Source organism: Vitis riparia, chromosome 18, assembly GCF_004353265.1.
Source record: "Vitis riparia cultivar Riparia Gloire de Montpellier isolate 1030 chromosome 18, EGFV_Vit.rip_1.0, whole genome shotgun sequence".
Taxonomy (NCBI): domain Eukaryota; kingdom Viridiplantae; phylum Streptophyta; class Magnoliopsida; order Vitales; family Vitaceae; genus Vitis; species Vitis riparia.
This window is the reverse complement of record NC_048448.1, coordinates 14,078,553-14,150,641: the sequence shown is the minus strand read 5'-3', so window position 1 is coordinate 14,150,641 and position 72,089 is coordinate 14,078,553. Positions and strand designations below refer to the sequence as shown.

Genomic DNA, 72,089 nt, shown 5'->3' with positions numbered 1-72,089 from the left:
ATTAATTCCAACCATCTGACAGGGAAACCTCCAAGTTCAATTGTGAATCTTTCTATGCATCTCCAAGAATTTTGCATTGGCTACAATTTCCTGACTGGTAGCATTCCCTGAGGGCTTTCAAATTTGAAAATCCCCAGGCCTTGGACATACAGCAGAATGACTTTGCAGGTAAGATATCAACTTCTATAGGAAACCTTCCTCTGACACTACAGAAAATTTTAGCAAATGAAAACACTTTATCTGGAGAAATTCCAGATACCTTTGGCAAACTTATGTGATTACTTGAGCTTAGGATGGGATATAACCATTTCTTTCCTCAAATTATTGGGGAGTGCCAGAGTCTAAGGACATTGGATCAAGCCCATAACAAGCTCAGTGGCAGCATACCCAAGCTGCCCCAGTTTACGGGCGTTGTTTTTTTTTTTTTTTTTTTTTTTTTTGATAGGTAAAGAAAAGATCTATTGAAAAGAGGCGTCAAAAGAGCGACTCAAGATATACAATACCTATACACCCACCGCCAAACCAGCCAAAAAGTACAAGTAAATAACCGCCAGTTTACTGGAGCTGTGATTGGCACAAAAGGCTCTAAATGGTTCTTTGCCCATCAAAGTTTGCAGTTTGGAAAATCAAGGTACCCTGGATGCTTCTGACAACCAATTGTCAATAAGCATGCCAGCAATAATTGGTGGTCACTTAAGTTTGCATGATCTCAATGTAGCAAGAAATAAATTAGGGGGTTCAATAACTAATTCAGTGGGCAAATTATTGGCACTGGAGAGATTAGATCTTTCTTCTAATAGTCTCTCTGGCCCAATCCCGGAAGATTTAGAGAGTATGTATTTGAAGATCTTGATTTTTTTTCTTTCAATGACTTGGAAGGACCAGTTCAAAGAAAAGGTGTCTTCATGAACCTTACTTTTTATTTTATATGTAATTGTTTTTTCATTATATTTATTATATATCTGCATATAATTGTTTCTTGCATTCAAATAGTTTAATTCTTTCTAAAAAAGAGACCATCACCCTATTAAATGACCCCCCACCCTCTCCCAACTCCCCTCTAGGATGATTACCTTAGGTTAATGTAGCTAAAATCCTAACAGATTGTTTAAACATGAGAGAAGCCTAGACAACATTGCATAAGCATTAAAGCTATTCTGCTGCACTTGTGAGACATATTAGCTCAATTATTGTGCCTCATTTTATTTAATTTCTGAATTGAAAAGTTGGGATCATTTTTCTTTCATGGAAATTTCTAATTAGGAACATTTTAGATATATGGATCAACTGAGTCTTGATATGATGTTTATTGACCCACTTGTCCAGAATTGTTTGAAAATGTAAGAAAGCATCTGTGGCCTCTCCATGAATGTACATTTTAAAACCAAACAACAATCTGGTTGGGGTTAGAAACTGACTCGCACACTTAAATTCTGTTGAAAACTAGAAAGTAAACCCTTTAGATTGAAAAAGTGGTAAATCTATCACTGCCCTTCACAGTTATCAACTCCATCATATGATACTAATTACCCAATCAGTGGTTCCAAAAATTGACTGATCAGATAACAGTTTAAGCCATACTATACCTGATAAACATGGCATACCACATATTAACCCAGTTTTTTTTTAACCCTACACTTTCAAGTTCTCTACAAAATATTCTTTATGGGGTCTTAACCAGACTAGCTCCAACACTCAAATATGCAATGAACAGAAGAAAACATTTGCCTTAAACATAGCGCATAAAGAAATATAAAGTAAGCAGAGTACTTCAACTGCAATAAGACCAACCCAACAGCATAGCGCATAAAGATTGAATTAGCAAAAAAGTTAAGACCCACTTACTATAAATATTATCAGCTTATGATTACCTCATAAAAGATTCATCTGCCACCAGAAAACACCTCGTCTGCTGAAACCCCTGAAACCTTTCATTTCAATGTCCTTGCCAGAAACGGAGAAACCACAACGACGTCGTTGTGTGAAAGCCCTTGCACCCACCCCATCCTTCGAATGGAATTCACAACAGAACCCAACGATGACCCACAAAATTAATCTATTAGGAAGCGTAAAACGCCAAACCCCATGTTCAAATGGGCATCTCAGTCCGTGACAATCTTCATCTTCGTTCGAAGAAATCAACTGCCCTTTGAAGACCTAAACACAAGGCTCCAGCCTCCATCAATGATTGAGCAACACAAACATAATGTTGTAAGCTTCATTTTTTTAATCTAATTTTGATTTGCATTACGAGTATCGAATGATTTGGAAGTCGGCCACAGTGGAGAACGGTTTGCGCTAATCCAAGACGCAGGACAGAAGATGAGCTCAAATTCAGCACTGAAACTGAATTTGATTCTTTTTTTTTTTTTTTAAATACTACTGAAAACACGTTTACTAACATGATCGAAAGTTGTTTCGAGAAATTTTCCTTCAGAATAGTACTTTTCGAATATTTTTATTTTTTAAACATGGATTGAATTGATTAAAAATTGTGCATATTCATATTACATTCTCTTAAATTCCTATGGAAGGGAAATAAAAAGAACAAAAGCAATCTCTAGAGAATTGATTATTTTGGTTATTTTGTTACTTTGGAAGTTCGTGATCAACCTAGCTTCACCAATGTTAGAGCTCACGATCCTATAGTGTCCTCGGGAACCTACCTAGAGTGTCCTTTGTGCAGGTAGGGCCAACACGTAGAGGAGATCGCGAGCTCTAGCAGCGGTGAAGCCAAGCAGATCACGAAGTTCAGTAGCAACACATTCTATCTGAATAACCTTTTTAATAATACTATGTTTGAACTGGCCCCAAAGAAACCAAATGTTATTTTTAAAGTTGACTAAGGTTATTTTTGGTTTGTGAAAAAATTTTGAAAGAAAATACTTGGAAAATAATAAAAAGAAAAAATATAATAAAAGAAAAAAAAAATTTAATAGAAAAATAGATTTAAAGTCACTAAATTATTTTTATATATTACCTTAAACTTATTTTATTTTTACAACTCATTGATATAAAAAAATTAAATAATTTGAAAACATACAAATTTATAATTAATTTTAATTATATTTAGTTTTCTTGGTATTTTCATAATACAATTTCCTTAAAACTTTTCAAGATTCAACATAAACTAAAAATTTTACAATTGTTTAAATATTTTATTTGGAAATTCTTTGAGTCTAAAAGGTACAAAAAAAAAATATCACTTTCAATATATGGAGTTTTGACAAAAAAAAAAAAAAAAGGGACATTTAAAAAAAATCATAAAGTAAACTTGCTTCTAAAATAATGTTCAATCTAATACGTCTATGTCACGTAGGTCTCTACGTCATAAAACCATAGTTGGTAACTATGGATTTGTTGTTTTAAAAATGATAAAATTCATAATCACCAACCACGACTTTAACTTTAAGTTTAAAATCATATTTGGTGACTACAACTTTTGTTATTTAAAAAAAATAAAAATTAAAAATTAAAACCATAGTCATCAACTATGGTTTTAAGCTTAAAGTTAAAGTCGCGATTGATGAGTATGGTTTTGAATTCTTTTAAAAATAGTCAAAGTCATAGTAACCAACTACGACTTTAACTTAAATTTATTTGATTATTTAAAAAATAATATATGAAATTAAATAATTGATATTTTTAATTGATATAAAAATATTTTTGTTTAATTTTATTAAAACAACTGACACTATATTTAATTTAAATATAATTAGTTAATTATATTTAAATATAAATAAAATATAATAAATTATATTTATTTAAAACAAATAAATTATGAAAGCCTATTTAGAAAAAAAAATATAAATTATTATATTAATTATTGTTTATATACTAAAATGTAAGTGGTATATAATATCACATGCATATAAGTTCAATTTAAGTTTAAAATTTATCATATTTTCATTTAAATATATAATAATTTCTTCATAATAAAAAAGTAAACAACGAAATAAATGAAAATAAATACAAAAAATGAAAAAAAAAAAAATATCCTCAATGAGTGTCACATGATGGGGCCTTCCTCTTTCTCTACAGACACCTACGATACAAAGACATATTTGTCGAATCTATTTGTGCAATCTACCATGTCTTCGTATGTGTAGGTTGAGATGGAGCTTATGGAGGTAAAACTTAACGTCTACGTGGACAAGGACGTCACTAAGGCAGGCATACATCTACTTGAGTAACATGTGTAAGGGTATGATGCATGACAACCTCTATGGAAAGAGGTAGTGGTAGATGGTGGGGTGATCTCAGGTACAACGATATTTGATATGATAGCATCTAGGAGAAGTGATATAGGATATGGTAGAATGACATCTGGTATGGTGGTCTCTGGTACAATAACATTTAATAGAGTGGCCTTGAAGAGAGAAGACATAAGTGATGATGATGAGGTGACATGTAGTATAGTGGTCTCCTCGAGAGAAGGTAGAGGTGATGGTAGATTAGTAGATGGTAAGGTGGTCTCTAGTACAGTGACATAAGACATAGTAGCCTCTATGAGAGAAAATATAGGTGATGTTAGGGTGTTATCAGATATGACATGCTCTAAGGAAGAAGGTATAAGTGAAGATGATGGTAGGGGTGAAGGGGGAAGTGTAGAAGGCTCAGGTGCAAATAAGGTAGATGATGTGGATGGTTCTAACATAGTCTCAAGTGGATGCATAGATCGTTGAGGCTATCGACCAACTTGCATATCATCTTTTCCTCGACCTCAATAGACTGTATCCTAATTGTAGTGGCTAACACAAGTGGTCTCATGGAAGAGTCTGATCATATAGACGACTCATGGACTAAATGTATGTGATGTTCATCTCCAATAACATGCAAAATATCAATGGCAATCCAAAGTAACCCCAACAATCGACTAACAATCTCAGTCATACCAATGATCTAAAAAAAAAAAGTGAAACATTTGAAGATGATTTTCTATTAATTATAATTTAACAAACTATTTCTAAGTTAAAAAATCTTACCACCAATTGAGTAGTTGTTATGGTACTATGGTACCTCATCTAATCCCTATAGAGAGGGGTTGTGATCAAACGTCGTGTAATACATTAGTACTACTCCATGTATGGATCATGAAATTGCATAGTACCAGTCATAGGTGGTGTTGTCACAATGCGCTCCGCACAACGGCCCATAAGGTAATATATTGTGCATGGAATGCCCCTTAATCAAATTTATATCGTCTTCACCTATCCACAGAATGTAGGTCATGATCTATTTAACAAGATGGAGGTATTCCTTGTTGAAGGCCAAACTATCACAACACTCGCTTTGACCGATGCCACTCGACAAAGTCAAAGCAAATAAAAGACGACATCATCCATCGAATCTCTTGGTCTGCTAGAGATATCGTTGGAAGATGGGTAACTAAGTCTCTCATGTAAGGCTCCAATAAAACTTATAAATATTGACATTTGACATCAATAATGCTAATGCTTATATAGTTAACAATAACACATTACATCTTATATGTACCTGGTTATGGGTTTGTATATCTAATTGGTCTAAATAAAATTTTAACAAACGTGATGGGTTATAAGCCCATGATAAAGGTACTCTCCACCTACATCCCAGTGGATTAGTTGGTAAAGCCTCGTTTAATAATGCCTCATCCTATAATCCCTGGCCTTCATCTAATAATCTCTGATGTACTCCAATAAGACCCTTAACAAGTAAATCATCAGTTGCATCATAATTTAAATGTTGAGTTGTTGGAGGGGCTAGTGGTCAACCAAAATTGGGTCAACCCACGTGGAGTCTTTCCCAAGACCACAATTGGATAAAATATAACATTAATAATTTTACTTAAATTATAAACTTGAAAAAATTAGAAATGGTAATCTAATGTGAACAATTAATTATACCTACAATAGTGTGACACATTTAGCAATATCGGTGGCTCCATCCGAACTCGACCGACACAACTCCCTATATAGGCGTGCTAAGACTGCACTGCCCCAACTATACATATATATTTAAGTCAAGTCTCTAAGCAATGGGAGATAACACATATGGACATGCATACCCTTTTTGTCTATAAATAGTATTGAACTTAGTAGTGTTAATATGAAAGTTCATGCATACCACTCTAATGTGGCATCATCTGAATCTATTGGTGGATGAGAGAATGGATGGCATAACCATCATGTTGATATCACTACCCTCTAATTTCAGATGTAGGGGGGTCACACTTAAAAGCTCATAACATAGCAGTGACCAATCTATGTCACACGTGCCAATGATGGAAGGTCCGTGAATGCAAAGTCCTAAGATGACAACAACATCTTGTAAAGTAATGGTCATCTCCTTAATAGGTAGGTGAAATGTGTGTGTCTCAAGACGTCATCTCTCAACTAGACTAGTGATCAATCATCAATCTAGTGTAATATGTCCAATATGGTGTACACCGTAAAAACCAGATCGAATAACATAAGGGCAAAGACGAGGATCCATATCTCATTCCCACATAAACCTAGATATATGTTATCGACAAGTCAAGATCGAAGTAAGCTGAAAAAATGCAAATAAATTAATTAGATAATAAAGTTCAATTTTTATCATTCTTTAAAGAGATATTATGTGCTTCCATATGCATACCTAGTTAGAGTCAACCAAATGAGACCTATGTCTATCCTGCAAAACTAAAGCAAACCTATCTAATGGATTTGGATTAGAACTATGTCCTTTATACTTCATATATGTAACAAATTGTGAAGATAAATAAACAATACTTCTTGTTTTTAAATAAAAAAGTATTTATAATAGAAAAGTTTCAAATTTTTATAGAGTTTCCCCTATATTATGAATATTATCTAAAATATGAATAACATGATTAATTATATATCAATTTGATAAATTTAAGTAGATCAATTCATTTATGACCAATAAACAACTCATATTAGTCTAAATTAAAATTAGAGATACAAATTCAATGGACCATTTTGTTAATATTTCTAATAGAAAATTTCAAAATTTTGACAGAGTTTCTCCTATAGTATTTGACATTATCCTAAATACAAATGACCTGATTATGCAAATAACATCAATATTTATAATCAAACCAAATCCAATAATTGCATAAAGATAGTATCATAGTAGCTTACATCACAATATCAAAGAAAATTACATACATACATCACATGGTCTAATTAACTTTATTCATATTTTGACAAGAGCAGCAATTGTGGCCACTTTGTTTGCACAACCCACATGTAATAGAAGTCTTACTCTCTCTAACATCCATTTCATTATGTAAACGGCTTGATTTATGTTGGCCACTTGATACACATTTCATCAACTCAGAAGGCACGATAATCAGACCATCATAAGGATGTCATTCATATAAATTGAATATGGAATATAAAAAGGGTGTCCAAGTATAGTATGATTGTGTACTATAGTAGTGTTGAACAAGTGATCAAAAATCAAATGAACAAAAATGACATGCTACTAGAATATGATTGCATGAGAATTCATATATAAGTGTTTTATCACATGTGCATGCATGCTCATGTAAGTTGATGCGATATGTTTGACCACCACTTGAGCTACTCTTAGTACCTCTACTAGTTTTCACATGGAACCGTCCTTGGATGTGATCATATAAAACAATCCCATGAGATTCCATTTTAACCATATTTTTCTTCACCTTAGCATCAACATATGGAATGCATTCCTTACCCGAAGTGTGTCGATTAGCACACTATTCCTTTCTCGCAACAAAGTAACTATTTACTTGAAAAAAATGTTAATTAAACCAAGACAGTTATGGGTAAGCTATGAGCCCTTTTAAGCACACTATTGAACACTTTTGACATGTTTGTAATCATAATGTCATATCTTCGACCTCCATCATGAGATAACACTTATTTCTCAAAAAGGGATTGTCTCCAACTATTATTGTGCTTCTGCATTAATTCCTCACAATTGTGTCCATATTTTTATTGAATTTTTTTACCATGGTTGCTATGGCTACTCTAAACACCAATTTTTTTCAATATTTTATCCTTAAACCGAGTCATGAAATTTCTAACAAGATGACACATACAATATGTGTATGTTTCATATTAACCAAGATAAACATCATTCATTACAATCATAATGTCTAGATGTCGATCTGATATAACACAAAGTCCCCTCCTTTAAGCTACTCCAATTCTAATACATGTAAAAAACCATCCCCAACTATCATTTACCTCACCCTCTGTTAGTGTCAAAGCTAGCGAGAATAACTGATTATTTCCATCATAACCCATAACAATCATTAAAGTGTCTTTATACTTCCCATACAAATGTGTACCATTAATACTGAGTACAAGGCGATAATGCTTAAAACCTTTAATAAATGGATGAAATGCCCAAAAAACACGTTGAAATATCTCTGTATCCGCATATTACTAGGAAATGTTTTCAAAATTATAGCACATCATGGATGTGCTTGCTTTAAGCTAATGAAAAAACATGGTAGATTTGCTTATGACTTATAAAAATTACCAAATAAGTTAGTATGTGCTTTAAGCTTTGCTTTAGATGTCTTCTTGTATGATATTTAGTATCGAATTTCTCCATAATACTTGCTTGAATAGCAGCCACTGACAATGTGAATTGTGTCTTACTCTTTCCTTGGATATGAGCAATAATCAAGTTGTAATTTAATTGTTGATGGTTCGATTCAAGAAATGATTGAAACTTTTGTGTGGACCATTGTATTTATTAATTGTAAATAAATACATACCTTTCACAACCATAACACAGTTTCCATAGACATTGAGATTACTCAATCTTCTTGCATATTAAGACTAACAACTTTTTAGTTGACTAAACAACAACATACTCTTGGTGTGTACTAATAGAATACAACTTTGTAGGATGTTGTAAATATGTTTTTGAATTAAAAACTTGGCCAATCATGAACTCTCCACCTAAGTTTTCAATATTAGTGTTTCCCCAGGAGTCCAATCACTTGAAATAGGATTATCAATGTTTTCTACATTTTCAAATTGCAAAGATGGTGCTGAGTGATACTAAACAGGAGAAAACTCCACTAGGTCCTCAAGATCCGAGTTATTTGACACATCACCAACATCCCCATCCATAAAGACATATCTCTTTTGTTCACTTTCCATTGCTCCATGAAGAGCTAACAAAGATGAAATAACATTAACATTATTTTTTTCCTTATCCATAAATTTGAATGCCTTATGCCCATCATGTTGAACATCTTTAGCTCCCTCACTTTGATCATCACTTTCTTAGGATTCACATTCCTCTTCATCTTCATCTGCTCTGTACCCATAAGTCATTGTAACTAAGGCGCTATTGGGCCCACAACCATAGTTCAATTCCTCAACTTTATCATTTTCTCCAAGTAATAAATGTGTAAAGTTACGCAAAAATTGTCCTCTCACTCGTGGCTTTACCGACACTTGTTTAATATACAATTCAATTTCATACATTCCAAATGTGTTTACCAATTTCAACATTTGGGATAAACTATTATCATCCCATATTGGACAAGATTGAAACCTATTCTCCCCTTTTAAAGGATATCTACAATTGAGGACTAATTGAAAGTGTTCTTTGTCAATGTCAACTCTCGAATATATCAATAGTTAACAAGTGTTCAAATGTTGAACTAACAGGCACATCCAAAGGCATAATTACGACTTTATCCCCAACATACTTTGCATCTATATTTATTCTCAATATTTGTCCATTACAAAAGCATATTACATTAACAATATATTCAAACATGATTTACCTACAAAAAAATACAATATCAAATGGTTTCATAATCAATGAAAAATATCAAGGTCTTTGTGTTTTGAACTTAACATACTTGTTTATAAATTCATTAAAAAAAACACACATGCAAGCATGCTGAAGAGAAATTGCATATGATCTTTTAACTCATGAATACAAAATTATATAATAAAAGACCCTCTTTCACATTAGTAAAAAAAAAAAATCTCTATTTCTTCAGCCTACTATTTATCCTTTGTTTTTAACCACAAATAAATTAGTTAATAAAATTTTAAATCCAATATTAATTCAAGATATAGATTTTACTAATAAAAAATATTTTACAAATAATTTCTAACTACCATAAAAGGCATAGATAATGACTCCTCAAATCACTTATACTAATGGCGAACCAAATAATTTAGTGTGGAGAGGTAAGGTAAAATATTGGTTGATTATGATAAATATAGATAAATTTTCATATTTTAGAAATGGGTCATCAACATCTTTCTATTCAATAAAAAAAAGTATCATTTAATAAAATAAGTAATTATTGGCATTAACTATAAAAGAAAATAACATTTTATAATCTATCAAATTAAATCACAAAAAAAAAAAAAAACTATACTGATGAGCATTCTCTATAGGATCAAATCACCATTTTGAGATGAAAGTTGGATACCACTAACCATTGGCGTAGGTAGAGAATTAGCATTATTCATCTTCATTTTCTTAAGGAGGTCATTGATATATTTTCTTTGAGATAAGTAGAATCCTTTTGCAACTTGCTACACTTCAATACCAAGGAAGTAGTTTAACTCTACAAGATCTTTAAAAGAAAATGACATATTTAAATTAAAAATAAGTTGCTCTAACTCTTTAATTCTACTCCCCATTATGATAATATTGTCTATGTAAATTAGAATAAAGACATATGAGTTAGTTGTGATCTTTAAGAAAAGAGATCGATCTGCTTTAGATGGGGTGAACCCAAGTGAAGATAGAAAAGTTTTTAATTTCTCAAGCCAAACTCTTGGAGCCTACTTAAGACTATAAATAGCTTTATGTAACTAGCAAACTAGATATTTTCCCTACTTAAACCCTAATTCTTGGTCCATATATACTCCTCTTTGAAGACTTCCATTTAAAAATACGTTGTTAACAACAAATCTTACTCGCCATCCATAAGCTAAAGCTATAGTCAAGATAATTATGATAAATGTAACTTTCACAACTGGTGAGAATGTTTCAGTGAAATCAAAACCAGGAGTTTATAGATATCCTTTTGCAATAAGGCAGCCTTGTATCTATTGACCGAACTGTCTAGATTTTTTTTTAAGCTTAAAAACCCATTTACAACCCACTAATTTCCTATTTGGAGGTAAAGATACTAATGACTAGGTTTTATTTTTCAAAAATGCCTCATTTTCTTCAATCATTGTTTTCTTTCAATTTTTGTTTTAGAAATATTTTGTGAAACAAAAAGGTTCTTGTATAGAAAGGTCAATAATTAGAGCTAGAGCCTTGGGTTTAAAAATGTCATTCTTGGATCTTGTGACCATAGGATAGGAATTTAATATAGGTATAAGAGCAACTTTCCTCATACCCGTAATATTGGTATTAGTAATAGGTTAGGATGATATATAATGAGAAGAAATAAGATGAATGTGCTCATTGTGGAGTGGATTATACTGTCCAACAAGTGTATGACCTATTACAAAATTATCTTATGGTAAAAGTTCAGATATATTTGAATTGATGGGAACTACTAGTAGATTACCAAAAGTTATAGGTTGTAAATGTTGTAGGATTGGGATGTGTGGAATTGCAACATTCTTGATTGTAGAGGAGGATTTTGTTGAGTTCTTTTTCTCGACGTATGGAAAAAATAAATTCATTAAACATAATATGTCTTGAGATAAGAAGTTTTCGTTTATCATCAAGACATTTGCAACCCTTATGGTTTGGGTCATAGCCAAGAAATGTACAAGGAAGGGACCTGGAATAAAGTTTGTTAATGTTGAAAGGTCAAAGATGAAGGAAGCAAAGACAACCAAATACTTTAAGGGAGGAATAATCTAGTTTAACTTTTTAGAGTACCTCAATTGGAGATTTCTGCATTAGGACTGGTATTGGTAACTTGTTTATTAAAAAGACAACAATAGAGAATGCATTTGGCCAAAACTTGAGAGGAAGTGAAGCTTGATCTAACAAGGTAAGTCCTAACTCTACAATATGTTTATGTTTATGTTCAATTATCCCATTTTGTTTTAAAGTATGGGGGCAGGAAACTCGATGAATGATGCCATAAGAATCTAAGAAAGGTGTGAGAGTTCTAAATTCTCCATCCCAATCTGAATAAAAAATATTAAGCTTGGCATTTAATTGATTTTCAGCTTGAGTTTTGAAGTATACAAATGATTCATGAGCTTGAGATATGTTTTTAAGAAATTAAATCCAAGTAAATCTAGAGTGTACATCACTAAAGTTCACATGATACTTACAACCATAGTATGAAAATATAAGAGAAGGACCCCAAATATCATACTCAACCAATTGCAATGGTTCTCTATAAGTAGTATTAGAATTTGGAAATGACAATTTATGATTTTTTTTTTTTTCCCCAATTGATAAGCTATGCAAAGGAAAAAAGTCTTATTTGATGAATATGGTATGTTATATTGGTTTAGGATCTAAGTTACAATTTTTGAAGAATGATGACCCAATGTTTGGTGCCATACATCAAAAGATGAATTAAAAGATTCTAATGATACATTGCTAACAAAAGAAAGAAAGGAAAGTGATAAGATCCCAATCTTTGAAGTTTCTATTACAAAAATATTAGATGAAGGATCAAATGCATTACTAGTCTACTACTTTGTCAAGTTGAATTGATAAAGTCTCTTATGTAGATTTCCCCACAAGAGTATATTTCTAGTGACTCGGTCCTTCACAAAATAAAGAATCATTGTGAAGCTCAAAGAATACATTGCTATTTTTAGAAAATTATAAAACACTTATGAGATTTTTAGTAATTGAAGGGGCATGTAAAAGTTTTTAAGATATAAGACTCAAGAAGAAAATCATTACCAATATGACCTTCATTACCCATGTGGATTTTGTTGTTTCCATGGTATTCAGTTCCAAATGTCATATTGTTGAGATCACTTGTGACATGATTTATAGCTCTTGAGTTCAGGTACCAATAGGCATTATTAACATTCTCCGAAGAAAGTATCATTGCTATCATAGATAGGTTGTCTCGTAGATCTTGATTTCCATATTGAGCAAGATTAGTAAGAGGAAATGTGAGAAAGATAGTCAAAGACCCAAGTATCAATTTAAGGGAGAGAGTTAGAGGTTGAGTTATTAGGATAAGTTGTTAAAGAGGTTAAGTTGTTATGTAGATATAGCAACTTTCTGTTCTATTCTTTCCACAACCCGGTATAAAGAGTAATTGTACCTAAACAAACTAATCTACTATTTCTCATCAATACTTTCTTTTTCTATTTCTTATTCTCTGCTTTCTCTATTTCTTGTTCTCTGCTTTCTTTGTTTCTTATTCTCTGCCTTCTTTATTTTTTTGACATGGTATCAAAGCCTTTTCTCTTAAAGATCCTATCATTCCCATGGTAGCAACTTGTGATTCCACAAAACCAATAATTTTAGCAATTGAAATAATGTTAGTTCCAACATTAGTCAAGGATTTTTCAAAATTAGTCATTAGCCCTCTCAATCAACTTATAAGCATTCAACTTGAAGAAAATAACTTTCTTTTATGGAGATTTCAAGTTGAAAACACTAATAAAGGTTTTGGTCTTGGAGAGATCATATACAACACTAATCAAGTTCCCCAAAGTTTTTTGTTGGTCTAAATAATGCAACTATTCCAAATCCAACATATATTACCTATCAACGTATTTCTTGGCTTCTTGCCTCAATAGGTTCCAACCTTTTGCTACAACTTATTGAATGTTCCACTGCTTAAGAGGTTTGGTCTCCCATTTCTCAACTATTCAATTCACAATCAATTGCGAAAGTTATGCACTATAACAACTTTCAACTTTCTACTTAACTTCCAAAAGTAAATTAGTTTTGGGAATAGGATTTTTACACTGATTTTTTTTTTTTTTTTTTAGTTTTACATATAACAACTTTCTACTTGACTTCCAAAAGTGAATTAGTTTTAGGAATAGGATTTTTACACTGATTTTTTTTTTTTTGGTCAAAATATTTAATATATATTGCATTTGAAAAAATTCTCTTAATATTGGTTGGAAATTTAATAGATTTGAATTTAACTTAAATCTTAATAAAATTAAATCTCATTACATATTTTGGTTGTTTATTTTTTATATTAGATCTATTTATTTTTCCTTATATTATATATATATAATTTTAAGTTAACTCTTATTGTTTTATGATATATTTTCATATTTATGATTTTGTAATTGAAATGCATTTTTGAGATTAATTTATTAATTTTTATATTTTTAAATTGAGAAACATTGTCAAATGCTAATTTTTTATTTTTTAAAATTAATTGAAATAGTTAATTTCAATGGATAATTAGATGATTATGAATTATGCTTTAAAGTTTTAATTTTAAAAAAAAAATCATTTTATTGTGCAATAAGGAGTCAAATTTATAATAAATTTGTTTAGAATTTAAATTTTATAACTTTTTAGTGTTGTTTATTTTTATTTTTAAATAAAAATTATAATCATTTATAAAATTTAATTATATTGAGAATTTAATAAATTATGAGACAAAATAATGTCTGCATGGATTGAAATTAACAGATTTTGGGATTATGGGTTGTTACTAAGAAGAGAAACTAAAAACATACAAATCACTTAATTTGGATAAATCCACCAACAATGCCCTAATCTCAATCCAGGCCATATGTGGGGCCACTATCACTGGAATCACCACCAAAGGTCCGCCCTTAATTAATGGATGATGGTGGCAACTCATGGGCTTAAACAAGAACCATTCCATCAATTATTTAATGCCTCCTACCAACTGTGTTGAGGAACCTCTTCTTTTCTTTTCTTTTTTTAATTTTTTTAATAATATTTGTTTTAAAAAATATAAGTTAAATAAGATGTATTATTATTTTTAGGGGTTAATTTCATTCCCCTCTCACAAATTTAAACTAAATATATTTAATTATTATTCTTTTGAAATTTAATCGTATATTTTTTTATTTTAATTCAAAGGAAAAGTAAATGAAATTAACAAATAAAAAGGACAAATAAAATACTTAATGAAAATTGAAATTAATCATAATTAAATATATTAAGTCTAAACCTTAAAAAAAAAAAAAAGTGAATGAAATTAACTCTCTTTAAATTTTAAAGATAATTGTTTTTCTTTTTTTCTTTTTAACTTTTTAAGATAACAACTTTACAATTCCTTAACAAATCTAGAGATGTTATGATCTTTTTTTTCTTTTTCCTTTTTATATGAAAAAAGCACAAAAAATGTGCATGATCACAAGCTATTTGCAACCTTTTTTGCTAAATGTCAAGTGATTTGCAAGCTTTTTTACTAAATGCCAAAGTGACAACGCGGTTTGTAAGGGCGACATCACATCACTGATGGCCAAGTCATGTGCTTGGCTTAACCTGAAGGTAGTGAATCATGGAGGTACCCCCTTCTCAACATGTTTAGCGACTGATTAACCTCTTTTAGGGTATCTCATTTTGGTAGCACAACATCTAAATTAACAAAGATCATATCATTTAACACCATAGATCTTGGAACACTTACAAGAATATTGTAATTCCATTTCCATTTAGCATTGTAAACTTTGTAAGGGGTTTAATTCCATTCTCTCGTTTGTTTCTTAGAAATGATAATAAATTATTGTCTCATGGTTAATTTTTATAATATGAAATAAATTTTAAAATAAAAATTATGACAATAAAATAATCTAAATTATTTTATTTTTATTATTAAAAATATGAAAACTATTACTCATAAATATAGGTAATAGAACAGATGGTCAATAACAATTTTTATACATGTCCATACAAGGTTTTCATACTATGAATTTGAGTTCATAATGTATATCCACTAATACCTTTTATATATAATTATTTTTTTATCTTTAAATACACTTAAGTTATATAAATTATTATTTTCATATATTAATATTAATAAATAAATAATAATTTAAAATTTTATTTAATATTTCCACGTTTTCCCCATGGTTTCATCAGCTGGGTCACCGCACAAGGCTTAGGCGCCCTCGTGCTTGCACGGGGAGGGGGTAGGCTGCACCATGCCTCGTGCCGTTGTAGCCACGGGGTGCACACCACACATGTCGTGGAGCCCATGTGTGTGTGCTCAAGTCGCGTCGTGTGTCTTAGGCACGCCCAAGGCCGGGCCATGGTGCCCCCTTGGTGCGGTCAAGGCTTCTCTTGGTGGCTCCCTCCTTTGAGTCACCTACCCTCCCCTTAAAGAGCAATACGGGTTGTTTTCATTGTTTCTTGAGGAGACATCAATATGTCTGAGGAGGCATAATGGAATAATAAAATAATTATAAATTAAAATTTCAAGTCCTTCAGCCTTCATCTGCACCACCTAAGTCAGGTGCGCGTGCGATGCCCATCTGGTGCGCATGCGGTGCGTGTCTAGCTCGCCCGCGGCCTCCTCACATGGCTCCTGGAGTTTGAACTACCAAACCTCCAGGATTTCCCTACTTTCATCCTAGGCTTTCATGGGTGCAAGGCCTACCCATGAGACATATTCCTCCATGGTTAAGTCAAGGGTCTAAGGGGCTGACAGTTGGTGACTATGACTTTGGTCATTTTTAAAAATAATTAAGACCGTAGTCATCAACTATGGTTTTAAGCTTAAACTTAAACTTACAGTTGATGAGTACAATTTTGAATTTTTTTAAAAATTATCAAAGTCATAGTAATCAACTACCACTTTAACTTAAATTTATATTTATATATAATTATGTTGTTTCATTTGAAATGTTTAACTTTAATTTTTTTAAATAAAAATATTATATTATTTTGATTTGTATATTTATTAAAAATATGTGAGTGGTTGATAAATTTATTTGATTATTTAAAAAATATATGTGAAATTAAATAATTGATATTTTTAATTTGATATAAAAATATATTTTTTTAATTTTTTTAAAACATTGGCACTATATTTAATATAAATATAATTAGTTAATTATATTAAAATATAAATAAAATATAATAAATTATATTTATTTAAAACAAATAAATTATGAAAGCCTATTTAGAAAAAAGAATATAAATTATTATATTAATTAATTATTTTTTATATACTATAATGTAAGTGGTATATAATATCATATGCATATAAGTTCAATTTAAGTTTAAAATTTATCATATTTTCATTTAAATATATAATAATTTCTTTATAATAAAAAAGTAAACAATGTAATAAATGAAAATAAACACAAAAACAAAAAATTGGGAAAAAAAAAATCCTCAATGAGTGTCACATGATGGGGTCTTCCTCTTTCTTTACGGATGCCTATGATACAAAGACATATTTGTCGAATCTATCTGTGCAATCTACCATGTCTCCATATGTGTAGGTTAAGATGGAGCTTATGGAGGCAAAACTTAATGTCTACATGGACCACGACATCACCTAGGTGGGCATACATCTACTTGTGTAACATGTGTAAGGGTATGATGCATGGTAGTCTTTATAGGAAAAGGTGGTGATAGATGGTGGGACGATTCAAGTACAATGATATCTAATATGGTAGCATCTAGGAGATGTGATATAGGAGATGGTAGAATGACATCTAGTATGGTGGTCTCTGGTGTAATAACATCTGATATAGTGGCCTTGAGGACATAAGATATAGGTGATGATGATGAGGTGACATGTGGTGTAGTGGTCTTCTCGAGAGAAGGTAGAGGTGATGGTAGATTAGTAGATGATAGGGAGGTCTCTGGTACAGTAACATAAGATATAGTGGCCTCTATGGGAGGAAATACAGTTGATGTTAGGGTGTTTTTTTATACGACATGTTATAAGGGAGAAGGTCTAAGTGAAGATCATGGTAAGGGTGAAGGAGGAAGTGTGGAAGCCTTAAGTGCAAATGGGGTAGATATGGATGGTTCTAACATAGTCTCAGGTGGATGCATATATCATTGAGGTTGTCAACCAACTCGCTCACCATCTCGCCTACCACCTTTCTCTCTACCTCTAATAGGTTGCATCCTAACTATAGTGGCTGACACAAGTGGTCTCATGGATGGGTCTGATGATATAAATAACTCAGACTAAATGTATGCGATGTTCCTCTCCAATAACGTGCAAAATATCAATGACAATCCAATGAATGTCACCTAATGCTCCTGAAGTAGTCCCAACAATCGACTAGCAACCTTAGTCATACCAATGATCTAAAAAAAAAAAGTGAAACATTTGAAGATAATTTTCTATTAATTATAATTTGACAAACCATTTCTAACTTAAAAAATCTTACCACCAAGTTAAAAAATCTTCACCTATCCACGAAATGTAGGTCATGCTCTATTGAACAAAATAGATGTATCCCTTGTTGGAGGTTAAACTGTCGTAACACTCGCTCCGACTGATGCCACTCGACAATGTCAAAGCAAATAAGAGATGACATTATTCGCCAAATCTCCTAGTCTGCTAAAGATATCATCAGAAGATGGGCAACTAAGTCTCTCACGTAAGGCTCCCATAAAACCTATAAATATTGACATTTGACATCAATAATGTTAATGCTTATATGGTTAACAATAACACATTACATCTTATATGTACCTGATCATGGGTTTGTGCATCTAATTGGTCTCGATAAAATATCAACACATGTGATGGGATATAAGCCCGTGATAAAGGTACTCTCCACCTACATCCTAGCGGATCAACTAGTAAAGTCTCGTCTAATAATGCCTCACCCTATAATTCTTGGTCCTCATCCAATAATCTCTGATGTACTCTAATAAGACCCTTAACAAGTAAATCATCAGTTGCATCATAATCTAAATGTTGAGCTACTAGAGGGGCTAATGGTCAACCCATGTGGAGTCTCTCCTAATTCCACAATTGGATAAAATATAATATTAATAATTTTACTTAAATTATAAACTTGAAAAAACTAGAAATGGTAATCTAATGTGAACACTTAATTATACCTACAATAGTATGACACATTTAGCAATATCAGTGGCTCCATCGAAACTTGCCCAACACAACTCCCTATAGGTGTGCTAAGACTGCACTGCCCTAACTATACATAGATGTCTGAGTCAAGTCTCTAAGCAATGGGAGATAACACATATGGACATCCGTACCCTTTTTGTCTATAAATAGTGTTGAATCTAATAGTGTTAATATGAAAGCTTCGACATACCACTCTAATGTGGCATCATTCGAATCTATCAGTGGATAAGAGAATGGATGGCATAGCCATCATGTTGATATCACTAACCCTCTAATCTCATATGTAGGAAGGGTCACCTAAAAGCTCATAACATAGTAGTGACCAATCTATGTCACACGTACCAATGATAGGAGGCCCGTGAATACAAAGTCCTAAGATGACAACAACATCTTGTAAAGTAATGGTCATCTCCTCAATAGGTAGGTGAAATGTGTGTGTCTTAAGACATCATCTCTTAACTAGACTAGTGATCAGTCCCCAATCTAATGTAATGTGTTTAATACGGTATACACTGTAAAAGCCAGATCAAATAACATAAAGGCAATGATGAGGATCCACCTCCCACTCTTGCATAAACCTAGATATATGTTATTGACAAGTTAAGACCAAATTAAGTTTCCAAAGTACAAATAAATTAATTAGATAATAAACTTCAATTTTTGTCATTTTTTAAAGAGATATTATGTGTTTTCATATGCATACCTAGTTAGAGTCAACTAAATGAGACCTATGTCTATCTTGTAGAACTAAAACAGACCTATCTAATGGATCTAGATCAAAACTATGTCCTCTATACTTCATATTTGTAACAAATTGTGAAAATAAATAAACAATACTTCTTATTTTTAAATAAAAAATATTTATAATAGAAAAGTTTTAAGTTTTTATAGAGTTTCCCTTATATTATGAATATTATCTAATATATGAATAACATGATTAAACACATCAATTTGATAAATTTAAGTGGATCAATTCATTTATGACCAATAAACAACTCATTCTAGTCTAAATTAAAATTAGAGATACAAATTTAATGGACCATTTTGTTAATATTTCTAATAGAAAATTTCAAAATTTTGACAAAGTTTCCCCTATAGTATGGACTTTATCCCAAATACATATAACTTGATTATGCAAATAATATCATTATTTATAATCAAACCAGATCCAATAATTGTGTAAAGATAGTATCATAGTAGCTTACATTACAATATCAAAGAAAATTACATACATACATCACATGGTCTAATCAACTCTATTCATATTTTGACAAGAGCAACAATTGTGGCCACTTTGTTTGCACAACCCAAATGTAATAAAAGTCTTACCCTCTCTAACATCCATTTCATTATGCAAATGGCTTGATTTAGGTCAGCCACTTGATACACATTTCATCAACTCGGAAGGCATGATAATCAGACCATCATAAGGATGTCACTCATATACATTGAAGATGGGATAGAAAAATGGTGTCCAAGTATTATAGTATGATTGTGTACTATAGTAGTGTTGAACAATTGATCAAAAATCAAATGAACAAAAATGACATGATGCTATAATATGGTTGCATGGGAATCCATATATGAGTGTTTTACCACATGTGCATACATGCTCATGTAAGTTGATGTGATATGTTTGACCACCACTTGAGCTACTCTTAGTACTTCTACTAGTTTTCATATGGAATTGTCCTTGAATGTGATCATATAAAACAATTTTATGAGATCCCATCTTAACCATATTTGCCTTCATCTTAGCATTGACATATGGAATGTATTTCTCACCCAAAGCGAGTTGATTAGCACCTTGTTTCTTTCTCACAACAAAGTAACTATTTACTTGAAACAATGTCAATTGAACCAAGGCAGTTATGGGTAAGCTATGAGTCCTTTTAAGTACGCTATTGAACACTTCTGACATGTTTGTAATCATAATATCATATTTTCGACCTCTGTCACGAGAGAACACTTATTTCTAAAAAATGATTGTCTTCAACTATTATTATGCTTCTGCATTAATCCTTACAATTATGTCCATATTTTTATTGAATTTTTCATCCATGGTTGCTATGGCTATTTTGGACACCAAATTTTTCAATATTTCATCCTTGAATCGAGTCATATAATTTCTAATAAGATGATGCATACAAACCTTATGATTAGTGTATGACTCATACCAACCAAGATAAGCATCGCTCATTATAACCATAATGTCTAGATGTCGATCTGATATAACATAAAGTCCCTTACTTTAAGTTACTCTAATTCTAATACATATCAAAAACCATCCCTAACTATCATTATTCTCACCTCCTGTTAGGGCAAAAGCTAGTGAGAATAACTGATTATTTCCATCATAACCCATAACAATCATTAAAGTATCTTTATCTTTCCATACAAATGTGTACCATCAATACTGAGTACCGGGTGATAATGCTTGAAACCTTTAATAGATGGATGGAATGCCCAAAAAACCATGTTGAAATATCTCTGTATCCGTATATTACTAGAAAATGTTTTCAAAATTACAACACATCTTGGATTTGTCTGCTCTAAGCCAATGAAAAAACATGGTAGCTTTGCTTATGACTTATAAAAATCACCAAATAAGTTAGTATGTGCTTTAAGCTTCACTTTAGATGCCTTTTTATATGATATTTGGTATCGAATTTGTCCACAATACATGCTTGAATAGTAGCCACTAACATTGTGAATTGTGTCTTAATCATTCCTTAAATATGAGCAGCAATCAAGTTGGAATTTAATTGTTGATGGTCCCGATTCAAACAAGGATTGACACATTTGTGTGGACCATTGTATTTTTTAATTACAAATGAAGATGTACTTTTCACAACCATAATACAAAGTTTCCATAGACATTGAGACTGTTGAGTCTTCTTGTATCTTAAGACTAACAATTTTTTAGTTGATGAAACAAAAACGTACTCTTGGTGTGCATTAATAGAATACAACTTTGCAGGATGTTGTAAATCTGTTTTTGAATTAAAAATTTGGCCAACCATGAACTCTCCACCTAAGTTTCCAATATTAGCATTTTTCTAGGAGTCCAGTCACTTGAAATAAGATTACAAATGTTTTCTATATTTTCAAATTGCAAATATGGTATCGAGTGATACTAAACAGGAGAAAACTCCACTAGGTCCTCAAGATCTGAGTTATTTGACACATCACAACCTTCCCCATCCGTAGAGACATATCTTCCTTGTTCACTTTCCATTGCTTCATGAAGAGCTAAGAAAGATGAAACAACATTAACATTATTTTCTTTCTAATCCATAAATTCAAATGCCTTATGGCCATTATGTTGAACATCTTTAACTCCCTCACTTTAACCATCACCTTTTTAGGATTCACATTATTCCTCATCTTAATCTACTTTGCACCCATAAGCCATTGTAACTAGGGCGCTACTAGGCTCATAGCCATAGTTCAATTCCTCAACATTATCATTTTCTCCAAGTAATAAATGTGTGAAGTTAACCAAGAATTGTCCTCTCACTCATAGCTTTATCGACACTTGTTTAATATACAATTCAATTTCATCAATTCCAAATATGTTAACCAATTTCAACATTTGGGATAAACTATTATCATCCCATATTGGACAAAGTTGGGACTTATTTTCACTTTTTAAAGGATACCTACTGTTGAGGACTAATTGAAAATGTTTTTTGTCAATATCAGTCCTCAAATATATCAATAGTTAACAAGTGTTCAAATGTTGAACTAACATGCACATCCAAAGGCATAATTACAACTTTATCCCCAACATACTTTGTATTTATATTTGTCCTCAATATTTGTCCATTACAAAAGCATATTACATGAACAAGAGATTTAGACATGATTTACCTACAAAAAATTCAATATCAAATGGTTTCATAATCAATGAAAATAATAGCAAGGTCTTCGTGTTTTGAACTTAACATGCTTGTTTATAAATACATTAAAAAAACACACATATAAGCATGGTCAAGAGAAATTGCATATGATCTTTTAACACATGAATACAAAATTATATAATAAAATACCCTCTTGCACATTAGTGAAAAAATATATTTCTTCGGCCTACTATTTATCATTTGTTTTTAACCACAAACAAATTAGTTAATAAAATTCTAAATCCAATATTAATTCAAGATATAGATTTTACTAATAAAAAGTTTTTATAAATAATTTCTAACTACCATAAAAGGCATAGATAATGACTTCTCAAATTACTTATAGCTAATGACGAACCCAAATAATTTAGTGAGGAGGGGCAAAGTAAAATGTTGGTTGATTATGATAAATATAGATAAATTTTCATATTTTAGAAATGGGTCCTCAACATCGTTCTATTCAATTTTTTTTTTTAAAGAAAAATAGTATCATTTAATAAAATAAGTAATTATTGGCATTAACTACAAAAGAAAAGAAGATTTTATAATCTATCAAATTAAATCACAAAAAAAAAACTAAATTGTTTTATATTTTATTAAAAGTTTATCAAAAAATTTTAAATAATGCTATAAAAAAAGGTCTTAAAATAAAGTGAGAACTATGACTAGAACATTTTTAATAATTTTTAGAATTTTTTTTGCTATGAAACTTTTTTAAATAATTCAATAATTTCACTAATATTTTTTCTTTGATTTTTTTTAAATAATTAAATATAAATCACTTGATAATAACATAATTTTTATTTAAAAAGTTATCTATGATATAAATATATTCATAGATAAATGTTTGATAAAATTTTTATTAAAACTTAGATAGTCGGTTACAAATCAATAAATATTTAGCTAAACCTAAAAAGCTAAACAATTATAAGAATCTCAAAATTAAATAAAAAAAATAACCCACCAATAAAAAGGAATATTTGATAAAGTATCAAATATTTAAATTAAATTAAATTTTATCAACCATTAAATAATTTAAAATTTAAATAATTATGTAGTTATTCATAAATCACTTAACTAAAATTAAAAAAAAAAAAAAACAAACAAACATTTTATAAATTTATTTAATATTTTTTTATTTTACATTTTTACATTTTAGCGAGGACAAATTTGCATTTTTTTTACATTTTTAAAATTTCAAAATTCTTAAAAAAATAAAACAAATTTTTTTTATTTTTAAAATTTGATGGGGGCATGTGCCTCCCTTAAGCCTAAGGTAGATCCGCCCTTATTTACAACACAAATTTTTGTAGGCTTATGAACTAAAATTATGAATAACTTAATCTTTCCTATTTTATAAAGTGAAAAAATGAAGAAAATCTTATTAACATAAAAATGATTTTATTTTTCATATATTTCTCCATTAAATTATGAAAATCCAAAAAAGCTTTAAAGAACTCCTCTATTATATAAACATAGGGAAATAAATAATAGGCACAGATGCATATTATTTTGGGTGAAAATCATATAAATGAATTGGATGTGGAGATAGGGTTGAATGTGAAAGAGTCAAATGGGGAAAAAAATGATTTTTTTTTTTTTTGCTTTATTTTTTCTCAAACAAATTCGCTTATGATTTTTTTTTCTTTTTTCTTTTTTCTTTTCTAAAGAAAAAAAAAATGGTTAGAAGATTGATAACCCTTTGATCTAGAACTATTTTTGAAAAAATATGTATCCAACAGCTCCAAATCAACAGTTCCAATAAAAATTTTAGAAATATTTTTATTGTGTTGATATCATATTTCATTATTTTTGAAGATATGAGTATTAATTGGAGAAGAAAGTAGATGGATTTAATGTTGTTACAAGTTTTCGAAAATAAAATAAAAAACAAAACAAAAAAGGTCATAACCAAAATTATTTCAACAAAAATCTATTATGGTCCCTTTCATTTTTGGTATCTTTAACAAAAAATCCATGGTGATCCTCTCTTTCCACCTTTGCTTTCTTTAACAAAGACAAAACCCTTTTTGTCTCTTCCAAGCTCAAGAAGAAAATAAAATATACTTAAACCAAACAAGTTTACAAGAAGAAAATTGAATACACTTAAACCAAATAGATTTACAATAAGTAAATAAAATATACTTAAAAAAAAAAAACTCATAAATCTTACTTGCACCAGTGACAGATGAAATAAGATGAAAATATGGATAAATAGAACCCAAGCCAAGGATGAGTTAGAGAAAACAGGAATGATGAACAACAGGCAAAAACCCTCAAAGGTAAGAAATTTAATTGAAAAGGTAAAGTAACTTAAATATATTTGAAGTCATAGTTGGTTACTACGGTTTTGATTGATTAAAAAAAAATTCAAAAATGTAGCCACCAACTATGGTTTTATGATATGGAATCTTACATGGCTCAAGTGCACTAGATTGAGTATTAGTTTGAATTCAAGTTTAGTTTATGGATTAAATTTTTTTTTTTTTTTTTTTTTTGTCAAAACTCCAATATACGCACATAAATAAGTGTCGAATTCAAGCCAACCCTAAGTAAACCTAAGAAAACTTGAATTTACCTTTTAAGTTTATTTATTTAATAAATTAAATTACATTTTTTAAAATAAAAATGATGTAGACCTATTGTGTATTGGCTCAAAATTTATGGGCAGGCTTGAGCTAGACTTTGCTCATTTTGGCCAAGAATTTGAATCCTACTTTGAATAAGTTATATAAGTTTTTTATCATATATATAGATAGATAAATATATAATATCAATTTTATTTTATTTTATAATTATGGTTTAACTTAATCTTGAATCGAAACGATATAAAAAAATAAACGTTATCATGAAGGTCAGAAAAACAAAGAAAACAAAGAAAGAAGTGAGAAATAGTAAATTAGTTTATTTAGGGATATAATTGCTTTTTATCTAGGGCTATGGAAAGAGTAAAACAGAAAGCTATTATATCTACATAACAATTTAACTTCTCTAACACTCTCCCTCAAATTGATGTTGGGTCTCTAACTATCTCCTTCACATTTCCTTTTATTGACTCAATTGTGCAGTTGTTCAATGCGCTATTTAAATTATCTTCATTATCAACTATAGTGTTGTTGTATTTCTCCATTAATAGTCTAAATATTTCTTATTCATCCACTGAACTCAATCTCCATACAACCATTGAAATCCATCTCATATCCATTTCTTCTATTAAAATATCTCATAGCTATTCATCAATTTTCCACCATGTAGCTACCAAAATTACCAATTATCAACATCAAATTTTAGCTATAAAGTCTTTGAAATTTTAGCTAACCATAGTTGTTGGGAAGGAGACTATTAATAAGTCTTTCAAAGAATTGAGACGAGAAAGGCTATGTGAGTATGTTTTCAACTTGGTCAATAGAAGGAATATGATTGACAACCAATTTCTTTTGCAACACCTTTTCTCGAACAAAGTATAAATCTAGTTCCATGTGTTTAGTTCTTGAGTGAATAATAGGATTAGCTGACAAAGTTACAATGCTAAGGTTGTCACATCACATAGTTGGAGTACTTTGCTTGATTTTCAATTTTGTAAGAAGGCACCAATTTCATATCAATTCAAAAGCAATATTTTCCAAACTCTTATATTTGACTTTAGTGGTGGATCTTGAAATTGTATGCTGCTTCTTGGAGCACCAAGACATTATGTTATTACCGAAAAAGATACACAAACTAGTAGTTGATCTATGATCATCAATATCATTTCCCTAGTCCGCATAAGAAAAACAAGTGAGATTGAGAGTATTTGACCTCCTAAAGATAATTCTTTAGTCTATGGTTCCATTTAAATATCTTAAAATCCTTTTGACAACTTTTCAATGTGTATCCAATGGTTTTTGCATAAATTGAAATACTTTGTTAACACTAAAAGTAATTTATGGTCTAGTGACAGTGATGTATTAGAGAGCTCCTACCACACTCCTATACTGATGAGCATTCTCTATAAGATCAAATCACCATTTTGAGATGAAAGTTGGAGACCACTAACCATTGGCGTAGGCAGAGGATTAGCATTATTCATCTTCATTTTCTTAAGGAGGTCATTGATATATTTTCTTTGAGATAAGTGGAACCCTTCTGCAACTTGCTACACTTCAATACCAAGGAAGTAGTTTAACTCTACAAGATTTTTAATAGAAAATGACATATTTAGATGAAAAATAAGTTACTCTAACTCTTTATTTCTACTCCCCATGATGATAATATCGTCTATGTAAATTAGGATAAAGACATATGAGCTAGTTGTGATCTTTAAGAAAAGATACCTATCTGCTTTAGATGAGGTGAACACAAGTGAAGATAGAGAATATTTTAATTTCTCTAGCCAAGCTCTTGAGCCTACTTAAAACCGTATAGAGTTTTATGTAACTTGCAAATTAGATCTTTCCCCTACTTAAACCCTAATGCTTGGTCCATATATACTTCCTTTTGAAGACTTCCATTTGAAAATATGTTGTTAACAATGAATCTTACTTGCCATCCATGAGCTAAAGTTATAGTCAAGATAATTCTAATAGATGTAGTTTCCACAATAGGTGAGAATGTTTCGGTGAAATCAAAACCAAGATTTTAGAGATATCCTTTTGCAATAAGGCATGCCTTGTATCTATTGATCGAACCATCTAGATTTTTTTTAAGCTTAAAAACCCATTTACAACTCACTAATTTCCTATTTGGAGGTAAAGACACTAATGACTAGGATTTATTTTTCAAAAAGGCCTCATTTTCTTCAATCATTGTTTTCTTCTAATTTTAGATTTGGAAGGCTTTTGTGAAACAAGAAGATTCTTGTATAGAAAGGTCAATAACTAGGGCTAGAGCCTTGGGTTTAAAAATGTCATTCTTGGATTTTGTGACCATAGGATAGGAATTTAATATAGGTATAGGAGCAGGTTTAGTCATACCCATAATATTGGTATTAGTTATAGGTTAGGATGATATAAAAGGAGAATAATTAGGCTAAATGTGTTCATTGTGGAGTGGATTATACCATCCAACAAGTGTATGACCTATTACAAAATTATCTTATGGTAAAAGTTTAGATAGATTTGCATTGATAGGAACTACTGGTGGATTACCAAAAGTTGTAGGTTGTATATGATGTAGGATTGGGATGTGTGGAATTGCAACATTCTTGATTATAGAAAAGGATTTTGTTGAGTTCTTTTTCTCGATGTATGGAAGAATAAATTCATTAAACACAATATGTCTTAAGATAAGAAGTTTCCATTCATCATCAAGGCATTTGCAACCCTTATGATTTGGGGCATAGCTAAGAAATGTACAAGAAAGGGACCTGGAATAAAGTTTGTTAATGTTGAAAGGTCAAAGATGAAGGAAGCAAAGACAACAAAATACTTTAAGGGTGGAAAAATCTAGTTTAACTTTATAGAGTACCTCAATTGGAGATTTCAGCATCAGGACTGGTATTGCCAACTTGTTTATTAAAAAGACAATAGTAGAGAATGCATTTGGCTAAAACTTGAGAGGAAGTGAAGCTTGAGCTAACAAGGTAAGTCCTAACTCTACAATATGTTTATGTTTACTTTTAACTATCCCATTTTGTTCTAAAGTATGGGGGCAGGAAACTCGATGAATGATGCCATAATAATCTAAAAAAAGTGTGAGAGTTCTAAATTCTCCATCCCAATCTGACTAAAAAATCTTAAGCTTGGCATTTAATTGATTTTCAACTTGAGTTTTGAAGTATACAAATGATTCATGAGCTTGAGATATGTTTTTAAGAAAATAAATCCAAGTAAATCTAGAGTATACATCAACAAAGTTCACATAATACTTATAACCATAGTATGAAAATATAGGAGAAGGACCCCAAAGATCAAACTTAACCAATTGTAATGGTTCTCTATAGGTAGTATTAGAATTTAGAAAAGACAATTTATGATTTTTTTCCCCCAATAGATAGGCTATGCAAAAGAAAGAAGTCTTATTTGATGAATATGGTATGTTATATTGGTTTAGGATCTAAGTTACAATTTTTCAAGAAAAATGACCCAATCTTTGGTGACATACATCAAAAGATGAATTAAAAGATTCTAAAGATACATTGCTAACAGAAGAAAGAAATGAAAGTGATAAAGATCTCAATCTTTGAAGCTTCTATTACAAAAATGTTGGATGAATGATCAAATGCATTACTAGTCTACTACTTTGTCAGGTTGAATTGATAAAGTCCCTAATGTAGATTTTCCCACAATAGCATATTTATGGTGACTCGATCCTTCACAAAACAAAGAATCATAGTGAAACTCAAAGAATACATTGTTATCTTTAGAAAATTATGAAACACTTACGAGATTTTTAGTAATTGAAGGAGCATGTAAAAGTTTTTTAAGATATAAGACTCAAGAAGAAAATGATTGAGAAGAAAAAATTGAATCACCAATATGTGATATGTTGAGACTTTTTTCGTTACCCATGTGGATTTTGTTGTTTCCATGGTATTCAGTGCCAAATGTCATATTGTTGAGATCACTTGTGACATGATTTATAACTCTTGAGTCCAGGTACTAATAGGCGTTATTAACGTCCTCCAAAGAAACTATCATAGCTATCATAGATAGGTTGTCTTGTAGATCTTGATTTCCATATTGACCAAGATTAGTAAGTGGAAATGTGAAAGAGATAGTCAAAAACCCAACATCAATTTCAAGGAAAGAGTTAAAGGTTGAGTTGTTAGGATAAGTTGTTATGTAGATATAACAACTTTCGGTTCTATTCTTTCCACAACCCAACATAAAGAACAATTGTATACCTAAACAAACTAATTTATTATTTCTCATCAATACTTTCTTTCTTTATTTCTTATTATCTACTTTCTTTGTTTTTTTGACATGGTATCAAAGCCTTTTCTCTTAAAGATCCTATCCTTCCCATTGCAGCAACTTGTGATTCCACAAAACCAACAATTTTAGTAATAGAAAGAATGTCAGTTCCAGCATTAGTCGAGGATTCTTCAAAATTAGTCATCACTTGTCTCAATCAACTTATAAGCATTCGACTTGAAGAAAGTAACTTTCTTTTATGGAGATTTCAAGTTGAAAACACTAATAAAGGTTTTGGTCTTGAAGAGTTCATATACAAGACCAATTAAGTTCCCCAAAAGTTTCTTATTGGTCTAAATAATGCAATTGTTCCAAATCTAACATTTATTACCTATCAACGTATTTCTTGGCTTCTTGCCTCGATAGGTTCCAATTTTTTGCTACAACTCATTGAATGTTCCACTACTCAAGAGGTTTGGTCTCCCATTTCTCAACTATTCAATTCACAATCAATTGCGAAAGTTATGCACTATAAGCATCAAATGCAGGTCTTGAAGAATAATAATCTTTCTATAAGAGAATATCTAATAAAAATGAAGACATGTTTGTTGTTGTTGGTTATAAAATATTAGAAACAGATCAAATTCTTGCCATCTTGTTGTTGATGGTCCAAAATATGAGTCCATCACAATTGTTATCTCTTCTTATGAAATTCCTTACTCAATACAAGTTATGAATGTTCTATTCCTTTCTCACGAAGGAAGAATCCTAAACAGGAATGCCTCTTTAGAAATGTCTACAAATCTCACTACTCAAAAAAAGAAAAAAAAAAAATTCAATAGGGGGAACAATAACTTTCAAAGAAACAATCAAGAAGGAAACCAAAATGGAAGAGGATATCATAGAACTCATGGAAGAGGTCAATTAGGAAGGTCTTCAAATGGAAATAGGTCGTAATGCAAACTCCATGGAAATAATAGAACAAAAAGTTGTTATATCTACATAACAACTCAACTCCTCTAACAACTTATCCTAACAACTCAACCTTTCTACTCTAAATGACCACCTTCCCACACAAAGATAAACAATTTATGAAAAATGATAACCGGATGTATTGTAATTGGTGTCATCTAATTAAGAAATTATTTTGATGTAATATATGTAATTAAATTATACTTAAATAATCTCTTAAAAAACCATTCTAAAATAAATTCTAAAATTTAAAATTGCTCGTCCACATATAACAACTTTCTACTTAACTTCCAAAAGTGAATTAGTTTTAGGAATAGGTTTTTTACACTGATTTTTTTTTTTTCAAAATATTTAATATATATTGCATTTGAAAAAAAATCTCTTAATATTGGTTGGAAATTTAATAGATTTGAATTTAACTTAAATCTTAATAAAATTAAATCTCATTAAATATTTTGGTTGTTTATTTTTTATATTAGATAGTATTTGATAATGTTTCTCAATTTAAAAATATAAAAATTAATAAATTAATCTCAAAAATGCATTTCAATTACAAAATCATAAATATGAAAATGTATCATATAACAATAAGAGTTAACTTAAAATTTTTTAATTTTTTTAGCAACCATTCATAATTAAAAAATTCTAATTATTATCCAATTATCAATTTTCTACTTATTACAAATTTTTGTATTATGGTAATAAATTATGATATTTTAGGATATTTGGAAATATTTAAATTATTATTATTATTTCAAATTAAAGTATAAAGAAATATAATGATTATATATATATATATATATATATAATCATTTATAAAATTTAATTATATTGAGAATTTAATAAATTATGAGACAAAATAATGTCTGCATGGATTGAAATTAACAGACTTTGGGATTATGGGTTCTTACTAAAAAGAGAAACTAAAATCATACAAATCACTTAATTTGAATAAATTCACCAACAATGCCCTAATCTCAATCCAAGCCAGATGTGGGGCCATTGTCACTGCAATCACCACCAAAGGTCCGCCCTTAATTAATGGATGGTGGTGGCAACTCATGGGCTTAAACAAGAACCATTCCATCAATTATTTAATGCCTCCTACCAACTGTGTTGAGGAACCTCTTTTTTTTTTTCTTTTTCTTTTTTTTTTAATTTTTAAAAATATTTGTTTAAAAAAAATATAAGTTAAATAAAATGTATTATTATTTTTAGGGGTTAATTTCATTCTCCTTTCACAAATTTTTAATTATTATTCTTTTGAAATTTTATCGTGTATTTTTTTATTTTAATTCAAAGGAAAAGTAAATGAAATTAACAAATAAAAAGGACAAATAAAATACTTAATGAAAATTAAAATTAATCATAATTAAATATATTAAGTCTAAACCTTAAAAAAAAAAATGAATGAAATTAACTCTCTTTTAATTTTAAAGATAATTTTTTTTTCTTTTTATCTTTTTAACTTTTTAAGATAATAACTTTACAATTCCTTAACAAATCTAGAGATGTTATGATTTTATTTTCTTTTTTTTTCATTTTCCTTTTTATATGGAAAAAGCATGAAAAATGCGCATCATCACATGCTATTTGCAAGCTTTTTTGCTAAATGTCAAGTGTTTTGTAGGCTTCTTTGCTAAATGCCAAAGTGACAACGCGGTTTGTAAGGACAACATCACATCACCGATGGCCAAGTCATGTACTTGGCTTGACCTGAAGGTAGTGAATCGTGGAGGTACCCACCCCCTTCTCAACATGTTTAGCGACAGGTTAACTTCTTTTAGGGTATCTCATTTTGGTAGCACAACATCTAAATTAACAAATATCCTATCATTTAACACCATAGATCTTGGAACGCTTACAAGAATATTGTAATTCTATTTCCATATAGTATTGTAATCTTTGTAAGCTTACAAGAATATTGTAATTCTATTTCCATTTAGTATTGTAATCTTTGTAAGGGGTTTACTTCCATTCTCTCGGTTTGTCTCTTAGCTGAGAAATAATAATAAAATATTGTCTCATGGTTAATTTTTATTATATGAAATAAATTTTAAAATAAAAATTATGACAATTAAATAATCTAAATTATTTTATTTTTATTATATTAGTGTCCAAGTTTTCATACTATGAATTCAAGTTCATAATGCATATCCACTAATATCTTTTATATATAATTATTTTTTTTATCTTTAAATACACTTAAACTAAATAAATTATTATTTTAATATATTAATATTAAATAAATAAATATTTTTAAATTTTATTTAATATTTCAACGTTTTCCCCATATTTTATTTCTTGGCATTAGTAACTGTAGCTTGTGGAGTAGGATGGAGTTTGTTAGAAACCAGTTTATTGGCTCTTGCTTTATTAATCCACAATTGAAACACGCAGCCGATGTGGGACCTCAATCCTAACTTCCCAAGGACAAACACCATTTCGATTTCAACAGCGGCCAAGCCCCAAGCAGCCATTTAGGAAACAAATTAAAGGAGTCCATACACCAAAAGTCTGCACATGATGGAGGCGACTCACCCCATTCCCACCTTATGGTGAATACTAAACGCTCATCCACCTTGGACCACTCAGATTCAGCCCATGCCCCCATCTGATTAATAATTGCTCAACCCCCGGCCACATTCCATTACGCAGCGGAGCCTCTTCTCTTCTCCTCTTTCCCAATCACATCGAGTGGAAGCCCAGACGTAGAAGCTACTGTGGATTTTTCTTCTCCATGAAAAGGACAGGAAACCTCCACGTGATTTGAATGTTCTCCTCTCTTCAAATCCAATCCCCATAAAGATTACACACCCTCTACTGCCCATCTGCTCTGGAGGGTTTTGTTTATTGATAAGTTGTGTGATTAAAGAAATTGGTCTATTTCAATGTGGATCATGCGGCTGCATTTATGTACACCCTGGCAGATTTGTTTTATCAATATAATAATAATAATTTGATAAAAATAAAATAAAGTAAAGAAATATTTGTGTTGGTTTCCAAAACCATTCTAAAAATAGTTTTTGATAACAAATTTTAAAAATTGTTGTTAGAATTTTATAGAATGAAAGTTTGTTTGAAACTTAAAAATGTTTTTAATATTTTTAAATATGTTTTAAAAATAAATTTTATATCTAATATATTAATTTTAATTATTTTATATATTTGCATAATTATTTCTTAAAACAACCCTTCAAAAATAAGTAAAAATAATACAAAAATAATTAAATTTTTTTATTCTTAAAAATAGAAAAGGGTTTTTAGTTTTTAAACATGTTTTCTATGTTTTTTGTTTTAAAAAATAAAAAATTATTCTAAAAAATAAATTTCAAATAGACCATATTTTTTCTAAAATTTTCATAATATTTGAATTATTTTTGAAAAAAATTATAATTTTGGTTTCAAGTTAAAAAAAAAAAAAAAAAAAAAAAGGCCTCAAAAAGGTTGTTATTTAAGTACTTAAAATTCAATAAACAATTTCCTATTTTTAGAATAGGAAGAAAAGAAAAAGAAGGGAGAACTTTGGTATTTACGGAGGAATGCTAATTGAGATTGATTACCTACTTGAGATTCTTATCTTTGATAGAAAGCAATCTACATTAAGCTATATTCTTGGATGAATCAATTCAAATTTGCTCATTTATATTTGAGCCAAGGATCTAGAGAATATTTTGAATTTTCCATAATTACTTTTAGTTTTTTCACTTATTTTTAAATTTTGCTTTTAAAAAATATTTGAAAATAAGAAAAAAAAATCCAAAAATATTTCAAGCTTTTAAATAAAAATAAAAAATCTATATGATCATGTTTGACAACTATTTCTAAAAACAATTTTAAAAAATAGTTTTTGAGAACAACTTTTAAAATTTTTTTTATAATGTTTTATAGGTTAAAAGTCTATTTGAAAACTTAAAATGTTTTTAATATTTTTAAATATGTTTTAAAAATAAATTTTATATGTAGTGTTTTATTTTAATGTAGATTGCTTTCTATCAAAGAGGTTAATCCGTCGCTAAACTTTAGATTGCTTTCTATTAATGTAGATTGCTTTCTATCAAAGAGGTAAAATTTATATGTAGTGTTTTATTTTAATGGAGGTACCACCTTTTTTTAACTAAAAGATGTTTTCTGAAAACATTGTATTTTTTCTTTTTAAGAATAAAAACAGAAAAAAAAAATTTAATTGTCAAACGTATTTTCCTGAAATATTTTCAAAAACAGTTATAAAACACATCTTTCTTCAAAATGTCAATTTTAACTTAAACAATTATCAAACAAGTCTGTCTTCAAAATTTAACTTTTTACTAATTTTTGAGTTACATATATATAGATAATTTTCATAAACATTCATGTAACTAAATTACATTAAGTAAGAGGCATCAAAGATTTTCTTGTATGACATTCACAATGATGACATAATTTGAACCCATTCAAATATAGAGAAAATGAGAGCACTACAATAAGTGGTTTGATTGCATATTTGCAAGTGGGAATAAAATATAAAATCTTATAGAATAAGTTGTGGTTATACTTATACCCATGAGGAGAAGCAAATTTGCAAATCTTATAAATAAGTATAGCATTAGTCCTTTCAAGTTATGGGAAGATCAATGCATAAATTATTTTACATATACGTTTGACTTTAAAATCATAATATATAGTTGTAATTGATATGATGATGATGATGATGAAGCATAGGACAATTGAACCATTTGTGCCCCCATGCACCCCCTAGTCCAGGTTCAAACCACATCCACCTTACTCATCTCTCTCTCTCACACAAATCGAGGCCTAGAAATCAGGTTGGTAGTGGACCAAAAATGGCGGACCATGTGCCTCTCCTGGAGTTGGACATGGTTTCCAAACAGCTGTAAGATTTAATAACCCAATTAAGCTTATGAGATAATTTATACTACATACTTCTCTTCCTAATCAATACAAGTTTAGAGTGGGCTTGATTGTTGAAGAAAATAAAAATACATCCAAGGTTGACCAATGGAAGTATGGGCAGAGTTCGAGAATGACGTGTAGCGAACCTCATCCGCAACCTGGGATCTAATCAATGGGATTAAATGGAAGGAGGGCATGCCACGTAACTCATAGCGCACGTGCACTGCAATTTTATTTCCGTCTTTTTCTGAATTCGATCAAAAACTTATGGGATGGTTCATCCCCATGAGTATGCTGCACTGCATCACTCTAATTCCATGATCATGAACATGCCCAGCCTAATTTACTAAACTGCCCTTTGTGTTTCCAACTAAATAACGACCCTCCTTATGGAGAAATCGGGGAAATTATAGTCACTAATTGAAAATTTGTAACCATGATGCATGTCGTGGGAAGACCTTTGGATATGGAGCTCGGCACATGTTATGTGTTGCTGATTTTTGAAATTATGAAACCTAAGGATTTAAATAAACAAATTTAAGAACAATGAACTTGTTTTATTGATGAACGATGTGGGATTCGATGGTCATTTCAGGAACAGGAGATTGAGAAAAATAATGAGGAAAGGATGGAATTGACCGACGAACCTTAATCACTCTCACGAGTCCCCAGTAAAGAAATGCCCCACGCTATGCAACAGAGGCCACGGTGAACCCGGCTATGAAACGGTAGAGTGGCACCCCCCACCTTTCTTGGTCCCAACGGCTCCGCAACCGACCACGTTGGCTGGCACCTTCGCTTACTGTCGTTCTCATACACTTCTTCCTCAATCCTCTATATCTTCTCCACCACCTCAGTCTCCTCTATCATTCACAACAACCTTCTTTCTGTACAGACCTCTACTACTCCATTTCATAATGTTCTCAACTAGTGATCATCACATGCTTCACTGCCCACCACGGCCGTTGCCTTCACTGGACAAGGGGTGGAAATCCAACACTGAACTTGCACCCAGCTGTCCTCGCTGCTCCTCTCCCAATACCAAGTTTTGTTACTACAACAATTACAGCTTGTCCCAGCCCAGGTACTTCTGTAAGGGCTGCAGAAGGTACTGGACCAAAGGTGGGTCTCTGAGGAACGTTCCGGTGGGTGGCGGGTGCCGCAAGAATCGTCGAGGGAAGGCCGTGAGGGTGCCGCAGTTGGAGCGGGGTTCCGGGAATTATGGCTCTGATGCTCCGCCTAGTGGGGACTCGGTGGTGGTGGTGCCCCCTGGTCGGACGGGTGGGGCGGAGATCGACTTGGCTGTGGTTTTTGCCAAGTTTTTGAATCACAACTCTGAGTTTGAGCCTGAGGTTGCTGGTTCGGCACTGTCTGATCAAACTGATGCAGCTGGGAACGTGTTAGGGGCGTTAAACTCGGACGCCCAGCAAGAAGACATGGCAATGGAGTGCGGGACGTCGTTGGATCTAATGGGAGAAGTCCAGTTTCTTGAAGGCCACACACAGTTGTTTGATGGAGGAGAGAAGCAAATACAAGAAGAGAGAATTCAAGAGTTCACTAGTCATGATGATGCCAGTGCATATGGGGTGCCGACTCTACTGAGCGATGAAGCAGCACAAGAGGTTTTATGGTCAGATGCTCAGACTCTGCAAAACTTTACATGGCAGCCAGTGATGCAGTTGCAAGAATTCGAATCAGTTCCATCCTATGATCATTCCAAAATGTCTGCAAATTTAATAGGCGAATTTTGGAGTTCTTTTTGATCTTTCAGGTTACTAGATTTTCTCAAGGCCTTGAAACCAATTCACTGATTTTTTTCTCTCCTTATATATTTATGTCTTCTTCATCTTTCATTAAGTTTTACTTTACTCTTGCCTCTCACGAAAGAGGTAATGATAGTTTCAATGAAAACTATTATATATTTTTAAAAAGAAAAAACTCTAATATTAATGACAATTATTTATTTGATACGTACTGTTTGTGATTTGGTTAGAAAAGAGATCAATTGTTGAGTGATGATAATTGGTAGCTAGCTGCAGCTTCCATTCAATATGAATGAAATCAATTAGGTAAGGTGACGATCCCGTTCGGCTTTGATTTGCGCCTTTACTAACTTAAGAGTCTTGTTCGGTTTCGACGGCGCCATTACCATAAAGTCTTGTTCGATTTCAAGCTGTGCCTTTATCTTAATGATTCAGTTCATACAATATGAATGAAATCAGTTTGGTAAGGTGATGACATGATGAATTGAGACCCAAATTCATGAATATCTTGTGTTCATGAATATCTTTTGCAGTCCAAATGTGAACATGGGTATTGATGCAACGATTAATTAATACATCAATCAATTAGAAGGTTTTCCTTTGTCAGCACTCCTCAATTCAATTATTTAGGGGGCATTGGGATATAGTTAGGTTAAGAGTTGTGTAAGAAGTGACAATTGACGAACACCCACTTCAATTATTTGGGTCCCAGGTGGTAATTAGATTGAGAGATATACCAGAAGTGACGCAATTCCACATCCCCACCAAGGTTTGAAGTCCCCTCTTGATCAGTTCTTAATTGTCACCAGCCTGCAAAATGATCAGAATCTGCATTCAATCAAAGCTTAAACTAGAGAGAATTAGGGGGTTAGCAGCACATGCACCGTATTTTGATGATGATGGCAGCATTGCAGATGACCAGAACAATAAGGTAGGTGGCAATCAGCATTCTAAGGCATGAAGCCAGCATTTAGTGTATGGTCCGTGAATGTGACGTGCAAGAATATCACATAGTGGTTTTGGAATTAGTATTTGTAGGGAATTGATATACGTCCATCTCCATCAGATTCTGCAATATTTTGGATGACATAGAATCAGTCCACATCCCATCACACCATCTCCATTAGAATTAATATTCCTTGCCATTCAATATTTCAGAATGATTAATCGGGCTTGGATGGTTCAGAAATGAGGTGATGAGGCTGTTTTCTTGATAAACCAACTAATATGTTGCCCCTTTACATCTTATCTTTACCTTCCGCTGCAAGTGGGATGGGATAAGAAACAGTACTTGTTACCTTCAACAATTTCTACAAATTTTAATAAGAAACGAAGTATGGATGGCGATAAAAATGGAGTTACAGTACAATTGTCACCTTATCCCATGCTGTCCTTGCAGAACTGAATATTTGGTCCCATTGCATCCATCAAGTTGTACAAAGGTTTTATAATGCTCTGTACATACGATCACATTAATGGCTTCCAAGAGTGTCGTATCTTGAACAAATGCAGAGTATCTAAAGCTCAAATCAATAGCAACATCAAAGGAAGAGTAACAAAAATGATGAGAATGTGTAAATCATGTGTGAATTGAAGAACTTTAAAGAGAAGGAGACCACAAGTCCAAATCAGAAAGAGGCAGCAGCAGAGGGGCCATCCCACGTGATCGATCCACAGACCATGGTCCTAGGACCATGATCTATATTTGTTTCCTTCACTCTCTTTTGTGACATTTTTGGGGTGCTGGTTTCCTCATGACAATTGAAAAAATTTGGGCGTGGTGAAGGGTTTGCTCAAATGATTTACATCACCTGATTTGACTATAGACAATGAGTTGGGAGGCCTTCTTCAAGCTAAGGCATGGCCCTAAGGAATTCTGATCAAGAGAGGCCATGGATGAATCACAGGCCAACTTGGGAGAAGTGTGAGTGTGGCTTCTTGAAACAATTGTTTTAGTGCCTTAAGCATCTAGCTACAAGCATTCCAAGATTGCTAATTAGGGAAGGAATGGATGCTAATCTTTCAGACAAAGAGAAGCATTGAGAGATCATGTGCTGTAAGGAATGAATTACAAGTTACAACAACGCTTAGATTATAGGCCTATTTTAATTTAAGTGTCAGGTTCAAAAAATAGACCTGGAAGCATGTGGGGTTGTGTTTTTGCTGAAGAAAAGTTGAAAGTTCAATAGGCCTAGTTTCACCTTAAAGCAGTTTGAAGTTGATGAATCCAATCAATATTATTGGAGTTTTGGCCCACTAACCTGGGGGTATAATTGACACACTTGAAGATAAAACCCCACTTTTGTACTTCATTTCTGATAAAGCATAATTAGGGATAATGAAGTATTTGATATTGATGGCTGCAAACCAAAAGGGTGCACTCTATATATGTGTTAGGACAATAAGCACAGATAATAAGCACTTTTCTATAAATTGTTGAAGAAAATCAAGAATTGATAATGGGAATTGTTTGATGGGAAATCTAGGGAGTCCATTTGTGAGGCATGTAGTAAACCATCCCACTTGATGTGGGAGAGTGAAGACAGCAGAAAAACAGAAATAATAGTTGGGCCACTCCTGTACTAGTGTGTGTGGATGTGATTCTGTAATAGTGGGTGGGAGTGGATATGAGAATTAAAATCAATTACATAATTGCTAGAAAGTGGGAAATTATTCAGTTTCATGATTTAAAAAACACTAACTAAACTATCATCATTTTTATTGTTCATGTCATCACAAAGACAAATGCTCCCAATAAACTAAAGGTGCATCTTTTGGGCCTCTGTGGGATAGGAATAAGTCCCAGATTCAGTTCCCCATGTGCCAATAAATCTACCCTTTTTTCCTTTCTCACTTTGGTTTATTTTATTTTTTAAACAAAGAACTAACAAAATACATAAACAATTCACTTAAGAACCAAGGCTACCCACTATCTTTTTATAGTGGGTGTCATAATTTAAGGCCATTTCAAAGTATTTTTTGTTTACTAGTAGTTTTAATTTCTATTATTTTTGAGAGACAGGATGATGGGTCACCATCAATCAAAACAAAATTCCAAAAATCCAAATGGGTTGAGTTGGAAAAGGTGGAGAGTTGCCACTAGTTATGGTCGGGCAATAGCTCACCCCACCTTCCATAACTTAATCCAAACCACAATTTCGCCATACCTCATACCTTTCCCTTGATTAATATCCCAACTTATTCCTACCCTGATTTCACTGCACACCTCTTTTTTTTCTTTGGTGGAATGGGACTACTCTTCCCAATCCAACTTCCAACCTGGTTGCTTGCTTGGATTCTTTGATGATTTTTCACTTTCTCTACAGCTCATTCCTATACAACTACAGCAACAGCAGCAAAAACAAACCCTTCACAACCACATATTTTCCATTTTTCATCTTCAATATATTTTCATTGGATGTAAGAGTAAAAACTTGGGTCATGATCATCCAATGAAAGGCTCCTTTAACTTCTTGTGTGGTCTGAACGTATATCTCACCATTTTGTGGGTCCTTCTGCCAGAAATGCTGCATGCATTCTCCTCCTCTTTGTCATTATCAACCTCCTAATCATTATTCCCACTTTTGTTGTCTTAATTATTGCCCCAATAATAGTAACATCGGTGTAGTTAAATAATAGAATGTTATTATTAACTGCAAATGTTTTCTCTTTAGTACTACAACCACTTTCCAGTACGACACTCTGCCCATTCAAATCTATAGACCTTAGGCCGTGCAAGCTCTTACGAGAGGAATGGCTTCTCAAGTGCATCTGCCTGTCTGGGCTAGTAGCCAAAGGGAAGAGACATTTCTTATAAATTAAAAAAATCCAGAACAGGGTCTTTTCTTTTGGGGTTGTGGGAAGGTTCATGTATGGGGAAGAAATGGGCTCTCTCAAAATGAAGAAGAAACCTATTTTATTATCACTCTACAAGATCAGAGGCTCACTTCTCATGATAAGATCGACTTTATCAAAGGAAGCTTGATTTTGAGACCTTACCATAACTGCAGAAAAGGTTGTGGTGTCCACCTCTTTTAATGGGTGCTGTTCTGTCCTTTTCAGAGCTTGGATTACAATGGATTTACCTTGCAAAAACCCTAAATCCTTGATTAAAAGCCCTACAGAAATTAAGAAAGTAGTGTCACATTAACATACCCCAATCCATGCAGACACAATATCCAAATGAAATGGAATGCAGTAGAACTAGAAATAATTCTGAAGAACAAGTATTTTTTAGTATGCTATAGCATATAAAAATCCAATGAAATCCACTATTTCATGTATTGTGCCAAAACCCAGATGGGATTATACTAATCTTCTACTTTTCTTGGCTAATATTATTCTCATCTATACATTCTGATAATGTTTTGTTTTTACTACTTGTTATACAAACAGCCCTGTTGTGTGGTACTGTAGCATGTGCTGTTGTTTCCCAGTTCTGGAATAAAGATAAATTTGAGACAAAACAAGACAGGAAAACCCAGAGACCCAACAAGAAAGAAGGGTAACAGTAGTAAATTTGCCAAGGATTTATAAGAAGACAACAACTCCCATCATCACCACATTGATAGAAATTGCAACTTCACACCCTAAAACATTCAATTATATCTCTCTAGCCATCTCTGCAATAAATCCAGAAAACAGACTGTCACTTCTGTCCCCAGTTGTTATCCCCTCCAGTACAGTCTCACTTGAACCAGGCATATTAATTGTAAAAGCCGAAAGGGTTTTGAATATTAGTGATATTTTTTTGTTCTTTGTTTGTAATTCTGGGTGACAACAAGGGCATTTCAGTGTAGCATTACCATTTAGTGGAAACAATCAGAAGAATATGTTGTGACCAGTTTTGGTAGAATGATAAGAGATAAAGAGGAGTAGCAGAGCACCAACCTCATCATGTCAAGCAATGCAATCACTATTTTTCTCTTGTTCCTCAACATCTCTCTGTTCCCAGCCCTCTGTGCACTGAACCAGGAAGGCCTCTCTCTGCTTTCATGGCTTTCAACCTTCAATACTTCTTCCTCTGCAGCTTTCTTCTCTTCATGGAATCCAAGCCACCAGAATCCATGCAAATGGGACTATATCAAATGTTCCAGTGCTGGTTTTGTTTCAGAAATTACAATTAGCTCCATTGATTTTCATACTACTTTTCCCACTCAGATCCTCTCCTTCAACTTTCTCACCACTCTTGTCATCTCAGATGGGAATCTCACCGGAGAAATTCCACCTTCCATTGGGAACTTGTCATCACTGATTGTCCTGGACCTTAGTTTCAATGCTTTGACAGGAAAAATTCCACCTGCAATCGGAAAATTATCTGAACTGCAGCTATTATTGCTGAATTCAAATTCCATTGTCGGAGAAATTCCAAGGGAAATTGGAAACTGTTCCAAGCTTCGACAGCTTGAACTGTTTGATAATCAGCTATCCGGAAAAGTCCCTGCAGAAGTAGGCCAACTGTGGGGTCTGGAAGTTTTTCGTGCTGGTGGAAACTCAGGAATTTATGGAGAAATCCCAATGCAGATGTCAAACTGCCAAGAACTAGTTCTCTTGGGTCTCGCAGATACTGGGATTTCAGGGCAGATTCCATATAGTTTTGGACAGCTGAAGAAGCTCAAGACTCTTTCTATATACACAGCAAATCTCACGGGTGAGATTCCACCAGAAATTGGGAATTGCTCATCCTTGGAGAATTTGTTTGTGTATCAAAACCAAATCTCAGGAGAGATACCAGCTGAACTAGGCTTGCTGAAAAATCTTAGGAGGGTGTTATTGTGGCAGAACAATCTAGCTGGGAGCATTCCGGCAACCCTTGGGAATTGTTTGGGTTTGACAGTAATTGATTTCTCACTGAATTCTCTGACAGGTGAGATTCCAATGTCTTTTGCAAATTTAGGTGCATTAGAGGAGCTTCTTCTGTCTGATAACAACATTTCTGGCAAAATACCACCATTTATCGGCAGCTTTTCCAGGATGAAGCAACTTGAATTGGATAACAACCTGCTTTCTGGGGAGATTCCAGCCACCATTGGACAACTAAAGGAGCTCTCTCTGTTCTTTGCTTGGCAGAATCAGCTCAGTGGAAGCATACCGATTGAGCTGGCCAATTGCGAGAAACTTCAAGACTTGGATCTTTCACACAATTTCCTTTCTGGGTCAGTTCCCAATTCTCTCTTCAACCTCAAGAATTTAACCAAGTTGTTGCTGATATCAAACGGATTATCAGGTGAAATTCCACCTGATATTGGCAACTGCACCAGTTTGATCCGTTTACGCCTGGGATCAAACAAGTTCACTGGTCAAATCCCACCAGAAATTGGCCTCTTAGGCAATTTGAGTTTCCTTGAATTGTCAGAAAATCAATTCACTGGAGAAATCCCCCCAGATATTGGCAACTGCACTCAGCTTGAAATGGTCGATTTGCATGGAAATCGGCTCCAAGGCACCATCCCCACTTCTTTCCACTTTCTTGCCAGTCTCAATGTCTTAGACCTTTCCATGAACAGGATATCTGGTTCTGTTCCAGAGAAATTGGGCAGGCTTACCTCCTTGAACAAACTTAAATTGAATGAAAACTACATTACTGGGCCGATTCCAAATTCACTTGGCCTCTGCAAGGACTTGCAGTTCTTGGATATGAGCAGCAACAGAATCACTGGTTCCATCCCAGAGGAGATCGGTCGCTTACAAGGACTAGACATCCTATTGAACTTGAGTAGGAATTCTCTTTCAGGACCCGTTCCAGAAAGCTTTTCCAATCTTTCCAACCTCGCAAACTTGGACCTCTCTCACAACATGTTGACAGGAAGCCTGAGAGTCTTGGGTAATCTTGACAACCTTGTTTCTCTGAATGTCTCATACAATAATTTCTCAGGTTCTATTCCAGATACCAAATTCTTCCAAGATCTCCCAGCCACTGTTTTCTCTGGCAATCAAAAGCTCTGCATTAACAAGAATGGTTGCCACTCAAGTGGAAGCCTCGATGGCAGGATTTCTAATAGAAATCTTATCATCTGTGTTGTTCTCGGGGTAACTCTGACAATAATGATCATGTGTGCTGTGGTAATATTTCTTCTCCGAACTCATGGAGCTGAATTTGGGAGCAGTAGCGATGAAGAAAACAGCTTAGAGTGGGATTTCACGCCATTCCAAAAGCTGAACTTCTCCGTAAATGATATCGTGAATAAATTGTCAGATTCCAACGTTGTTGGAAAGGGCTGTTCAGGCATGGTGTATCGTGTTGAGACTCCAATGAAACAGGTGATAGCAGTGAAGAAGCTATGGCCAAAGAAGAGTGGTGAACTACCTGAGAGAGACCTGTTTTCTGCAGAAGTTACAACACTAGGATCAATAAGGCACAAAAATATAGTGAGGCTTCTGGGTTGTTGTGACAATGGAAGAACTAGACTGTTGTTGTTTGATTATATTAGTAATGGGAGCTTTTCTGGATTGCTTCACGAGAAGAGAGTGTTCTTGGACTGGGATGCAAGGTACAAGATCATCTTGGGAGCAGCTCATGGTTTGACTTATCTTCACCATGATTGTATTCCTCCAATTGTTCATCGCGACATCAAGGCCAACAATATCTTAGTAGGACCACAATTTGAAGCTTTTCTAGCAGATTTTGGACTTGCAAAGTTGGTTGGTTCTTCAGATTCCTCAGAAGCTTCCAACACAGTTGCAGGCTCTTATGGGTATATTGCTCCTGGTGAGTGTAACTGTTTCAGCTTCTTCTATGGTTTCCTTAACAAATTTCTCAAACCTCATAGCTTACATCAAAAAAAGGGTCTTCTTCCTTCACAAGACCTGATGTCAAAATTCAATATTTTTTAATCCTTAGTAGTTCTCAAATGACTTCCAGATTATGTTAAAACCTAGTAATTTTCTAGTTACCCAATTCTTTCATAAATCAAATCACTCCTTTGATCATCTTCAGTCATCTTTATCTTCTAAATTTCATCTTGAATCATCCCTAAAGATATTCACAAATTGCAGAATATGGATACAGTTTGAGGATCACAGAGAAGAGTGATGTATACAGCTATGGTATTGTGCTCCTAGAGGCATTAACAGGGATGGAACCAACTGATCACCAGATTCCAGAGGGTGCCCATATTGTTACTTGGATCAACAAGGAACTCCGAGAGAGAAGAAGAGAATTCACATCAATTCTTGATCAGCAACTACTGATAAGGTCTGGTACACAGACCCAAGAAATGCTTCAAGTGCTTGGGGTGGCTTTCCTCTGTGTGAACCCCAGCCCAGAGGAACGACCCTCCATGAAAGATGTGACAGCAATGCTAAAAGAGATCAGACAAGAAAATGAGGATTACGAAAAGCCAAATTTTCTTGGCAAGGGAGTTCCTGTCAACCCAAAAACAACAGTTGACTGCTCTAGTTTCTCTAAATCATCTGAACCTCTAATTAGATCACCTTCCTCATTGCCATAGTTTTTAAGTTCCGTCTTAAATTTATTGCTATTTTTTCAAGCAACGAAATAATTTGTATAGATTGATCTTTCCCTTATGTAGAAGTAGTAGCAGTAGTAGCAGGACCTCATGTTGTCATTTATTGTAATTTTAGTTTTGCCTCATTCAACCTACTTTCTTCATTCTTCTTGCCAACTCTTTCTAAATCAAATAAAAAGACGTTAAATTTATTTCTAATGCATATATCAGACAACTGGGTTCATCTAAAGTTACATTTCAGTATAAAAAAATGAAAGGAAACCAGATTCCGCATATACCTCACACACAAAACAAATATTGTACGTAACTGGTAATGTAAGGGAGCAAAATCCCAGAATCTGCTAGCTTTCTTTGAACTAACCAAGCAAAATATCTATTACAAACCAGATTTTTTGAAATGACTACGATATTCTAAATTTGCAAATGACTGAAACAGCCTCAAACTATTGTCTTGACAATTCTGTTTCAATGAAATAGTGAGGCTGCAAAAAGTAGAAAAGAATTAGAAGTGCTTCAGCTCAAAGGAATCCAACAGCACAGTGCCGACAGCAATTCCAGTTTTTCAACTGGGGACCATGGGAAACAGATGGGCACCTTTCAAGGCCCATTCAGTCATCCTCAGGGAGCTGGGCTGATAAAAAGCCATGGTGGAGACACAATCTTGGTTGGCATGAAGCAAATGGAACAAGAAATTATGGGAAAGGAAATGGGCCACCATCCCCCACAAACTACCATAACATCAATTTCAGTAAAGATTAAGAGATCTCGAGGCCCATGTTCTTGAAAGGATACATTGCTTTTGGTCATGTGACATTAAAGCAACTCAGGCCCACAGATAGTTTTATGATACCCTATCAGACTCCAATGGCTGAGAATGCAAGCAACCATAAAATAAAAATAAAAAAATTCTTAATTTTTTGGATTTTCTCATGCAAGCAACTTGAAGTTGAAGAATTGAATAATATGAAAGTTCAGTTCATCTAGGTTCACCCTTTTTTCTTCTTCCCATATCCTCCTAAATCCTAATAACAAGTGACACAAAGAACTTGAAGTATTCCTACTAAACCATGTTGTTATAAAGCAATCATAACATTAATGAGCAATAGAAAATGAGAACCTATTGCTACCTTAGGCATATAATGACTAGAGATACAATGGTCATGGTTTCCTCATTCTTTTACTGCTAGCAACAAATTAATGATCACAATGAAAGCCTTATATTTATTCCTACTAACAAGAACTTAGAAAAAAAAAAAGAAAAGAAGAAGAGAAATTCCGTCAAACTATAGTGTAATAATGTTGTATTAACAGTTATTTATAATAGAATACAAAACCAGTTAAATTATTTGGATGAATAACAAAAAATATTCTCATAAACCAACCTATGAGAAAACTATTTATTACTTATCCAAATAACATAATTTTAATTAAAAACTAAAAAAAAAATTAATAATATCTATTTTCTCAGCCAGTATTCCATCACAACAGTGACAATGGCCCAAGCACCCAAACTGCTACAACAATAACACAGAAAATGCATCTGATTTAATTTCAGTTGAATTCTGATATGTGAAAAAGGAAGAGGTGGGAAAGCTAATTAGATACAAAAGGATGTTATATTTATGAAGCAAAATAACTGTATAGGTAGATATAATATAGTGAACTTGATAGCAAAAGTTTTGCCAACAAGGGCATCATGGAAATAAGAAAACTAAGCAAGAAAGTTATGTGCACAGTATCTTGCACTAAAAGACATATCACAAGTGAATAAAGATCAAATCAGTAATATCTATGGACAGGGACAGAAGAGTGGCCTTTCCACATAGATACGGGGAATTGGAGATGACAACTTTCTAAAATCTAGTCACAGATACTGATGTATATGTTCCTTTCAGTAGCACAAACAAATTGATGAGTCCCCCATAATTTTTTCTTTTAGGCCTACCAGAATTTAGTTTTAAGCATATATGAAAAGGCCTAGATAGCTATCCATTATTTTACTTTGTCTTATACAGGAGACATTTTTCCAAAGACATTTCAACAACCATGCATCTGTGCAACAAAATAACCATGAGAACTGGCATGGAGACCTTTTTTCCAGAGGTCATTATCTCTGATGAATACTTACAGTGCAAGACAACTAGGGAATGATACTGTAAAACTAATTACATACATAGCCAATCAAGACAATCACATAAGGTATCAACCCATCGCCATCCAAGCTTTCACGAATCCAAGATGATGAAAGAAGACTTCTGGAGAAAGACAGAAAACACAAGAACAAAAAGGTAGGCTTTCTGAAATAAATTAGTTGTGAGCCATTACCAATTACCAAGACAACATTGGTGCACCTGAAAGTAAAATTTATGCTTGCAGGTTCGGATTTCCAGAAAACAGAAACCAGATATAACAATTATGTCTCTGGATGCCACTTTATGCTGCATCCAACACTTCAGAAAATAAAATAAAATAAATAAAACTTAGCATAAAATAATGGAAACCAAAACTTTACAAGCATTTTGGTGAAATAAAAGGTAGAAGAAGAAGAAAGAAGAAACACACAAGTTAATGAACAGGAGACTACCTGGGCTTTTGAACCAATGATATAGGTTGACCGCTGAGTACACAATCTATTGCCAGGCTTAAATCCCTGGGTACATGTTATTGAGTTGATAAGAAGTTATTTACTTATATAAAGTCATAAAATGAGTTGCTGTGTTCATTCAAAGTTAGCTAGAAACTACAGGAACCAACCTTCCTGTAACACGGACATTATTGCTTGGTCGTGAATCATCAAACTGGCCATGATACACCAACTCAAATGGCCTCCGACCATCCTGTGACAAATTGGAAAAGTTTAATTCCTAACTCAAATATTAACAAATTGCTTTTTTTATTCCTCAAGTCCAGAACTGTAATTTAAAAGGATAAGATTAAACTGAGCTCTACCAAACAAGAAATAAAGTAGAACACCATGCTTGAAAAACTTCAGTAAACTTTTGGTAGATTAGTGTAGGTTGTGTTCACCTTTTTGAATAGGAAAAACTCAGGCGTGCACACCGCACCAAAATCTCGAGCAACATCTTGTGACTGCAAGTAAACATTCTTAACTAAATGATAGGTTCTTACTTATTTTCAGGAGAAGAGGAATTCATTAAATTAACAGGAAATCACAATGACTACAAATTATAATACTATGATTAGTGTTAAGTGTGAATGAAGGGGATCAGAAAGAGCCACATTCCCTAGTCATCTTGATTCTAAGGATTAAATTCCTCAATGTAAGCCTACAAATCAAAGTTTTCTCATGAAAGCAAAAGGACACAGAGGAAAGGAAAACCAAAAACCACCAAGATTCAAGTGAGCCAGTTTGAGTACTAACAAGAAAACAAGTCCTCATTCATAAAAAATAATGGCTTGGTGGAGCCATATAAAACTGAATACAAATGATAGTTTGGAATCTTGGACAAAGAATGTAAACAAAGAACATAATTCCATACCAATAATTTGCACCACATCCAAAGTCCTCATCCAAACAAAATGGCAGAGATTGTTAGTATAAAATAAGTTAAGCACATGGGATGCTCATCTAAGAACGGGAAACAAGCTTCCTTTTTCTTCTCTTTTCTTCTTTTTCTTTTTCTTCACCTTCTCCTTCTCCTTCTCCTTCTTCTTCTTCTTCTTTTTTCTTTTCTTTTTTTTTTTTTTGGATGAAAAAGAAATATATTAATAAAAGAAGAAAATACATCCAAGAAGGATCAAGGGGCTCTTAAAAAGAAAGGAAAATAAGTAAAATTATCCATACAAAAAGAAGAAATAAACAATCCCTCCCAAAAGACAGCAGTCCATTGAGGGGAAAAGGGGGGTCAATTTGTTTCTCTCCTTTCAAATTTCTAAATGCACAAGAATGCACAATAGGAGCTTACTCCATGCTAACATCCCCTTCTTGTCTACCATAACAACAAGAGATCCAACAGCCAAGCAGCCAAGCCACGAGTTAGAAAAGACCAATGGCTCTTCAAGCTCTCTCCCACAGTTATCCTTGAAATTACCACAACAGGCTTTCCCAAGTCAATCATCCTCCTCTATAAAACTTACATTAAAACATGTCCACCTCCTCCATATCCTCATGAGCCTCATATTATTTTGGTTTATTTCATTCTTTTGTGTGGCAGTTTTGGCATGATTTTCTGAATACAATGCACATATGATAATTTCAAACTTCCATGAACAAATTTTCTTTGAAGGTCCAAACCTTCCATAAGTCTGCAACCATATATAGCATTTTAGTTTTAGATTTCTTAAAACTTGCATTAACTAATTCCACTTCCTAATTGATCAAACGGTAGTCCGAATAAGAAGTTGAACACTTGGTCAAACAAAATACAGAAATTTCAGTATTAAACATTCCCTGAGCAAACTTCAATTATATGAGAAAATCTAAAATAGCAGATTGCATTATAGAGAACATTCTATTGAGAAGCTTGGTCTACTTTCACAGAATTCTTTTTCCCACTGTGTCCTCTCTACAGGAAGAGAAAATTGCCTATGTTGAAAGAATGACGTAAATGATGCCCCCATTCACTCCAATGACAACAATTTTCCTTTGTTATTTTTGTTCTTCTTTGTTTCTCTGGTACTCTTTGCATCCTTCTCAATAAATGAGCCCCCTTTCAGATAGGAGCCACTGATATATTTCTCTAATTAACCTATAAGAGAGAAGACCAAAAAGACAGAGACAAACACACACTTAATTTTATACACCTATCCAATATGGTCTATGGGTTGAGCAAGATGAGGACATATGTCTCTCACAGAAATATAACAAGAATATTCTTTAATATACATGGAAATAAAAAATCAAAATTACATCAGATTCAGCAATAATTAACACTAGAGTATTGAAGTTTGACCAAAACCAAGACCGAGTATTATGAAGCTATAAACATATAACACTAAGGACATTTGGGAAACCCATTTGAAACCAAAAATTAAGAAAGGGAAGAAAAAATTAGGACAAAGAGCAAGTGGAAATTGGCACTTGCATACCTCATCATATAGATAAGGAAAAGGATAGTTAAATAGTTTAGCTTCTTCTGCCATGAATTTTGGTCCATCCTGCAAGGATAATTCAATTTTGGACAAATCAAAAGATGGTTTTAACATACACATATATACACAATTTTAGATAAGTACACAGATATACACACACTAACATAAAAGTTTTAAGAGGTCATTGGAACCTGTGGGTGAGTAGCTATAGAATTTGAAGATATTGCAACAACTGCAAGTCCCTTCTGCATTTACAATATAATAACAACTGAATCTGTTAATTTTATATGGCCAGTAGTTGAACCAAGCATGTAATCTTGAGGCAAGTAACCCAAGCAAATCAGGAAGAAATGGATTCACTACCTTCATATAGAAATTTGAAAGCTTCACAATATCCTTTTTCAAGTGTTTTACAAATGGGCAGTGATTGCAAATAAACATAACCTGCATTGTCACATCATTAAAACACCTCCTGTAATGGTTATAGAGAAAGAGAGATACAAAACAAAGAGGATTTCCCACCTTAATGGAGAAACTAAGTTGAAGAAGGATCCTACATAGGAGGGGTCATTATTGCAATATCATGGCCTGCAGCCTGACAAGCCAAGCCACTGAATCCAAGTCCCTAGACTATAATGTGTTGCAGTTTGCAAGTTTAACTTTTAACGTAATAAAGTGCAACGATGTGAAACAACTCGTCAAGAGAGAGTTGACATACTAGCAAATTTCTGAATAAAGCCATGTGCGTGCATGCCATATCCAATCATGGAAACCTAAATTTGGATCACAGAATCTGATGATTCTTAGTCCTGTGCAAGACATTTCAATTTGACATCTTCATTTATATCTCCAGTAAAAATATTCAAATAAACTGAAGATTAAATCAACAGACTCGAGAATTAACTCTTTCAATTATGATAAGTCAGTAAAGTCTACATTTTTTAATTCTTTTTCTTTGTTGAACAAAACTAGGGCCCATAGGAAATCCCAAAAATCTACACCAGTGTTTTCTTTGACTTGAGATAATAAACCCAAGCATTGGAAATCGACACTCAACCCCCTTAACTAAAGTGATGATTTTACAAAATCAGAAATGGTTAGCTTTAAATAAATCAATCCCCCTGGCATTTTTTTCAGAGCATGTGAAGAAAGATGAATATTTTAGGTTGCTCAAGTGCATTCTGTTAATTTTGATTATTTAGAAATCCATTCTTCAATAAGGTTCAACTATACTGTTTATTTGAGTCCAAATTTATTGGATTAAGTTACATGGTTGCAATGCAAACAAGCAGAGACAAGCTTAAAACCAATATTAATGTTTTCAGACTTTGTTCAGTAGGACTTGCATCAGGTTCCAGCTCTGCCTAAGCTTGACTAGAGGCATTACTTCTTACCCAGAGTACTTGAATAGCAATTTATGGCTTGGCTTAAATACTAGCAGGTTTGAGTGGAAAGTCATTTGCTACTTGTAAATCATTAAAGGAAAAAGCAAATGCAGCATACCTATTAGATGATTTCATTTTCAAGTACAAAAATAGAAAATAAACAAAGAAAATAAATAGGGACCACAACAATTAAAACTACCACTCTAAGACTTCAAGTAGCATAATTACCCATATTTCATATTTCATATTCGGTTCACCTAGTTAATAAGCATGCTCACACAAATTTCAAAAAAGATGGAAACCAAAGAGCAACAAAACTAAGAATAAAAGCCAGTCTCAACCAGAAACGCCTCAACAATGGTAGAAATACCCCTCTAAATAGCATAAATACACGGATCTGCCTCATAATTGGTAGCCCTCGAAGCCCAAAGAAAATCTGCCTCCATATCCTAGAAGATAAAGTAGAATCTCCCTCCAAAATTGATAATCCACAGGAACAACAAATATTGGACCACTGTTTCTCCAAACATGAACATGAATTGCTACAATTTAGGAAAGATTTAATTGGAAATAATGGCCCTATAATATTTCAACTATAATTTGGAGATTTTTCATAGATTATCAATCTAATTCTATTATTTTCTTCATGAAGAAAAAACCAGCCAAGCCAAAATTTTCTTTCCAAATTATTTGAGTAAACAATGTGAATCTTATTCTTCCAATCCACCCAAACCCACATTGAGCCAACAATGTGCATCTTATTCTCCCAATTTAACCAAACCCACATCTTTAGCTGCACTTTTTTCCCTTTTTTTTTTTTATGGTTCAGCAGTACTATATGGCCTAGAAGAATAAAGTAAGAAAACAATGTGAATCTTATACACCCAGCTAGTTTTGGACCTGAATGACATTGTCTGTTGCTTGATGACTGCACAAAATAAGCACAAGTAATCATATTCTGAATCAATATTCTCATTTATGTCAAAACATTTTTAAACTGCTTATTTCTTCGTACGCTGATCAAGTTCTCAAGGAACTACAAATATCAGACAGCTTAAAAAAGAAAAATAAAATCCTAAACAGTTCCTGTTAAAATATATTTAGTATTTGCATTACTAAAAGCTACCTATTATTATGGCAGAAGACATCTCACAAGACCTCTTTCTTCCATAAAAGTCACAAAACCAATACTCAAGAAAATGTATAACATGCTTTTTCCAAGTAATGAAAAGATGCAAGCCATATTAAAAAGTCAAATGATACATTAACCTAGCACAACTATATGATTAAAATGGACCCTTCAAAGTAAATGTACATGAACAAATCCAACTGGTATTTTAAATCTAGTTTCTTGATAAAAAATTTCTTTAACCTCACACAACTTTCATAAGATGACACCGAAATCCAAATCAATTTGTATGGGTTTAGGAACCTCCTCTGCTCTTGTTGTGTGTACTATACACTACTTCAACCTCACACAATTTTCATTATATGACATTGAAATCCAATTCAATTTTTACAGCCTTTTGAACCTCCTCTATCATATTATGTGTGCTATACACTTCTCTACACATCTGGCATTGTTAAATCTTCAAGATCATACTGAACAAATTAGTCAATCAAAGTAAACTTGTCTAGCACAAACCATGCTCATGTTACTCAATATGGCTTCAGATATATACTTCTCCACCTAGAATCTTTACTGTCTGCAGGGTCTCATCATTCAATTAAGTCTAGCCCCTTTCTCTCCCCTTCTAGGTTTAGGCTTCTCCAGGCCTTGGAACCAACTTCATCTCACCATTTCCATATCTGCTTTCACTGTAATTACCCACCTCTGTGAAACAATGTTTCTCACAAGTCTGTTCCAGACCAATGTTTTTCCCTCATCTACAACAAAGCCAATAACCTTCATTTGACAAATTCACCGAAACATTTCCTAACCTCTCCTTACACAAATTCCAACCGATACCATTCAAAATAGAAGTGCAAATTCATAAAATGCAAAGTGGAAAAAACTGAAGGAATGGGACTCACCAATAAAGCAGGGTATGATTCAAAATCTTCCAACGTCCACATTTTCCCAGTAAGAGGCTCCTGAAGCTAAATCACCAAACCAATTCAAAATCAAAAATATTCAGAGAATATAGAAAAAATATATAGAGAGAAAGAAGGAAGAAGAAGGAGAAAGAACCTCAAAATGAGGAGCTCTGAAGCCTAAAGATACCCCTTTGGACTCGGTTCTCGCGGCTCGAACCTGGAGTTTTCTTACGGGTGCAGTAGTCCTGAGCCGCAGAGGATGAAAACCCAATTTTGAGAAAGACCGTGTTGGTATAAAAGAAGTTCTGAGTGCGGTCAGAGTACGCGGGAATTGCATCAGATATGCTCCGGTTGAAGCTACAGTCCCAGCAGCCATAGCCATGGTTCTGCTGCAAGGCTGAGGATCAGAGGATAGGAAACGTAATTTGTCTAATGGGTAGGGGCAAGTTTGCCATTTCAAAAACTTCGTTGGTTTGGGCCAGGCTCAACCATAGGCAATGGACCATCATTTTATTGGCAAGAAACAAAGCCCCTTACTGGCTCACAATCTTTTTGACAAGCCCAACTTCCCTCCATAGTCCACAGCCTTGATGAAATTCGGGTAAAATGTATGAAAGTGAAGCTAGATAATGGTTTCTATAAATAGTTTTTAAAAATTAAGTTATTAAAAAAAATTATTATCTCAAATTTTAAAAATACAAAGTAACTTCATACTTTTTTTTCGTATAAACAAAAATTAGGAAACACACCCAAACAAGCCCTAATATTTTTACTTTTAATTCAAGAGTTTTAAGAAATTGGAATATTTCTATGACATGAAAATACTTGTTATGGAAAGAAGTTGAATGATTGTGACAAATCAATTTAATTATTTAATTTAAATTATTAAATATATTAAGTAGATTGGATAAAATAATTTAATAATATTATTTAAAACAATAATTAAGTTTTCATTTTACTAAAACTTATCTAATTCTTTGTGATCATGGTATGTAAAATGTTACAAAGATTCGTTTTTTAAGTAACCTTTTTTTATAAAACTCATAATACATTTTGTTGTAACTTTTTTTTTTTACCTTTTTTATCATTATTTTTTTAATATTTACCAAATTGTTATCCAACAACACAATTTGAAATTATTGTTCACTCAATCCAAAAAATGGTTGAGCCATTAAGAATGGCATTCCTATTATTTTAGCTAATTTCAATCTTTTTTTTTCCATTTAGACATCAACTAGCCTTATTTGATTGAGTTTCGACCAGTTTGCTAGTTGTTGGATATTTAATGCACTGTAGGCGACTGTTGGGGTTTGTCTAAACTTTGATCGGACAAGGGTTAACTTCAACAAAGAAAGACTTATCCTTGATGAGGAAGACAAGTCTTTTGGAAGAAAGAGAAAGTTTTGTGCAATTTTAATTGATTCTTGACTAGAAAAAGGTGATTGGTTGAATCGATTCAAAATCGACAGAACCAATTCCCAATCGGCTAAATCGATTCCCAACCGGTATGCACTTCCTTGACCAGTTGAACAAAAAATGAACCAAAACCCTTCCTTTTTGAAACCAAACTTTTCTAACACTTAGGCAACATCTTTAAAAATGTTTTATGACTATTTTTTTTAGAGAATTTGCCTAAGGTTTTTAAAGATATACTTAGGTTTTGATGAAATAGTCTTTTAAGGAATGAACCAAGTATGAGAAATAATGCATGAATAGTTTAGGATTCCTAGGTGCGCCCTAGTACCCATTTTACATTAAGTTCCTCCATGTGAACAATCTTCATGCACATTTGATTTCACGCTCATTTGATCCTTTGATGAACAAGTTGATGTTCCAATTGAATTTTGCATTTAATACTTGAAACTTATCTTGATTTTAAACCATTAGTGAATTTAACCATAATTTGTTATCATCAAAATCCGTATAAGGGAACCTTTGGGCTAACAAACATGTGTCATAAAATCAAGGTCGAATTTCTCGTATGAATAAGATTATTATTTTAGTTTTCTAAAAGTTTAAAACATATTGTGTCTAAGAAATTTTATTTAAATAGGTAAATATATTTTTTTTATTTCTTGAAATTTTAGGAAAAATTTCTTGTCAAACAAATATTATTTAATTAAGTTGCTATAAATACTCACCGGGGCTAATAATGTATGATTATTTATTAAATAATAAAAAATTAGTTAGGCATAATGATATTAGTTATAATTAATTAATATAATAAAAAATAATTAATTAAATTTTTATTTGGTATCTAGATTTTTTGTTACAAAATAAATATAGGCATAGAATTGTCACAATGTTATAATATGTTTTTAAACATAAATACTTAAAAGTTTAAAAAAATTGTTTTATCTTTCAACAAATTATTTTTTTCATAATTTTTATTAAATAATTAAAAAAATTTAAGGTTTATTATACTTTATCCTCCTAACCTATATCGTGTTTTGCACATTACTTCTTCGAGTTTAAAATCGAGTAATGTATCATTTATGCTTTATAAGCGCATGCAATGTACATTTTTCGAGTTACTATGTTACATTTTTGGACAAAAAGTGCATGTGTTCTTCACATGATTGAGGGTAAAAGGGTCTTTTTTTTAAGTGAGAGGAAAATGGTCGTTGTTTTTTTAAAACCCCAAACTCCAACCCTCCTCTCCCCCATCGATCGTTCCTACCCAATTGTTTTTCATTTGAATCCCCAAGTTGAAGCCCTAGAATCCCAAGGAAGCTAATGCAAGGTTGACATTGAAGAGAAAACATGAAGTTTAACAGTATTTTTTTTATCTTGAAATTTCTTTAATGGGTAGAAACATTTCATGAAAGAGGGTTAGGGTTAGGGTTTTCATTTTGAAGTTTGAAAAAAATTTGGGAAATTTTGAGGAAAATAATACTCGACCAAGATATGACATCTTTATGTTATGTTTCCGTTTTAGGGTTAGGGTTTCCTTTTAATGTTTCAAAAAATTGGGGGAAATTTTGGGAAACTAAATCTTCCAACTGTTGTTTATCTTCACAAATCTTCAGCTTCAATGGTTGGTTCAGGGAGCTATGTGGGATTCTAAGGCTAGAGAAATTATTTGAAGGATTTGCAAATTTCCACCCAAAGGACAATGAGAAATTATATGGGGTTTCAGCAACAAGTTTGTGTGATTGGGATTCTAGGGTTTCGGAGGAAGGAACAATGGAGAGGAGCTGGGCTGTAATTTGGGGATTCCACAACGAGGGGGTAATGGTTGAGAGGAGGGCGGGAGATTGGGGGTTTAAAAGAAAATGACTCTTTCACCCTCAATCACATAGATATCATATGCGTCTTCTATTCAAAAATGTAATATTATGACTTAAAAAAATGTACATTTCATGCAATTATAAAACATGAATGTTACATTACTCGATTTTAAACTCGATAGAGTAATATGCAAAACACAATATAGATTGAAGGGTTAAAATGTAATAAACCCAAAAAAAATTATAATATTAACTTTATTATTTAACCCTTCATGTGCCTTACACGTGAACAAACCTAATCTTATCCAAAAGCAGATTGTCTAGAAAAAATGAAAGAAAAAAAGGGAAAAGGAGGGGGTAGTAAAAAAATTGGAAATGGGCCATGCGATGAGTCGCAATTAATTCAAACATGTGGATATCAGCCCACAAGGCTCACGAACACTTTGAAAACTTTAATTAATTAAAAAAAAAAAAAAAGGTGATGTCGGGATCACGAAATTTAAATAATTATAGCCTATCCGATCTAATCCCTTTCTTGACTTACTCCAAGCAACTACTTGCTTTTATTTTTTAATTATTATTATTATTATTTTTTTGGTGTTAATTGACATAGGAAGGTGTGACACCTCACACTGTGTGCCAGAGTTATGAGCTTGGTCTACAATTAATTCTCATCTCAAATTCGACCAATATTTTTACTCATATCCTTTTACAAAAAAAAATAAAATTATTTATTTATTTATTTTTTATGTTTGGAAATGGTAGGTGGTGGGTCCATTCGAAGAGTTTGTAACAAATAGGTTTAAAGAAATGAAAAGCAGCATTCATAGTCCCACTGTTTGGATGACTTAATAACCTAGAAGGCTACAACCCCCATTTCATTGTGTGAATATATTGAAGTCAAGGACAAGTACATATCCAATTAATTTATTAATTTATTTTTATCCAACAAAAATTAGTTGATCCTAAATTGTCTCATTTGATATTTTAAAGCCTTAGGGGGCCAAGGGAATCCCTTTGCTTTCACACCTTGGAATATGTGTTCTCCGATTTGCATCTTCATTATTTATTGGGCTTAGTTTAATCCTTATGGATTCCTACCTTCAACTTTCTATGGCTAATTCATTTGGTTTAGTTTTTAATGTTGTTTGGTGGATTAGGAAGAAATTATTGTGAAGAATCTATTTTTGTTGGAAAAGAATTCTTTAGTTAATTTTCTTGTTCAACATTTCACCTAATGAAAGTCTTTTAATCATTTAAAAAGTCCTTAAATTACAACCTTTTTTTCATCAAAATTAAAATAAGATGCTTTCATTCAAAAACTTTTTTGAATAAAAGATTTTGCAATTGAAGAGTGTGTGGCAGTGTTTTTACTTAAATTGTTTTTTGGAAGTTATTTTTCAGCATCATAAATAATTTTTAAGATTTTAAAATATATTTTTAAAATTTGGTCAAACATTTAAGCCCGTAACTGTTTTTTTTTTAAATAATCTTTTAAAAGTATTCTCTCATTGTAAAGTTAAAATTTGTTTAGGAATCTAAAATATTTTTAAATATATTTTAAAATAACTCTCAAAAAATAAGTAAAAATAATTGAAAATAATTAAAAGATATTATCTAAAAACATTATATATATTTTTTTTGTTAAATCTACTTCTAAAAACATCATATTTTTTTTGTTGCTAAATCTACTTTTTAGTTTTTTTTTTGTTATAAAAGATTGTTTTCACTTAAAATTTTTTATCTTTGAAGTATTAAAAAAACTGTAAATAATCTAAAATCATAGTTAAACACACTTTTATAGTGTGTTTGACAATAATTTTAAAAGCGTGTATAACTTTTTTAATATTTGAAAATTTTTATTTTTTAAATATTAAAAACACTTCTTAAAATTATTATCAAATGCACGCTTAATTTTTTTAAACGCTTTTTAAGTTAAAAATATTGCTTAAAATCACTGCTATGAAATTTAATTATTCCTTCCTCTAAAAGGATATTCCTTTTTTTTTTTTTTACATAAATTTTTACAAATAAATTTATTAGAACAACAACAAGAAATAACTTCTTAAAAGTCTTAATAGATTTAAGATAATTTAGTACCTCTTATTTTAAGTCTTATTTTTATATATTTTGTTAAAAATAAAATAAAATAAAATAAAATAAAATTTATATGCAAGCTAAACAGTATGTATATATATAATTTATGGAAGTAAGAAGTTTTCATTTTCAAAATTTAAAACTTCCTGAAAAAAATTTAAAAATATAAATTGAATGTCTAATTTTTTATAATAGTTTTTAGATTTTGCATACAATTTTTTTTTTAATCTATCCAAACCCCTCCTTAACTTTACCGTACAATTTTATCTTACAAATTAATCCATTAATGTGGGCAAGTTGCATGTGATGTATATATATATACATATGCATCAATCAATCCAACTAACCTTCATTTAAATAATAATAATAATAATAATAATAATAATCTTCTTTATTATTATTATTATTATATTGCGTGTTGGCATCTGTTTCTAGAACTCTGTGGATCCATCCTTAGTATTTCACATCACCACATCGAATTGAAATGGAATTGGATTCCTATCCCATTTTCTTTTTCTTTTTCTTTTTCTTTTTTAAATAAATATTTTCCTAATGTTATTATTTTTTTTTTCTAAATATAATGTAATTATTATTTAAAAGGATGGGCTCGTGCTTTCACATGTTACGAATACAAAGGTCATAAGGATTCCATTTACATGAGAAATATGCAAATTGCAAATTTATTTAGTAACGAAATTTGACCTCGAAACTTAATAAATATTATTTCAGTAAATAATATAATGTCAAAGCATATAAATAAAAATAGAAAATTAAGAAATCTTTAGATTCATGAATCTAAAGCTTGATAGAGTTGAAATTTGAAATTAAATATCCATATCCATATATTTGTGTATATGATGGTTTGGATATGAAGCATAATCATTAATCGTACAACCTACGCGTATTCATCAAAAATAGGTTTGGTGTCTTCCCGCATGCTTTTCGATGGAATAACTACCAACCCACTCTCCAACTGTCAACAAAAATTTGGCTTTCCGGCCTTCTGAAATGACACAATCACCCCTTCCATAAGTCTAGCTGTAACACTCTTTAATTAATAATATCACCTTGGCGGTGGAGTAGTAGGGAAGGACTAGAAGGTAAACCTATTTTGACCTGGTCTTATTATTTTAATTATTGAAAATTGTAGATAAAATATTTGGAATGATATGCAAACTGATTCTTAATGAAATGGAATGTGGAACCTAATGCTAGTCTTCATGTGTTTAGGGGAATAATTCAAGTTTTTTTAAGGTTGGATTTTTCCCAATTTGGCAATTGAGTAAGGTGGTAACACTATGTTCTAAAATTAAATATGATTATATACAAATATTCATGTGTGACACAGTTGGGTCCGATCTGAATAAACCAATAATTACTCATTGGTTCTTCATTCATTATAAAAATAAATGATTTATCTATTTTTTTTTCAACCCATTAAATAACTTTGGCTGGTTAATTCTCTATGTAGTCCAATACTATTTAGATTCCGAGCCCGTGGTTTTGCGGATTCTAAAATAAAATAATAATAATAATAATAAATTTTTGAAAAGAAAAAGTTAGAATATGTTTGATAATGATTTTAAAAAATATTTTTAGTGTTTTTTTAATACTTGAATGTTAAAAATTTTCATGTGCTAAAAATATTAGAAATATTTTCTAAAATCACTATTAAACGGGCTCTTAGAGTACGTGTGACATTGATTTTATAAAAAATTTTAAAACTTTTTAGCACTTAAATAATAAAATTTTTCAAGTGTTAGAAATATTATAAATGATTCATAAAATTAGTATAAAACAGACTCTTATAGTGAATTTGATAGTGATTTTAGGAAATATTTCTAATATTTTAATACTTGAATGATAAAAATTTTCAAACGTTAAAGATGTTGAAAGCGTTTCCCAAAATTACTATCAAATGAGCTCTTAGAGTGCGTTTGTGAGTGATTTTAGAAAACGTTTTTAGTATTTCTAATACTTAAAAATTATGAAAATTTTTAAGTGTTAGAAAGATTAAAAATGTTTTTTAAAATCACTACCAAAAGAACTATTAGTCTTGTTTGACAACTATTTTGAAAATAGTTCTAAAAAATAATTTTTAAGAACAATTTTTAAAAACTACTTTATAATGTTTTGTAGAATAAAAGTTTGTTTGAAATCTAAATTGTTTTTAACTTGTTTTTAATATTTTTAAATATGTTTTAAAAGTAATTTTTATATTTAGTGTTTTATTTTTAATCATTTTACATATTTATATAATTATTTTTTAAAACAACTCTTATAAAACACGTAAAAACTGTAGAAAATAACTAAAAGATATTTTCTGAAAACATTTCGTTTTATACTCTTAAATAACATAAAATAGAAAACAGTTTTTGGTTATCAAATATGTTTTTTTTTTAGAGAACCAAAAACTATTTTTGAAAGTCCTTAATCATTTGACAAATTTGAAATTTTCAAAAAGTTTTAAAAATCACTTATAATACTTTGTGAAAAATACTTAATAAATGATTTTCTCAAAAATTGTATTTAGATATTTCAACCCAAAATATTTCAAATAGAAACACTCTTAATTGGATTCCAACTAAGGTAACCTAAAGCAAGTAAGAGTGCATTTAGTTGAGTAGGGATTTTAAAAAGTGTTTTTAATATTTCTAATACTTAAAAATAAAATTTTCAAGTATTAGAAATACCAAAAACACTTTGTACCAAACACACTCTAAATCCCCAAAAATTGATCATCAAACTCAACTTCATTTTCACAGTTTTCGGCCAAAGTCCAGCTTGGAGAACCTAATTGATTATTTATTTATTTATTTAATAATTAGTCTTATCGAAAATTTAAAGAAAAAATAAAAAATAAAAAGAAAGAAAAAATAGAAGAAAAATATAATATAAATTTAAAATTAATAAATTATTTTTACATTTTTTAAAACTTTATTTATTTATTTATTGTATGAAGATGAGATGATTTAAAAATGAATAAATGTCTAGCTAATTTTAATATTAATTTATTTTTTCATGTTTTTCTTCATAAACTAGACAAGGATAAATAATTCTCTTAGCACTTTTTTTTTTTTTTTTTTTTTTTTTTTTTTTTTTTTACTTTCCTTAATATTATGTTTAATTCAAAAAAAAAAAAGTAATAAAAAATGGAAAACAAATATAGAGAAAAATGATTTTTTTTAATATTTAGTTTAAGAAAATTAAATATAATTACAATTATTTAAAATTTTATGTATTATAAATTATTTAATCTATATATAAACAAAAAAGAAATAAGTGAAACAAATTTTAAAAAAACATGTTATTAATTTTAAATCTATTTTAATATTTTAAATCTTCTTTTTATCACATTTTCCCACAAATTTTCCCAAAAACCAAACATAGTTGATACTTTTATGGAACTAAACATGGTATAAATCTTTTTAGTACCGTTTTTTTTTTCAGATTTTATTTTAAGATATTTTTCAAAATATTAAAAACCAAAAATTTTAATTTTGAAAAATTCCCCTACCATAGCTTTTACCATTTATTTTATCATCTCCCCAAATAATAAAAAATAATGGAATGTTTAAGTGGATGTTTGACAACCAATTTAACTTAAAGCAAACTTAATAACTTAATTTAAGTTATTAAAGTAAATTAAGTATATTTGATAAAATAACTTAATAATATGATTTACAGTTAAAAACAATTTTAAGTAATAAATAAAAATAATTAACTTATTCATAATTCCATATATAATTTTATCTTTTTATCTCCATATGTCCTAATTACGTTTATGATCTCTTTTGCTATTCCACGACTTCCATTGTTACTTGATTTTATTTGTTTTAATTATAATTTATAATAATAAATATATCCATTTAATGATTTAGAATAAATTTTAAGTTTATTTTATCAAACAACCTTAATACTTAAAGTAAGAGTTAAGTAATAAGTTTTAAGTAAAAAAATTAAATAAATTTTAACTTAAAATCAACTTAAGTCATTAAGTAATAAATGTTAAATTTTACCAAACTCATTTAGAAAAAAAAATGTAGTTTTAAAATTTATTTTTTGAAATATAGCAATTTTAAAAACTTTTCTAATTCAATAAAATAATCTAGTTGAAAATTAATTTTTAAAAAGACAATTTCAATTGAATTTTTAAAGTTTTCTTATACAACTTTTACATTTTAAATAAAATTATCTTTTTAAAATATTACTTTCATACATTTAAAAATAATTTCAAAATTTTGTTATATTTGGTTCCAAGAAAATTTGAGAGAAAAAATAAAATAAAATAAAAAGGAAAAGTGAAAAAAAATAAAAAAACCAAGGAAAATAAAAATTAGGTTCAAAATCAATAATTTTTTTTATACGTTTCTTCGAACACATTTTACTTATTTTTCTCCATTATATTAAAATAAAATAATTTTAAATTAAAATATATAAATTTTTAACTAATTTTAATTATTTTTCATTTTCTTTCGTATTTTCTATATAGTGAAATCAAATATGATAAAATTATTTTCTTTAGTATTTTTTTAAATATTTTCGGAACCAAATATTGTCTAAATGTATATATATATTTTAAATTGAATATTTGTCAAAAATCCTCCTAATTTTTATTAGAAACTGTTAGTCTCAATGACAATTTTGTGTTGACATTTATTGAAATATTTAATAAATTTAAACATATTAAAACGTTAGATAAAAAAACAAATGACGCCGAAAACTTATCATGAAAATGTCCCACCACAGATGACATACACATAATTTCCAATTTGGAGCTCATGTCATGGGTGATGCACACAAATTTTGTATAAACTCACTTGAAATGATGAGGAAGAAGAGGAGTTTCATTTTCATAGATGGACCTACACCAGAAGGGGTCTGTATATGTATAAAAGAAATCAGATTACATCTCAGACAACAGTAGGAGACTGGGCTGATAACTTCAAGGTCAAATACAAGGTCGCCATCAATGTATAAACACAAGATTCGACCATAAACAAATTTATCTAACCCAACAAAAATTATTATTAAAATCAAATTTAAAAATTGAAATGGAGCTCAGGCCAGAGGAGCTGTGTGTTCTCCATCCAGGATTTTAAGTAGCAGATGGGATCCTTGCAGGTCTCCATATTTGAGACAGCCATTGATGCTGATTCTGAAAGCCCTCTCTTTTGGTGGGACTCTCTCTTTTTCTTGTTAACAGTGTCATAGTAAAGGAAAATAGCGTAGAAGGAGAGTCCCGGTTGGGAGTTTTTCACCGAAGAAAGAGACTTTTGAGTCAGAGAGAGGAGAAGAGGAGAGAGGAGGTCAATCAGAGATTGAAATATGAAAAGGAGAAGAGAGATGGAGAAGGGTTCGGAGATAAGGTCTGCCATTGAAGAGCTTTCAATGGTGGTAAAAGTTAAAACTGGCGAAGATCATGATGCTGCTGTACATGTCCAACATGATACTGCCCATATTCCCACCAGGCCTTTTCTCTCTGTCTGCAATTCGATTCTTCAAGTTCTTGGTTGGTTTCCTTTTCCCTTATCTCTTACCTCTCTCCTAATTTGATTTGGCCTTCTGGGTCTCCATTATTTTCCTCAAACCAGTACTGTGGTACTTAATGACAGGTCTCCATCATTCATGTCTTTTTCTTCACTAGTCATCTCATTGCTAACTTTCTTTGTCTTTATCTTCTCGCCCTTGCAGATAAGATAGGGCCAACAATGGCTGTTCTGAGGCAGGACGTTCATCAAAATATTCAGGTAAAAAACACCAGATCAAATCAACTTGACCAATACTATACCTTTATTCTCATTTCATCCAACTTTGGAAAACGCCTTTCCTTGTAATCTCCCTCATCCACAACTTTTTTCATGACAGCAGTACCCCATGACTTCCAGAGAATTTCGGCCTCCTGGATTTTCTTTCCTTGGGTGTTTTTTACTTTGTTGTGGGCATTTCTGTCCATATAAAGGGATACTTGTCATTTCGTTAGTAATCGGAAATTAATTGATTGACAGCTTTGACATTAATTTTAATTTCAATACTGATAGAGATTGGAGATGGCCCATGAATCTAATCCTTCAAAATATTCAAATTTCGTTGAGATGCTGAAAAAAGAGGTAAATGAAGGCAATGCAAGAAAGGGAGCCAGCTGTTGTAAAGCCTTTGTTTGGCTCACCAGGTTATATGCTTTACTGAAAAATGGTTTAGGGTCACAGTTATCCATTTATATGTAAACTTGGGCTTACTATTTTCATGCATAGCATTCTCAAATTTTAAACAAATCCAGGTCTATGGATTTCATGGCGGCTTTGCTGCAAAGATTAGCCAAGGATCCTAGGCAGAGCATGGAGCAAGCAGTGGAAGAATCTTACAGCATCGCTTTAAAGCCATGGCATGGATGGATTTCATCAGCTGCCTTCAAAGTAATACTATAGATTTTGTGATGTACCTTTTGATTGGATGAAAACACCACAGGCAATGTATCAAATAATCAAGCATAAAACCGAAATATGATATAGCACTGAGCACATGAGATATGGTTATCTGACTTTATTTTATACACACTGCAGATTTAGTCCAGAATATGAGCTAACATGATAGTAATCTTTGCAGGTAGCTCTCAAACTGGTGCCTGATGATAAAACCTTTATTACTCTCCTCCTGGCCAAAGACGAAAACCTTGACACCCTTCTGGAGGAAATGCAGGCTTTGACCTCATTACTATTGCCGTTCCTAGAAGAGATACACTCCATCCTGGTAAGTTTACATTCATGTTGTTTGACAACATGTTTAACCTGGTATATTAGTCACTTATTTTTGCTTCTTTCTAATTCTGCAGGGATCATTAGGCTTGGATAGGTTAAAGGCTACCTAAGGAGGAAATATATGAATGTAAAGAAAGGAAAGAAACTGTACAGAGTTTGGTTTTGTGTAAATATCTACATTATACAACATACAAATAGTTTTTCTTGTTTAGTTACAAGTAAAATCTATTGTTTCTTAACTTGTTTTCCATTAAGGATGTGAACTTCTACTGTATGTGACTTGAACACCGTGTTGACGTCTGTTTTGTATGTTGTCAACTCAGGAGCCCTAGGATTTTGGGATAGAAATAGTTTCCAATTGTTAAGCTCAGTACTTGCGTGCTGTAGTTTTTGAAAGCACAAAATCAAACCAGTTTGTATTTTAAGGGCAACAGAAGTAGTTCCAAATGCCCTCTGTATGGTACCAGAACCTCTGCGACAACAAGAGATTATTGGGTATTGGCAATAATATTAATGGATCGAGAGTTCATTTGCATATACAGTAGCCGTTGTTTTGATCCGTTTGTTCAAGTTATCATAATATTTATCTGTCACAAAAATGGTAAACCCAAACAAAGGGAAGCTTTTCTCCTATGGCATGCTCATATGAGGGAAGGCAAGCCAAGCATATTACAATTGTCCATGATAATATAACTTGTGTATTGACAACAATTCTACACTTCTTCCACATAAAGGAAAAGGGCTTCAAAATTGCCCTTAAAGAACCTATCTCCTCCTCTTTGCTCATCACTCAGGGAAGACGAATTTAAAACCAGAAAGTGATTTCTCAGAATTGTCTTCAAATAAACCTTTTTCATCATTTCCATGGTTTATTAGCTACACTGTTAGCAGTCAGAACAGAATGTGAAACTTTCAGGGAGGGGAAGGAAACGAATGGATATTTGTAAAGATGCCCATCTTATCTATACCTGAACCAACACAATTAGAATTCGAAGACTCACAAGGAGGATCATGAAGCGCAATAAGTGCAGCAACTAAACCAGCATTGCTTGATATGCTTGGTTCTGTGAACCATGGTTTCTTCCTATCATCTAAGAATTTGTCATTTTGGTCTGGTCCTCCTACCATGGCTCCCAAAAGGGTATTTGGATTTGGATCTTCAGAGTGTAGCCATTTATCTCCATCCTCACAAGAATATTGATGACCATCCCAAGGGATCGACGCACTCCTATGGTGAACATGGATTGGATAGCTGTCTCCAAATCCCACCACATAGCTCACCTTCATAGGATTATCACCCAGAATGTAATTAACCTGAAAAGAGTTATATAAGAAAAGGCCCATTCAATGCATATGTAGGGAGCCAGGCACAATCCTTGTGGTGATACTTAATACTTGCCTGAGACATGGAGAAGCTTTGCAACATTTCAAGGGTGTAGTTGTAACCACCGCAACTCCCACCTGATTGACGCAACAGATCAAGGTAATCGCTATAGAGTTTACTAAGAAAAGACGCTGTTGCAGCAAACTGGAGTGGTTTACCATGATCAGGTCTTAAGAGGATCAATCCACCTACATATATTTGAAGAAAAATTGTAGGATAGCCCATATATTCATTGTAGAATTAAGGTATGTTTACATATAGACGTAGTCATGATACACTCGAGCCATTTACCTGGTGTGTTGTTGAAGATATAGTTAGAAAGATAGGAGCACATGAGCAAGTCAGTTCTGGTTGTTGATGGTTGCAGAGCAGCCGCATATGGGTACCCAGGATCAAGGAAGAATCTAAGCCGGGTTAGCAAAACCTGAAAAAACAACTAGATAAGTCATCCCCAATCCCATCGAACACACAAGTTAAATCATTCAGAAACCTTATAAAATCAGAATTACCGCATTGGCGGTAATCTTATTGTTCCAGTAAAAAATCCATTTCTCAGCAGGCATTTCTTCAGTCTCTGCAGAAGCGAACTTCTCCGTCGCATTTCTAAGGTAAGTGGTGTTTCCAGTGGCGAAGAACAGCCAAGTCCCTGCCCAAACCAGCTCATCTTCGAAGCCTGATGAGTTATAGAACTGTCTTGCTTGTCCTCCACAAGCATCAGACGTGGTGTAAGTTCCTTGCATACGAGGGTCTACTGCAGTTGCAAGCTCAAACAATTTCTCAGCTCCTTTGATTAATTCTCCTGAATAACCCGTATCTTCTCTGAATACCAGTGATGCAGCTGATAATGCTGCAACAATTTCCCCTGCTAGATCAGAAGCAGTGCTGTTGCAAATAGAAACTGGTCTCAAATAGCTCATGTCCTCAGGCCTTTGCCAGCAGTTCACATCGTTAAATGCATCATTACTAGTACTTCCAACCTACAACCACAAAACAGAGAACCTTTTCTTTTAGTCCCTACTATTAGGCTTGGAAAAGGGTGTTTATTACACAAAACCCTTAAGACAGCTTGCCTGAGAATACAGAATGGTAGTAGAACTGGAAGTAGATTTAATTGGAGGAATAAAGAGCTTGAGCAAGTAGTCACTGCCCCATTTGATGATGTCCTTGACATGTTCAAGCTCACCGATATCCGCATACTTCTGATGATATTCAATCACAGTCCAACTCAAGAGGGTAATGGTATATGCAGTAGGAAAACTGAATTTTATGTTGTTTCCTGAATCATAAAAACCACCGACAAGATTATGGCCGCTTGAATTCCCGTCTTGCAAACCAGAATCCCCTCGAAAACTTACAGAACTGTTCTTTGGGAGATACCCAGCTGTGAAAGAAATAATTCAATTCATGAACAAGATAAAATCCATTCCAACTTTAATAAAAATGAAAAACAACAACAACAATAATAATAATAAGTTAATAACAGTTACACTTTTGAGCTTCGAAGAAGGTGAGAGCTTGGTTGATTGCATGTGTGAGGTTCTTAGAGGAACCATGGTGGCCATGTTTGTGAGGCAAAAAATGCAGCAGTACAACAAGCGCAACAATGGCCAAGACCAGAAAAACTGAGATGTAAACAAAACGTTTGAGGTGGGTCTTATCTCTGACGACAAGATTGAACTCAACAGACTTAGAGTAGACGGAGGGTAATGAATCATATGCAATGGAAGATCTGGGCAGGACGTTGTAGTCAATTGCTATGGAGTTCCAGCGGCTGGCAGAAGGAAGAAGGCGACCGGCCTCGTTAATTGAATGAACAAACCTCACAGAGGAGCAGTCCATATCAGGAGTTGAGGAAGAGTAGATGGATTCAGGCATGGTGGATGGAGATGGTGGCGTCCAAGCAGGGAAAGATTAATGGTCATGCAGTGTAGATGAAGGAACAGTTGTATGAATCGGGACATGCAAAATCAATGAAGTCATTGTTGTAAAGAAAGAGAAATTAGAAAGAATTTTTGGGGAATTCTGAAGATATGGAGGAAGGAAGAATGGGAAATTGAAAAAACCGAAGGGAGGATGTTTTGACGGTGATTACAACGTTGGATTCATGGAGAAGCCGCCTTGACTCTGTTTTGGGTGTATGTGACCAAGTTTATACCGTATGTCCAGGTGCCAGAAGTGCTGCCTCCTTGTTTTGCTGCCCATTAAAATATGCTTAATACTGAATAAGCCGCTTCCTTATTTGCTTATCCAAAATAGACGCGTGGCTTAAACCGGTTTTTTTTTTTTTAAACTTCTATAGCTAAATAAAATAAAATAAAATAAAATTTGCTCGTAAAACAATTAAGGAATTTTCGGTACTTTTTGCCACGTCCAAAGAGACCTTTTGTAAACATTGAAAAAAAAAAAATTTTATACGGAAGATGTTTTTTAAAAAGACATATTTAACAATTCACAAAATTAAATTTACATAACAATGTTTCTTGAAAATATACATTTCATGATTTTTATATCAATTACATATTTAAAAAATTTGAATTTATACTAAACATTCTTTTATAATTTTATAAAATTGAATTTATACTAAAGTGTCTTTTGAAGATACATATCCTTATAGAATTTTGTAAAATTGAATTTATCTTAAAATGTCTTTTGAAAATACATTTCATAATTTCACAAAATTGAATTTATACTAAAAATGTCTCTTGAAGAGATACCTTCCATAATTTTCATATCAATCAAACATTGAAAAATTTATAATTTATACTAAATGCTTCTTTTTCAGAGACACTTTCCATAATTTTCATATCAGTCATACGTTGAAAAATAACTGAATTTATATAAGAGACATCTTCCATAATTCTACAAAATTGAATTTATACTAAAAGTATTTTTTAAAGAGATACCTTTCATAATTTTCATATCAATCACACGTTGAAATAAAATTGAATTTATACAAGAGACACCTTCCACAATTCTACAAAATTCAATTTATACTAAAAGTATCTTTTGAAAAGACACCTTCTACAATTTTCATATCAGTTACACATTGAAAATAAATTGAATTTATATTAAAGGTGTCTCCATATTAAAAGTTGTGAAACCAAGGTTTGGTTAATCTTGATTTTGATGATAACAAAACAAGGTTTAGAACTAATGATCATATTTCAAGTGTGATTAGACAAGATGATTTCTAAAGTGGCAATCACAAAGACAAATCAAATTAAGGAGAAATCATGAAGAAAAAGACCTCCTCAAAGAGAAGAGTTTTTCAAGACCAAAGCTTCATAAGATTTCTTTGTAAGGTTATTGATATACTAAGACTTTCATGCATTTCATTCTTTATTTATGCACCAAAATCATCCAAGAGTAATATTGTTTTAAATATCTTAAGAATTGAATGATTTCATATTTTCAACTAAAATTTCGCGTTAAATGATTTTCAAACTTGTGTTAAAAGGTTTTAAGTTGAAAAAGGTTGGGTGTTGAGCCAAAAAATGGCTCAACCGGTTCAATAGGTCGACCGGTTGTGCTCGTCCGGTCGAAGACCGGTTGAGAGAGACCAAAAAGTTTCTCTCTCTCCCAGTGGCCTTCTCTTCCCGGTCAAGGTTGAACCTCAACCGGTCGAGGTTCGGTTGAGGCCCAACGGTCACTTTCTAAACATTAAATGGTAACGGCTAGTCAACCGGTCGACCCATAGCTCGACCGGTCGAACCCCCAACGACTAGTTTGACTTTTTTCTTTTATAAAAATGTTCCAATCTTCATTGTTTCATAAGTTTAACCTTCCCAAATCATTCTTGATTATATTTGAGCCTTGGAAGAGTGTTTTTTAGTGCACCATTGTTTCATAACTTGCATATCTTTAGTGCACCATTCAATCCTAATTTTTCTTGTATCTTTGAGCCTAAAGTTCTATTACTAGGATTTTTGTGAGATCATTATTTGTATATCTTTGTGAGGAATTTTCTCAAGTGAGGAGCATCACTTGAGAGGTTGTTCAAGAGAGGGATATCTCTTAAAGAAGTGTAAAGGGTGCTTGGAGCCAAAAGTCCAAGAGAGTGAATTGGAACCATAATCCAATTGTAAAGAGATTGGAAGCTTGGTTGAAGCTTCAAGATAGTGGAACCCTCACTCGGTTAGGAGGTTGAGAAAAGTGGACGTAGGCAAAAAAGTGTCGAACCACTATAAACTCTCGTGTTTACACACTCTCTTCCCTAACTCTTTTAAATTATATGCAATTGTCTTTATTTTATTTATTATATACTTGCATATAATTGTCTCTTATTTTTGCATAGTTTAAATTTGTGAAGAAAAGACCATCACCCTATTTACCCCCCCCTCCT

General features: G+C 32.0%; 5 protein-coding genes and 2 long non-coding RNA genes across 8 annotated transcripts in view; 3 read left to right on the top strand and 4 right to left on the bottom strand.

Moving 5' to 3' along the window:
- The window catches only part of LOC117906199, a 10,313-nt gene extending 7,629 nt beyond the window's left edge, over positions 1-2,684 (bottom strand). Inside the window, exon 1 of the long non-coding RNA XR_004649780.1 lies at positions 1,872-2,684. This is a non-coding gene — a long non-coding RNA (uncharacterized LOC117906199). The remainder of the gene's footprint in view (positions 1-1,871) is intronic.
- A 33,562-nt stretch (positions 2,685-36,246) lies between these two features.
- Positions 36,247-37,424, top strand: LOC117906764 (dof zinc finger protein DOF3.5). Its single transcript, XM_034819944.1, has one exon. The coding sequence runs from the start codon at positions 36,491-36,493 to the stop codon at positions 37,334-37,336; it is 846 nt and encodes a 281-aa protein (XP_034675835.1). The 5' UTR covers positions 36,247-36,490; the 3' UTR covers positions 37,337-37,424.
- A 477-nt stretch (positions 37,425-37,901) lies between these two features.
- Positions 37,902-42,314, bottom strand: LOC117906765. The gene is made up of 5 exons (XR_004649890.1): positions 42,227-42,314; positions 41,336-41,454; positions 38,713-38,791; positions 38,221-38,405; positions 37,902-38,146 (listed from the first exon to the last, which is right to left on the bottom strand). It is a non-coding gene; the product is annotated as an uncharacterized LOC117906765 (long non-coding RNA).
- On the top strand, positions 41,901-46,002 carry LOC117906763 (LRR receptor-like serine/threonine-protein kinase RCH1). The gene is made up of 2 exons (XM_034819943.1): positions 41,901-45,044; positions 45,332-46,002. The coding sequence occupies exons 1-2, from the start codon at positions 42,233-42,235 to the stop codon at positions 45,784-45,786; spliced, it is 3,267 nt and encodes a 1,088-aa protein (XP_034675834.1). The 5' UTR covers positions 41,901-42,232; the 3' UTR covers positions 45,787-46,002.
- Positions 46,003-47,754: 1,752 nt separating this feature from the next.
- On the bottom strand, positions 47,755-54,714 carry LOC117906086. Of its 2 annotated transcripts, XR_004649765.1 has the most exons (10): positions 54,433-54,714; positions 54,276-54,341; positions 51,220-51,300; positions 51,048-51,101; positions 50,854-50,922; positions 48,832-48,894; positions 48,559-48,641; positions 48,389-48,454; positions 48,156-48,254; positions 47,755-48,059 (listed from the first exon to the last, which is right to left on the bottom strand). XR_004649765.1 is itself a non-coding variant. In XM_034819030.1 (9 exons), exons 1-9 carry the CDS (start codon positions 54,658-54,660, stop codon positions 48,218-48,220), a joined length of 747 nt encoding a protein of 248 aa, XP_034674921.1. In that variant the 5' UTR covers positions 54,661-54,714; the 3' UTR covers positions 47,755-48,217. The 2 variants fall into 2 exon arrangements, 1 of the variants encoding a protein (XP_034674921.1); XM_034819030.1 differs by having other exon boundaries at positions 47,755-48,254.
- Positions 54,715-64,605: 9,891 nt separating this feature from the next.
- On the top strand, positions 64,606-66,902 carry LOC117906079 (glycolipid transfer protein 3-like). Its single transcript, XM_034819023.1, has 6 exons — positions 64,606-65,117; positions 65,300-65,355; positions 65,647-65,777; positions 65,886-66,021; positions 66,212-66,355; positions 66,438-66,902. The coding sequence occupies exons 1-6, from the start codon at positions 64,934-64,936 to the stop codon at positions 66,471-66,473; spliced, it is 687 nt and encodes a 228-aa protein (XP_034674914.1). The 5' UTR covers positions 64,606-64,933; the 3' UTR covers positions 66,474-66,902.
- Positions 66,903-67,030: 128 nt separating this feature from the next.
- Positions 67,031-69,848, bottom strand: LOC117906077 (endoglucanase 25-like). Its single transcript, XM_034819022.1, has 6 exons — positions 69,235-69,848; positions 68,818-69,128; positions 68,257-68,724; positions 68,039-68,171; positions 67,763-67,935; positions 67,031-67,677 (listed from the first exon to the last, which is right to left on the bottom strand). The coding sequence occupies exons 1-6, from the start codon at positions 69,620-69,622 to the stop codon at positions 67,276-67,278; spliced, it is 1,875 nt and encodes a 624-aa protein (XP_034674913.1). The 5' UTR covers positions 69,623-69,848; the 3' UTR covers positions 67,031-67,275.
- Between the last annotated feature and the right edge of the window lie 2,241 nt (positions 69,849-72,089).

What these genes read in the sequence shown, in the direction of transcription:
- LOC117906079 (XM_034819023.1), top strand. Translation starts at nt 64,934, where the DNA reads ATGAAAAGGAGAAGAGAGATGGAGAAGGGTTCGGAGATAAGGTCTGCC. An exon ending in GCCTTTGTTTGGCTCACCAG is followed by an intron (nt 65,778 to 65,885) that starts GTTATATGCTTT and finishes AAACAAATCCAG; the next exon opens with GTCTATGGATTTCATGGCGG. An exon ending in TTTCATCAGCTGCCTTCAAA is followed by an intron (nt 66,022 to 66,211) that starts GTAATACTATAG and finishes TAATCTTTGCAG; the next exon opens with GTAGCTCTCAAACTGGTGCC.
- LOC117906086 (XM_034819030.1), bottom strand. Translation starts at nt 54,660, where the DNA reads ATGGCTATGGCTGCTGGGACTGTAGCTTCAACCGGAGCATATCTGATG. An exon ending in TTTCAAATTTCTATATGAAG is followed by an intron (nt 51,102 to 51,219) that starts GTAGTGAATCCA and finishes TTGTAAATGCAG; the next exon opens with AAGGGACTTGCAGTTGTTGC. An exon ending in CTATAGCTACTCACCCACAG is followed by an intron (nt 50,923 to 51,047) that starts GTTCCAATGACC and finishes TTATCCTTGCAG; the next exon opens with GATGGACCAAAATTCATGGC.
- LOC117906077 (XM_034819022.1), bottom strand. Translation starts at nt 69,622, where the DNA reads ATGCCTGAATCCATCTACTCTTCCTCAACTCCTGATATGGACTGCTCC. An exon ending in TATCTTCAACAACACACCAG is followed by an intron (nt 67,936 to 68,038) that starts GTAAATGGCTCG and finishes AAATATATGTAG; the next exon opens with GTGGATTGATCCTCTTAAGA. An exon ending in AAAGCTTCTCCATGTCTCAG is followed by an intron (nt 67,678 to 67,762) that starts GCAAGTATTAAG and finishes AACTCTTTTCAG; the next exon opens with GTTAATTACATTCTGGGTGA.
- LOC117906764 (XM_034819944.1), top strand. Translation starts at nt 36,491, where the DNA reads ATGTTCTCAACTAGTGATCATCACATGCTTCACTGCCCACCACGGCCG.
- LOC117906763 (XM_034819943.1), top strand. Translation starts at nt 42,233, where the DNA reads ATGTCAAGCAATGCAATCACTATTTTTCTCTTGTTCCTCAACATCTCT. An exon ending in TTATGGGTATATTGCTCCTG is followed by an intron (nt 45,045 to 45,331) that starts GTGAGTGTAACT and finishes CACAAATTGCAG; the next exon opens with AATATGGATACAGTTTGAGG.